General features: G+C 30.5%; 8 protein-coding genes and 1 non-coding gene across 11 annotated transcripts in view; 4 read left to right on the top strand and 5 right to left on the bottom strand.

Annotated features, from left to right (window-relative positions):
* Positions 1-4,439: 4,439 nt before the first annotated feature.
* Positions 4,440-6,655, bottom strand: LOC107928268 (9-cis-epoxycarotenoid dioxygenase NCED3, chloroplastic). The gene has a single exon (XM_016859455.2). It carries the CDS (start codon positions 6,483-6,485, stop codon positions 4,767-4,769), a length of 1,719 nt encoding a protein of 572 aa, XP_016714944.2. The 5' UTR covers positions 6,486-6,655; the 3' UTR covers positions 4,440-4,766.
* Positions 6,656-21,810: 15,155 nt separating this feature from the next.
* LOC107928288 (uncharacterized) lies at positions 21,811-25,345 on the top strand. 3 transcript variants are annotated; one of them, XM_041098966.1, is made up of 3 exons: positions 21,833-22,046; positions 22,582-23,958; positions 24,043-25,345. In XM_041098966.1, exon 2 carries the CDS (start codon positions 22,972-22,974, stop codon positions 23,935-23,937), a length of 966 nt encoding a protein of 321 aa, XP_040954900.1. In that variant the 5' UTR covers positions 21,833-22,046; positions 22,582-22,971; the 3' UTR covers positions 23,938-23,958; positions 24,043-25,345. The 3 variants fall into 3 exon arrangements, with proteins under 3 accessions (XP_016714967.1, XP_040954900.1, XP_040954901.1); XM_016859478.2 differs by having other exon boundaries at positions 21,811-23,958; XM_041098967.1 differs by having other exon boundaries at positions 21,833-23,958; positions 24,040-25,345.
* A 15,082-nt stretch (positions 25,346-40,427) lies between these two features.
* On the top strand, positions 40,428-43,455 carry LOC107928249 (cytochrome P450 CYP72A219). The gene is made up of 5 exons (XM_016859434.2): positions 40,428-40,939; positions 41,032-41,249; positions 41,986-42,230; positions 42,410-42,797; positions 42,888-43,455. Exons 1-5 carry the CDS (start codon positions 40,654-40,656, stop codon positions 43,314-43,316), a joined length of 1,566 nt encoding a protein of 521 aa, XP_016714923.2. The 5' UTR covers positions 40,428-40,653; the 3' UTR covers positions 43,317-43,455.
* Positions 43,456-44,864: 1,409 nt separating this feature from the next.
* TRNAM-CAU (transfer RNA methionine (anticodon CAU)) lies at positions 44,865-44,936 on the bottom strand. The gene has a single exon. It is a non-coding gene; the product is annotated as a tRNA-Met (tRNA).
* Positions 44,937-45,035: 99 nt separating this feature from the next.
* Positions 45,036-48,897, top strand: LOC107928252 (probable disease resistance protein At4g27220). Its single transcript, XM_016859437.2, has 3 exons — positions 45,036-45,210; positions 45,591-48,537; positions 48,616-48,897. Exons 2-3 carry the CDS (start codon positions 45,602-45,604, stop codon positions 48,623-48,625), a joined length of 2,946 nt encoding a protein of 981 aa, XP_016714926.2. The 5' UTR covers positions 45,036-45,210; positions 45,591-45,601; the 3' UTR covers positions 48,626-48,897.
* A 57-nt stretch (positions 48,898-48,954) lies between these two features.
* Positions 48,955-52,230, top strand: LOC107928245 (peptide methionine sulfoxide reductase B1, chloroplastic). The gene is made up of 5 exons (XM_016859429.2): positions 48,955-49,562; positions 51,035-51,170; positions 51,606-51,671; positions 51,773-51,970; positions 52,049-52,230. Exons 1-5 carry the CDS (start codon positions 49,382-49,384, stop codon positions 52,074-52,076), a joined length of 609 nt encoding a protein of 202 aa, XP_016714918.1. The 5' UTR covers positions 48,955-49,381; the 3' UTR covers positions 52,077-52,230.
* Positions 52,231-57,976: 5,746 nt separating this feature from the next.
* On the bottom strand, positions 57,977-59,236 carry LOC107928283 (transcription factor JUNGBRUNNEN 1-like). Its single transcript, NM_001327285.1, is given in 3 exon segments — positions 57,977-58,420; positions 58,669-58,940; positions 59,015-59,236. Coding segments are annotated over 3 exon segments (870 nt in total). The 5' UTR covers positions 59,202-59,236; the 3' UTR covers positions 57,977-58,009.
* Positions 59,237-62,097: 2,861 nt separating this feature from the next.
* LOC107928284 (transcription factor JUNGBRUNNEN 1) lies at positions 62,098-63,406 on the bottom strand. The gene is made up of 3 exons (XM_016859475.2): positions 63,093-63,406; positions 62,743-63,014; positions 62,098-62,603 (listed from the first exon to the last, which is right to left on the bottom strand). The coding sequence occupies exons 1-3, from the start codon at positions 63,277-63,279 to the stop codon at positions 62,202-62,204; spliced, it is 861 nt and encodes a 286-aa protein (XP_016714964.2). The 5' UTR covers positions 63,280-63,406; the 3' UTR covers positions 62,098-62,201.
* An 8,629-nt stretch (positions 63,407-72,035) lies between these two features.
* The window catches only part of LOC107928289 (transcription factor JUNGBRUNNEN 1), a 1,814-nt gene continuing 1,760 nt past the window's right edge, over positions 72,036-72,089 (bottom strand). Inside the window, exon 3 of the mRNA XM_016859480.2 lies at positions 72,036-72,089. This exon is cut by the window's right edge and continues 646 nt beyond it. The gene's annotated coding sequence lies outside the window, so the exon portion shown is untranslated.

The following is a 72,089-nucleotide window of genomic DNA, read 5'->3' as shown; positions in this document are numbered from 1 at the left end:
TTCTACTTTTATTTCAGCCCTCAAACTTAAACCCTACATAAATCTCTTTATTTTACTACTACATTTTATTTTTTAAACAAAAATTCGGGTCATATAATTTTAACATTTCTCCTTAGCATGCCTCAAACCCCATTCACATCCTCCTCACTGCTACACAAATTACATACACGTATCAAAAGGTGATATGCATGTCACACCTTTGACCTTATACACCATGTTTTCCAGCTATATTATAGCCGAAAACGTAATAATAATAGAAAAGTATATGTGGTGATGCATGAACAGCTTTGCAGTGTTTCTCGACCCTTCTGTAACATGTGAAATTAAAAATATATATTAATTTGCGGTAGCAAAGGCATTTGAGGTATAAAGATTTGCATGGTTTTCATCAAAAGCTTTGAGTGACTGATTATTTTGTCAGCTCAGCTCTGTCGGAAAGGTGGCAGGAGAAAACCATTTTGGCCACTCAATATATATATAATTTCCCTGGCTGAGAGGATTTTCGCTCCCCCAACTAATCCATGTAGAGGTTCTGATTACCTATCTCTACGTTTGCAAAAAAATTTGCATAGGGATTCAGAATTTCAGATGATCACAATATATGGCAGCTGCGTTGGTTTAATTTTAACACTTTCTTCACTATTCTTTTAACATAGAAACAGCCTCAAATTATAGTGCTTTTCTGACTTAAAGTCCCTAAAACTTGTTTTTTTTTAAAAAATGGTATCTACATTATAAATTCATTACAAAAATTATTTCAATTGTTAACTCAGTTAAAAAAATATCTGGCCAATTATATTGTGGCATATATCAAGTGATTGGATAAACAAATTTTCTTAATTATATTTATAGTAAATAAGAAAATAAATAAAGATATCACATGTTATCAAATGATTGGTTAAGAGATTTTTATAATGAAGCAAATGGTTGGAACAATTTATTTAATAAAATCATAATTTAGATATCACTTTTGATCAAAATAAATTTTAGGTACCTAAATGGAAAAGCACAATACTTTTGGGGCAATTATTCAATTAAGCTTTTTTCTCTCAATTTTTTATTTTATTTTCTCACACACTCTCTTTAAAACTTTTATAGATAAGTGATTAATCTTTAAAGACTTTCAAATGTCTCTCCTTAAATTGGTAATTTCTTTTTCCTTTTCAAACTTCATTGATTAATTCTAAAAAATTAAGATTATGGCTTTGTGATAAATTAGGACTTAAGATTATGTTTGTATTGATTCAATGATTTCGGTTTATTAATTTTATATGAAACTCTAAACATTTTTTTCCTTAGAAAACATAGTTTATTAATAGAAAGGAAAATGGCACCACCAGTTATTAAATTTAAAAACTTCAAATTATAAAACATTATATAAAAGAAAAATTTTAAATATAAAAAATATATATTAAAACGGTGAATCAACAATCATGTCATCTGTAGGCGTGAGGAAAAGTTAATCACAAGGACGTAGTTAGAGGGTTAGCAGAAGTCCGACTCCCTTAAAATAAAAAAAAAATTGACATTTAAAATTTTTAATTAATAAACATTTTACCTGACTTTAACAGTATAGATAATTCAAAAGTAAATAGGGTGTCTTCTAATAATAGAAGAATGAAATTGATGAAAATTATAAGTATATATATTAATTAAATAGAAATTCACATGTTTTAATTTATTTATAAGTTCATGATCTCTTAATTTTTCAAAACAAATTTAGTGATTTAAGAAAAGCAAATGTAACCTTTTGACATGACTTCAAATAGTATTTTTTTTTATTCCGACGTCAACATATTGAAATATTTTTTATAGAATAAATTATATCCTTAACTAATATATCTTTGTTTAGACCCTAGGAGTTAAGTCTGATGTCTGATGTCAAATGTCTTGTTCTTTATTTATTCAGGTGTTTTATAATTTTGATTATGAAAAAGGTTGATTTTTCTCAACGCCTTTCTAGTATCATATATGCACCTTGATTGAGCAAAAAAAAAAAAAAAACTATCCTCAACCAATGTAGAAGTGAGTTGGTTACGAGATCTTTTATTTGAGTTTTCAATATTGAAAAAATTAATACCACATGTCTTAATCTATTGTAATAATACTGCAATTATTTGAAAAGTCGATAGCAAATATGTGAAATCTCATATAACTAATGGTTTATGATTAATGTTGATTATATTCGAAGTGTTGATAATCTCACCTATTCTTTGACAAAAGCTTCAGAGAAAAAAATATGGATAGTAATAATGAAGATAAGACTAAAGCCTGAACAATAATAAAAATCAACAACGAGGATACCTTACCTAATGATTAGAGATCCCAAAAACTAAATTCAAAAGGAAGAATGAATCATAGGATGGTTTGATGACATGTACACATTTAAAAAGTCTCTCTTTTCGATATGATGGATGTATCCATAACAATAATAGAAGTTGAGTATAACTATACTCTTAATGAGGTCCATAGCTGGTTTGAGTGAAATGCAGAGTTACAAGAACATCATTGATAACCTTATTTATATGAGTGTAGAAACAAGGCCGCTTCCTATGAAAATTAGGACATATTCTCTAAAGCTTTTATTATAATCGGAATAAAGTACATTACTATAATGTGCTAGATTACAAAACTCATTGTAAAGCATAAAAATCTATGTGTGTGACACAATACATTGTTTCCCCAAAGAAGCCTTAATTCAATATATTGGCTCTAGAACATAAATTGTTTAACACTAAATGTAAGTTTATGCCATTGACATATGTATAATGCATAACTTTCTATCTTCACTTGAAAAGAGAGATTTACTTTCTTCAAAATATTTGTGTATTAATTTAGAAGATCTAAACCACGAGACTTGAAGATTTTAAGATATCGATAGATTCAAGTATACTTTCGCATATAATTTATGTCCTTAATGATCTGACATGATAAAATTCGGTTTATTTAGTTTTATATCAAAGTTTTATGATTGTAACACTTAATTGATAATGATATGATCAACTATTAATCTGACAAAATATAAAGAAATAGAAAACGACTTTTCATTTTATGTTTAGAACGAAAAATTCTGTGTCTAATTTAGATGAGTCAAATCTTTATTCATAATTAGGCCAGGAATATACTTAATTACTTGGGTAACCAAAATTGGAGTTTGATTTTAATTAATTTAGTCTAATTTATTAGCATAAGAATATAGCACAATAATTGGAGTTATGTGACCCGAATCCCATTTGATCTGATCAGAAAAGTTCGATGTACAATTCACTTGTCAAAGAAATAAAATAGAGAGGCAAAATAGGAGATCTGTATAGGACTATACTTCTTCAATTAGGCATTGATTCTAATAAGGTTGTTTAACCCTTAAAATGCGTGTAGTTGAAAACCTCTTGTATTGTGAATTTTTTTAATATTAGTGAATTTCTCATCTACTGTTCATGATATTTCCCGATAAGGGTTTTCCATGTAAAACTTATATGTTCTTATTTTTCTTTCTTATTGCTTTACGATCATTCCTATTGCCATTATCGAAGTATAATATAACACTTTCAAATATTTTAAAAGTTATATTATCAATTATTTTTTTAAGTTAAAGAATATAAGTTACAAAATATAGTTTTTATACCATTTATCACGAAATATATACTTGCGGGTACGATATTTGTCCACAAACCCTTAATCTCGTGTTTTGAGTTGTGAACTTCAGTTATATAATTTCCCAATGAACATCTAGGCTGTTGTAGGCAACCATCCATTTCCCCCCATGAATTTTTCCACTGCTCACATTTCATATTGCCTATGAGGTCATAAAAATTTGTTGCAATTTTAAGCAGGAAATTACAATATGGATAGGTCCTTCGGGTTAAATAGCAAGGAAGATAACTACGATTAGGTATTAAAATTGAGATTACGGTTACATTTTCGGTCATTATCACATTACAACACTATTAATAATATCTCTAAGCTAACCAATTCATGGTTAAACCACAATCTATGACCGAAGTTCGACCCCCCGAACCTTTTATTGTCTCGGCAACGAACCGGTTTCGTTGCTTTCAAGGCTAGGAATGTCTACAACATGTTGCATATTGTTCCATTAGGTATCTCATCTACATTGCACCATGCCAATGGTAGGTTGCCAATACCATCCATGATTTGCAGCAAAGTTTGAGTCACAAAATCTATCAAATTTGAATGACTAAAAAAGGGTCCAATCCTAACTTGATTTAACATTTAACCCCTTTGCTGTTTTTCTCATTTGTTCATTGCTCTAAATTACATTTATGATGTTCATTGTTGTTGATACAAAATTCGGGTTTAGGGTCCTCTCTTTTACCACACTTCCGAGACCCCTTAACCCGAATCTTATATCAACAAAACATCATTGAAAATAGTAACAAACAAAGCAACATGTAAGAAAGATCAAAAGAGTTGAGATATGGGAGACTGGTATTTCTATATATAATGTAAAATTTCAAGTATTTACAACCAAAAAGGAAAAGAAAAAAACAGAGGATACAAGCACTACATATTTTGCTTTTAAAATTTATGTACGGTTTCACGCACACTGAAGTGAAAAAAAATATATGCATAAAACCAGCTGAGCTTCAAATAGTGTATGTACCTACATATCCCAAAAGCTACAAACTGGTCTCTCGTAAAACCCCATATGAAACAGAGGAAGGGATTCCGGGGACAGTATATACATGCATCCCACTGGTAAGTCTCTTCCTGAAAATCGTAAAACGGACATGAAAGATAAGTAATTAAGCCTGGTTTTCCAAGTCCTTTGAACTTATGAATGTTCCATGGAAACCATATGGGACTCGAGATGGAAGCTTAACCGTAGCTTCTAGCTGTAAATCCATGGCGTTTACGATCTGCAACTCCGATTTCCATGTCTTTTCATCGTGAACGAAAGCTAAAATGTAACCATCGTCTTCATTTGTCGAAAGGTTTAGAGGGAAAAACAATGGTTCACCACCATACCTATGGTCACCATACATGTATTTTTTTACCTCACCGGTTGATAGATCAACTTTGGCAAACCCTGAAACTTTAGGCCATGGTTCAGCCAATGCTAAATAAGCAAACCTTGTTTTTCTCCCTAGTAAATTCCGGTTCACCATCCCTGCTTCCAAGTTGACTTGTTCGGATTCCGATATGATAGGGCGGCGCGTGGATTTTCCGGTCTTTAAGTTGAGTCTAATTTCAGAGAGGACACTTTTGAGAGATTCATCACTTTCGTTAAAAATGGAGTCTGGTGGTGTCATGCATGAACCGATTACAACAATTTCATCAGTTTCAGGCTCTTCCCAAGCATTCCAAAGATGAAAACAAAAGCAATCAGGTGCTTCAACCCATTTAATCTCTGAACCATCAATGGCATTCTTAGCTAATACCCCAAATTTCGACATTTTGTTCTTATCATACACCACCGGCGACCCACCATGGATCATTTCAGGCAATTTGAACACTACTTGTTGGTCTGGGATCACCACGAAATTCTCGGTAATAGCAAAATCATGTATCATGGTCGGACCCTCCACCGGAATTTCAACGTCCGGTGACTTTTTACCATCCGGTGAAACACGAAAGTACTTAAGGTGTGGCTTTTGAATAACATCATAACTAAGAGCAAAGAATTCACCCGATTGTGGATCAACTTTGGGGTGAGCAATCATTGTTGAATTCAATTGACCGTCGAAATTGTATCTGCCGATGGTTTCTAAGTCGCCGGCGGGAGTTATATGAACATGGTAAGGCAAATCATCTTCAGACATGGCGAGTAAATGGCCGTTGAAGTAAACAAGTCCAGCGTTGGCAACGCCGGTGCCGTGACTTGGATCAACGAGACCGAACAGTCCACGAGTGTAGAAAAGTAACAGTCTAGCTATGCCGGAATGACCATGGAGTTCACCGATGGCTTTAGGGAAAACAGGACGGCCTAAATCACGTTCTTGGACTAAACGATTAGTTTCAGTGAACCTACATGCATAACTAGCTGACCCATTTTTTAACTGAACCGCATGAACCATACCGTCACCGTCGAAGAAATGGTGACCGGCGACTGGTTCGTGAAGTGGGTTAGCTCCGTTTCGAACGTACACACCTTGAATGCAGTCTGGGATTGTTCCAATCACAGGTAACCGATGTTTGACAGGTTGTTCCGGTACCGGAGCGAAATTACCGGCGATTTGAACTCTGGGGTCAGCTGCTTTTGGAAGAGGGTGTTGACTTTCGTGAGAAACCAAAGCATTCTCCACTACATCCAAAGCCATAGCAGCAACTCTTTGAAAAGGATTCCATTGTTGGGGTTTCTCAGTAGATGGTGATGATGATGATGATTGTTTAGGCAAATGAAGAAAAGATGGAGCTTGAAGAGAACATGAAATGGTGTGCCTTTTTGAAACTGGGAATTTAGGCTTAAAACAAGTCCCAATAGCAGCTGCTGCTGCTGCTGGTGATGATGCATATGCAGCCATGGATGCTTAAATTTAAGCCAATTAATAAAAAAAAAGGGTCTGTTTTTTGCTATGGTTTGTTTTGGATCAAAAGGAGAATCTTGATTGGCTTTGGGTGAGTAAAGATTTGCATGTGAGAGAGAGTGTTGATGTTGGGGTGAATGGAGAGCAAAGAGGCTTGGTGTTTTTGAAGGAGCTCGTGAGGGGGTATGAGAGAGAAAAGAGGGTATATATAGGGAAAAGGAGGTCCCATAATGCATGCAAGAGAAGCCCACGTGTTGCAATTTTGTAGCAAAAAAGGGGAAAGGGGAGTGACAATTTAAAGTGATTAATAGTAGGTGTGGGGACAATGTTGCTTTATCCTTTGACACGACAGCTCTCTTTCTTTATATTCAAAATCGAATATAAAGTTGGGCAAACTACCTCAAAGTCCCTCAATTATTAGTAATTTATATTTTGGTCATTAATTTTAAAAAATTATAATTTAATCACTAAATTATACGAATATTACAAGTTCATCGCTAGCCTGTTAACTTTGCAATGGACGTCTCATATTGATGTTAATTAAGTTTATACTTTGGTCACTCAATTTCAAAAATATTACAAGTTGGTCACTGAACTATTCAAAAGTTTTAAGATTTTAGATACCTTCAGAGTTGTATTTTAGTAATCTTGCCACCATTTGATCTCCTCTTCCCCAAAAAAAACGCTAAAAGAGTTTTTTCCCTCCTCTTTCGACTTTATAATTTGATTTTCCTTAAAACGACTTGAAACTCCGCTGATTCAAACTCGAAGCCCTAACGGAGAAGCTCTCTGATCTTCATCCACCGTCTTCGAATGGCCGCTTTACTCTAATATGTTTCTCTTTTCAATCATCTGAAACTCCCCGACTAGCTCCTAATTAAATTTGGTACGTTTGAGTCTTCTTTTTTAAATATTTTTATTCTCTTTTTTTATTATTATGCCCATTTGCTTCTATATGGATATGTCATGTTAAAAAATAGAAATAGTTGTACACTATCAATTTTTTTAATATGTCAAGTCCAAGCTTTATTTACGCTAGATATACATGTGTTTAAAATTTATTCCACATATTTAATTATTCTCCAATTTAAATTTAAGTTGACATTTAACGTTTAATTTAACTTAATCAAATAAAAAATCAAATTAATATGATGGTGATATTTTAAAAAACTCAATTATAATATTTTAATGTTTACAGACAAAACTCAAATATAAATCACGATGATGTCTAAAAAATGTCTTATTAAAAAGATTAAAAAATTGAATTAACATAATAAATATTGTTAGGATACATTATTTAATGTATGAGTTAAGAGAGATAAAAAAAAGTTTCTTTGAAAATATAGAATAAAAATGAATTTTACATAGTTATTTTTAACAAGCAATTATAATTTTAATATATTCATGTAACTATAATTAGATTTAATCAGTATAATTTATAAACGAAGACATTATAATTACAGTTAATACATTTGTATAACTACTATCATATTTATTAACTAATGAGGTGAACAAGGAAAGAAGATGAAGGTAGAATGAATAGGAGAAGTATAAAGGTTGGGAAGAGATTGTGATTTCGTGGAGAAAGTTTTGAGAACAGGGAGAGAGAATGCCCCACGTGAGATGTTTGCATGACCCTTTATAATGGGGACAAGCTTTATTAATGTGTCTTAAGATCGCTAACATGGATGTCTGATTTGACACCTTCAATAGTGATGGTGACGTGATGTCCCAAATGGATGAATCTTTTCCTTCATTTGAGATTTTGTTGCTAATTCATCTTATTTACTCTGAGCTCCTCAATATGCTTTTTGTTTCTTTCATTTCTTTCATCTACTTGCTTTTGTCTATCTATTTGCTCATGGATAAGCTTCTTTTGCCTTTCATATCTCTTTTGTTGGAAAGACATTTGATCCTTCATAACTATTATTATCTCTTGCATGTCTAGATACTGTTGATTACTGGACTGCTAACCCTAGACATTTGACCATTACATTTCAAACAGACTAAAAACGGTTACAATCTAGATTAAAGCCAACAAACTAGACTAAAACCCACACATGGCAACCTCATATGATAGGACTCGAAGACTCATGTATATAATTGTGCATGGTGAGTCTTAAACTTGAATACTTAGGAATATTACTTGTATATTATTTATATGGGCAAATTACACCCAAGATCACTAAACTATTAGTAAGTTTAGGTTTTAATCACTCAACTTTAAAAAATTACAAAATGGTCACTAAACTATTCAAAAGTTATCATTTAAGTCACTGGGATGTTAAAATCTCTGTTGTATGGCTTTCCTTGTTCGCACTACCTACACCATCGAAAACTCTCATTCCCCCTCTCTTCTGCAATTTAGTTTTTTTTTTCATGAAATAATTTTGAACTTTAGAGTCTACGATCAAAATCCAAATCACTTATTTATCCAAACTCCACCACTAACCGTTTGATTGCCTTGTATCTAAGTTATGTTCTTTTACTCATCAATAGGTACTGAGTCACCATGCCAATTGTCGAATCGTCACACGGAGCTCACTAACTAGACTTTTAAAAAAACCTAATTGTCCAATGACTTAATAAAAACTTTCGAATAGATCAGTGACTTTCAAATTGTTCAATAACTATTTTGTAACTTTTTAAAATTAAGTGACCAAAACATTACTTACTAAATTATTAGTCAACTTAAATAATACACGCATTATTATTATGGTAAAGAAACATGCATTATTTGTATATTATGGATTTTAAAATGGAGGGGAAGTAGATTGGATGTTAATTGGTAGGATTGGACACGTCAAATCCCATATTATTTATATTAATTAATGTTCCTTCCTCTAAAGGAACTTATTTCTGCCAACACGTGGCTTTGTTCACTGTTTGCTGCTTTCATCCCTGAATTTTAGGTCAATTCAATTGATCCACCCACTTCCCTTCTCATCCAATTTCCTCCTTCTTTACTAAATAATAATGGGTAAACTGCACTACTAGTCACCCAATTATTAGTAAATCTTTTTTATCATCTAATTATAAAAAGTTACAAAACAGTCAATCACCAATTCGATTTTGTCTTTTTTGATCGCCCAACTATCTTTAATATTTGGGTGTTTTCATTTTTATGTTAACCTGCTGGTGACAAAAAAAGATAATTAAATAGTTGATGACCATCTTGTAACTTTTCATAATTAAGTGACCAAAAAAATTTACTAATAATTAAGTGACTATTAATATAATTTACTCCAATAATAATTGTAATATTACTTTCGAATTTAGATGATAAGAGTTTTAAATTTTTACAAAACTTTCAATTCCAATGCCTCTATACACTCATCCACATCATTTTGATACAATTAATATTTTATTTTAAAAAATGTTCTTATCAATTTGAATAAGCAAATCTTTTCTTTTTCTACCTTAATTAAATTTTATGAAATTTTCCCAGTCTTAAACCTTAAACACGAGAGGGTCTAAATTTCTAGTCATGGGCTAACAATCGTATTAAATCTTCTTTTAAAAATAAAATATTTAATTATGAATTTTATCCTTCTACTTTATAAAAATTAAAATATTTATTTATTTTAATTTATTAGAATTTTATCCTCTGCTTTATAAAAAATTGAAAAGGTAACACGAAATCAGGAACTCACCAATTTATATATAAGGAATTAGCAAATAATAATAATAATAATTTATACACAACAAATTAACAAAAATATCATAACTAAAACAAATAAAATTTAATAAATTTGAAATACAAATATAACATATCAATTTTTTTTTCTCAAACTCTAATTTCATTTTTAAAAATATATGTATCACATTTAAGAATTTGATTAATGTCACATTTCAATCAGATCCCAATCCATACATAAAATTATTATTTTCATGTAAAATCTAAAAAATATTTACTTACAATGGGATTCAAACTCAAAACATTATAATTTTTAAATATATTTTTATCAATTCAACTAAAATAATATTTAAGAAAATTAAATATAATTTGTATCCACAATGTGCGATAATCTAATAGTAATGTTGAGTGTTTGATTAGTCTCTTACCCTAATATGTCATGGATGACCTTAAACTAATAAAAAGATTAATATTCATTTATAATATAAAATTAATTAAGCTAATGGCTGATTTGATTGAAGATACACCAATCTTGTTTTAAGTCAAATTATTAAATTAAAAAAAAGAGAGAATTTGTTAGGTAATTTTTTTTATTAGTGTATAAAAAATTGAACTCATGTTACGTATGGGAACAAGATTCAATTTTTACCTAATAAAGATACTTTTTTTTTTTTACAATATTCAAACATTGTCTCTTCTTCTTCTTTTTTCTATGGAAGTCTTATTTTCTTATTAACTCAATGCAATGTGAACATTTGAAATTAAAAAAAAAGTAAAGAAAATATAGAGAGCAATCGATTTGCCAAACTAATTACCTACTTTTTAATTAAAAAAAGTAAAAAAAATGTTAATTTCCACATGTTATTCTCCCACCCCATCTTGTTTAGGTCGGATTAAGTTGAGGTTTTACTTTTATAAAATTTCTACATTTAAGTTTGAGTTTAATTCCATCTTAACTCAAAAAACTTATTTTGTTGTTTAAAAATGATAAAATATATCATTTATATTTATATTTATATATTTTATAATTAATTTTTTATGAATTTTTTATAATTAATTTTAAATAAATTATTTGGTATAAATACAAAATTTATATATAAACTTTAATTCAATGGGCAATGTTATATGTGAACTTTTATTTTGTGTGATTTTATAAATGAAATTTTAATTCTATTCAATTTTCAGAAATCACTAATAATATTATAAAATTAGTACAATTTTACTTTGATATATTTACATAGACAGACTATTATATTAATCAAATATGAAAATAAATATATGTATTTATTTCTTAAAATGTATAAATTTGAATTAAAATTAAAGTTTCATATATACAGCTTTATATATATAATCACACCAAATTAAAGTTCATATATCAAATTGCACATTGAAACAAAATTGATGTATAAATTTAATATTTATCTCAAAATATTTTATACATTATTTAAATTAAACATTTAATTTCAATACACGTAAAAAAAATTGTTTCATTTAATCATACACAACTAAGTTATCATATAAAAAAAATTTATACACATTAATCATGTGAATTTCCAACTTCCATAATTACATCTTTAGAAGGGATAATTTCTAAAATGATCAATGTGATACTTATACTTTGAAAATACTTAGTGTTGTATCTGAACTATATATCAATATGTGTTTTATTATGGTACATGTACTTTCATAGTATGTCTAATGTGGTACATGTACTTTAAAATATCCAATGTGGTACAAGAACTATCAGGATGTGTTTTATTACAGCACCTAGTGTTAACAACGTTAGTGAATTGCTAAGCCAACCAATGAAGATTCAACACTTAAATTTTTTCCTTTCCAAATCATCAAGTCCACATCAATAATGTAACATTATATGAAAAACTAAATAAAACAAAATATTAAAATTTAACCATATGTTTTAGTTATTTATTTTTTTAAATAATTCTTTTGTTTTATTTATTTTTTTATAATATTTTAATAATTTTTAGGCTTAAATAATTAAAAAATCAATTAAATCCTCCACATCATTAAAATCTTCATGTCAGATGCCACGTCAGCATTTAACGATTCGTCGAGAGCTTGGACAGAAAAATGTTCAATTGATTTTTAAATTATTTTTAAGAAGATTTTAGCAATTAAAAAGGTTTTCTTAAATGTGATTAGATAATTTGATTTTAGATAAAATATAGTAATTATATTATCTGAAATAGCATAGCAATTTAGTGTCTATTGGTGATAGAAAATGATCCTCTAAAAAGTAATTCAATTTACAACTATTCCACCAACCGATTTTACCTGAAAAAACGGCCAATGACCAAAACCCGACCAATCTTTCCATCTCAATTTCTTTTGTGTTACCTTTAATCTATCAAATAATAATTAAATTTTGTTTTATCTAACCCACCGATGGCAAGCCTCCAAATTTCAATTATAATACAACATTTATAGAAACTTTTTTCTTGGATCCTTTCGGTAAAGTGCTTGCACTTCAATCAACTTCATAAACACTAATTGTGATTAATGTGTTTATATCTATGGTAAGAATAAAATTATTTTAAAATACCAACTCAATTTCGTTACACTAAGCGAAGTTGGAATTTTTATGAGATTTAAAATATAATTGTATTTGTTTATATCTTCGTGGTTTTTAAAATGACAATCGAAATTTTAACATTTTCGCAATATCAATTTATAATTTTACCATTTATTTTTTAGAGTCTGAAACATTAATTTTCTATTTTAAGGAGGACCAAGGTCCCTGTCTACCCATCCTTTCGCCAATGTCAATAAAAAAAGTTTATTAACTTAGAATAAAGTGAATTCAAAATATACTATTGGTTGGTTGTTTACTTAGAAATGCCTCAACAGGACCAATTACTTTGTATTGTGACTATCTACTGCCAATAGTGAAGTTAGATATTTTGTTTTGTGGTAACTAATATAATAATATAAATTTTGAAAAGAGTTAAAGTTAAAGCAGGAGAAAAATGTATTACAAAATAATTAGACTAAATCAATTAAGGAAATGTATATCTCAATCATCTCAATTAACTTTTTAGTGTCTCAATTGGTGATGGGATATCATCCTCTAAAATAGTTCAATTTACAACTATTCCACCAACTGATTTTACCCGAAAAAATGGCTAACGACCAATAAAAACCAACCAATCTTTCCATCTTAATCTCTTTTGTGTTACCTTTAGCTTTAATCTATCAAATAATTAAATTTGTATTATCTAACCAACTGACCTGCCACAATTTGTTGGGGTAAATTAAGTTCTTCTCAACAGTACTTAATAAGTTTGTATTCAAGTAATTTGATATCTTTTTAGTTAGTTTATAGATTTAGTAAGTTTATCTTTGAATTCAATAAAAACAAGCATTTTCGTGTGCCTTATGACATGTTAGACCAATATGTGTTGGTTGAGTGTTCAAGACGACGTTTTAGGCTAAGGAGTTAGTGAACTGCCCCAAATGTCAAAAAATTTAAGGAGGATGTCGCGACAACCAACTTCGAACCTCAAAGGGAGCATTCTGCCATTGATGTCGTGACAACAACCCTATGATATCCCGACATTCAGCTTCAAACTCAGAGGGGGAATATCTAGCTTTCAATGTCACGACAACAATTGACTTCGAACCAACAATAGGATGTTGAGACACCGGTTCGACGAGGCCTAATCAATAGCCAAGGGTGTTTTTCGTTCACGCACTACAAATTAACATGCTTAGTAGCCTTTAATGGACCTAATTTGGTCATTTAACAGGGAGACTATAAATATTAATGCTCGAGACTTAATTGGGGGCTTCTTTCAATTGTTAATTTCATTGTTTTTAAATTTACGGTTTATTATTTAGATTTTTCTATTCAACATTTATTTGTTTCAATTCAAGTTTCAATTTTCTTTTATTCATCAATTTATTTGTTTACTTCGTTTTTACTGCAATCGTCTTACAATCAACATCTTTTTCACGGGTTTTCTGGATCACGCTTCAATAAATTATCAATGGATCTAGATTTTTCTTTTCCTTTTTCTTCTTTTTACTTTCAATTGAATGTTTAAAATCCGATTAGGGAGATTTGCATCTAGAATGGCCATGAACTAAGAACCCTAGCAAGATTAACAAGTGGAAATGGGAGTGATTGGCTAAAGGATTAGGGTTTACTCTAAATAAATTGGTATAGGTTAAGTGAAATTAAACCCTAGGATTGATGACCCTAAGAATTTGTATTACACACAAAATCTTCGCTCAACAATAAATAAGATTTTATATTCAAATCTCCCTTGTATAAATTATGTGTGAACGAGTACATTTGTGTCATCCTCTTGGGTCAAGCGAATCATATTTGTGTGGTAAAAAAAAAACCAAAAAAGAAAAAGAAAGTCCGCAGTGCTTATTTGGCCAATGCATGAGGTGGAGCATCTAAAATGTACAAGTGAAGACCAATCACCATGCAAAGTGTCAAAAATTGTAGATGAGGAGCTATCACAAGACACCAAACTCCACTTGGATTACACTCACTTTTCCCACTTTGAAGATACCCATTCGTTTTCTAAATCCTACATGTATTATTTACTCTCTATGTTCTTTTTTCCTGGCTGTTAAAAGTGGTTGAAATAGTAAGTATTTTTTTTTTAGAAAAATTATCAATTTCAAAATTTTGATTAGGCTATCATCACGAATATAATAATAGGAAATAAATAAATTTTGATTAAATCTACCAGCGAAAATAATAATTAAATTAAAAAAAAATTGGATTAAATCTTAAATTCTACATAAATACAATTCCTCACAACATATTTTTACCTATCATTACCTTTCATTCTAAGTGTCTTAAAAGCAATATGGCATGTATCATGTTTCTAGCTCCAAAAAAAAAACTGTTGGTCAAATATTGCACATGTAAAGTTTAAAAGAAATCTCTAAATGAAAACAAAAATTAATCATCAAAAGGAATAAGAAAATTGAGTTTTGTAATTGATTTATGTTAATTCTTGATGCTCAAAGATTTTCCACACTCTCCTTTTTTCGTTTTACATGCTTTGCTGGATCTACAATAAATAAAAAAACTCTTGAAAATGAGTATGAATTAACACTAACAAATAATAATAGATATATCTTAAACATAAATGATTAAAAACAACCATACAATATTTTAAAAGTTAGATGTAAAATATTAAAATATAATAAAACATTCTCGTATTATTATTATTATTATTATTATTATTTTGTTTTTATATATCATCATATTTGATATTTTGTTGTCTTCTTATTGTTTTTACCCACACCCTATGATCATCTTGTATTGCATGTGGGGTATATATTAACTAGTAGCCAATGGCTTGATCAAAAGAAAAGGAAAAAGTAGCCAATGGGCTTTTAAAAGTGGGCCCAATTGTCTTGCCAAATTTGTTGGGGGCCCACCTTAGGAAGGAAACAAAGGCAATTATAAAATTAATTGACCACTAAATAAAAAAATGAATAACTATTTAATTATAAAAAAAGTAAAAAGATGGTTCATCATTAAGCCAAATTTAGATGAAAATAATTGTGCTTTAGTTCATCAAAATTTCACTTCTTTTTAATACATTTACACTCGTAGTTTACAATTAACTCATACACTTTGGCAAAATTAGAAAGTTTTTAGGGTTGGATTGTAGTTGTTTATTTTTTTATGATAGTTAACTTCACTATTTTAATAGTTTGTATCTTTATAATTTTAAAAAAAATTAAATTAAAATTTTATCATTTTAGAATTTTAGAGTCAAAATACAGTTAGCCCAAAAGTTTATTTTTTTTAATAATCTTATTATAAATTCTGATCATATTTGTGCTCTTTTTGACATAATGACTAGAACTATCGATAGTTCATTCCAACATATAAATAAGAGAATAATGCGCTTCAAATCACTTAAATCTATGTCTTCCTATATTGATAACAATGCAATATTAGTCGAACTAATACTCAATCATCAAGTTGAAAATTTTATTTAAATCAAAGGTTAATCACCCTGAAATTAGGGATTAGATCAAATCAAATAATTTCTTCTTCTTTTTTCCGCATGCAACCATGATTATAATGTTGATGCCAATCCAATAAAAAGAAAGAATTAGGCAACATGGCAAAATTTGGATCGAACACTTGTACCTTTATCCCGACAAAACCCAACGTACATCCTTTTTTATCTTGTTGCTCTGTGTGTGGGGACATTGAAACCAATTTAATTTACTTGTTTGGAAAATTTTTTCCCAAATACGATAAAGAATTATATACTTTTTTCTTTCTCGTGATCGAAAATTTTTATATTTTTATGTTTTTGGAAAAATATTAAAATATCTTTGAAAAAGTTATTATCATTGATAATTTTTTCGTATTTATAAGTTGAGATACATAGAATTTAACCTATTGAGATCATTTATTTACATGTTATATATATATTTAGGGGAGAATAATCGATTCAATTGATCGGTTCAATCAATATTTTTTAAAATTAACTTTAATATGAAAAAATTAATCCTATCAATTTTAGTCAAAAACACTTATCAAACCAAATTAACTTTGACACAGTCAATTCAATCGATTTTTTAATTAACCGACTTTGAGTTATTAGGTTGTGTTTATAAGACTATATATCTATTATATATTGTGAAAAATAAATATATGTTAGTAATCTCATAGCTAAATAACAGTACCTATTATATATATGTGTGCGCATAATATTTCAGCTAAGTTCTTCATTAATAATATTCAAATATGCACTTAAACTGGTCTATGGGCTGCATTGCGCACGGGAAATGAGTTGAGCTTTCAATAAATTAATTAATTAAAAGTATATTTTATCAAATGAATAGTAATAAAAGTGTTTATGATCCAAGTTTATAGTGGTGAGTCAAAAAAAAATATTAGGGCTAAAATTAAATTATATATTTTTACAATAGTAAAAATATAATTTTATCATTTTAATAGTCTATTTTTTTATAATTTTTAAAGAATTCAATTAAATTTTTATTATTTTTTAGAGGACCAAAATATAATTTTACCATTACTAATTTAAAATTTGATAAATTATAAAGAGCCTACATATAATTTTTTTCCTGCCAGCCTCAAGCTCTGCCACTGCAAGTCTAAGTTGGATATAGTATATTATCAAATATCATATATAATTTTCTAAGTTAGGTTTAACTTAAAATATGAATTTCAAATTTTTTTTCAAGTTTATTCAATTTTGTAAACAATTAATTCAAACTCATCCACTCATATTATTTTAATTTTTAAAATAAATTTTAATATTTAACAAATATAAACAATTTTACATGTTTTTAACATGTATAGCATATTTAATTTGTGTATATGCTTTTTTGTTGAGCCTGGGATGACCTTGAGCACCCATCATCACATGTAAATGTTGTGTAAGAGATATTCTTCAAATTTATTTTGCTTTTAAGTCTTAATTTGTTTATGATTTAATTTAAGTATATTTCATTTTTTAATTCAATTCTATTTTGTATAGAGCCGATTCTAGTTATAGTTGTTTGGATATGTATTCTCAAAAAATTATAATAATATTATAAACTTGAAGATAAATCTAATTAAATTAGATTTATACTTTAAATATTAAAACTCGAGCTCAACTTACATTTTAAATATATTTTTTTGTCTAAACAATTTTTTAAATTTAATATTTTTATCAAGCTCTCAAATATTAGACAGACTTTTAAACTTAGCAACTAATCTAACTCTTGATCAGTTCTAAATGGTAGTAGGGATGGACTCATTGTACCAATCATTGAGTTTTATTTATGAGACTTGGGCTTGGATGAGGAGAGATTTGATATTGAAAACAAAATTGATTCTTTTTTTAAATGAATAAAATTGAAATTGTTTGAGAATGAAATTCGTGGGATGTGTTTCGTATTTTCGATTGAATAGACGATGGTATCACGACGAGAAATTTCTCGACGTTACAATGACGGATGACACTAATGGGGACATGACGACGTGTTCCCCCATAAATCAAATTTTTCTCCCAATTAAATTCTACTACTGTTTTCCAGTTAAACTTTGATTATTTAGTATGATTAGACCTCTAATCTTAACCTATTTAAAGGGGCATTGTATCCCTATTTTGAGAGGTCAATTAAAAGGTTACTCATCTAGTGAAAAGCCGAAGTCTCATTTACCCGTAGTTGTTTATCCTCTTAGCTGAAGGTTTTTCACGTAAAAATTGTATTATCTCGTTGTTTATACAGGTCGATCCCCAACATCTTCTAATCTTTAATTTGATAAAAAAAAAACCTTAATAGATTAAGAGCCTTTTCCATTTGAATTGTCTCGGTATCTAATAAATTTATTAGGTTAAGTTTTAATTGAATCTAAAATCAAATTTTTTTTAATTCAGAAAATTTAAATCCAAAACTTTACTTAAAAAAGAGTAATAAATTTCTTATCATTTAAAGTAATATAAATAAATGATAAAAGTTGTAACGTAATCAATGACGTATGGTTTTCTAACTAATAATCTCCCATCGAATTTGAAATATCTATTTTTCTATGCTCATATAAAATGTGTGATCAAACTCAATCACAAAACCTATAAAAATAAAGAGATTTTTTTTTCAAATACAAATTTAATGTAATTACAAGTTAAAGTTTAAGCATTTACAAATGGGAGAATTTTAAAAAATATTGATAGGTCAGGGTGTTCATATTAATAAAAATATATATTTTTATAGATTGGGTTTACTTGCAACAAAGATAAGTTTTCTTTTACTTAATTAGTATTTAGATATTATTTATATTTAAATATTGCAATTATTTAACTTTATTTTCATCAAATTTATATTTAGATAATAGATACTACTTTGTAGTAATTTACTAAATTAAACTAAAAAATGCTATTAAATTTTATCATAAATTTATAAATTAAATACAATAATCAAAATTTGTAAACAAAACTTTTGAAATTTTTTGGGGCCAAACACAAATTTATCTTTTTTTTAGCACCGATTACAAGATAAAAATAAAAAATTTAAAAACTCAAAAGGGCCTAAGTGAAATCTCATAAAATTTTGGGGAGGGGTTTCGACCTGCCTGCTCCGTGAAATTGAATTTAATTACAAAATAAAATCAAACAATTACAACATATAATAAATAAACGAGGAATTGAAAATGATCCAAACTAAAACCCAGGAATATCAATCTTTTCAAAATAAAACTAAATTAAAATTTTAAATAATATCAGTTATTGTTGGGGATCAAACCGGTTAAGCAACGAACAAGTAAAAATAGCGAAAGAAATTGAGAAATTGAACACACAAATTTAACGTGAAAACACTCCTCCAAAGAGGATAAAAAATCACAGGCAAATATAATTTTACTATAATGGCAAAAGAACGAAGAGTACAAAAGATGGAGATAAAAACTAAATCTCAAAAATAAAGAACCCTCAAAACGTAAATACAAAATTCTCTAAATGTGTTATGAGTTTTAATCTCTAATGGATGTAATTTCTAAGGTTGTAAAAGAGCCTATTTATATGCTAAATTCATAGGTCAAATAATAATAAAATAATCTAAACTAATCAGAGTTTAATTGAAATAGGAGTCATACTTAATAAATCTCCACCTTGATTCATATTTCCACAACGCCATCTTTGCCAAAACCCGTAACGAGCCTATCTTGAACTATGCAGGGAATTAACTGAGTCGAATTTGTGCTTAGAAATTGGAAGACTTCTAGGCTTCGACTTGTACACTGCCAAATCAAAACTAACTCGGGTTTGATTTTCTCGAACACAATGCCCTAACTTTCAAAACCTGCATCCAAAAGAGAACCTCTCTTTAATGAAACGGTCATACATTTTTCCCTCCTATGACCAAGTTGCCTCCACTCCAAACAAGTTGACTTCGACTCCGTAACGGACGAGGGATGTCCGATTTCACTGGTCACTGTAGAACCTTCCAGAATATAAAGACTGCCAGTCATTTTACCTTTTAACAAAACGAGAGCTCCACGAGATACCTTAATGCCGCTCGAGTCGATGTTGATTATGCATCCTTTCAAGTCTAAAATACTCAAGGAGATGAGATTCTTTCTTAAATTAGGTACATACCTAACATTTGAGAGTGTCTTAATCGTCTCATCGTGTGTCCTAATTTTAACAGTACCGATACCAATTACCTTACTAGATGAATCATTTTCTATGCGCATAACTCCACCTTCAATCGAACTGTATGTAGAGAACCATTCTCTATTGAGACACATGTGGAAAGAACATCCCGAATCTAAAATCCACTCAGACGTAAGCTTGGAGTTATTGCTCGTTGACGCTAACAAGAAATCATCACCACTTTCATCGGCCAAATTAGCACTAGTTACATCTGCCTTGTTACTCTCAACAACTCTTTTATTTCGCAGTTTACAATAATTTGCTTTGATGTGATCTAACTTTTTACAATAGCGACACCTTTTGTCTCGCTTCTTTGATGCTACCAAAATAGAAGCTTGCCTATCTTTCTTGCTATCCAAACCAAACTCATTGTCGAGTTTGTCTTTACTCAACAAATGACTCTTCACATTTTTGAATGAGAGTTTGTCTCTGCCATAAATCAGAGTCTCCCTAAAAGACTTGTATGAAGGGGTAAAGAGCAGAATAATAGCATAGCCTGATATTCATCATAAATCTGAACCTCAACGTCCTTTAAATCATTTAAAAGAGTGATGAATTGATTGATGTGATCTTTAAGAAGCTCACATTCGTTCATGCGAAACGTAAATAGACGTTATTTCAACACTAAATGGTTAGCTAGAGACTTAGTCACATAAAGAGTTTTTAAAATTTTCCACAAGACAGATGAGGTCTTCTCCATTAATACCTCCTACAATACCGTATTTACGAGGCACAACTGGATTGCAGACAAAGTCTTTTCATCAAGTTCTTCCCGTTCTGTTTTATTTAGATTTTCAGGCTTTTTCCCGGTAACAATCTTTTTCAAGCCGGATTGAACTAGAATTGCCATTATCCGAACTTGGCTTAGATTGAAATTTGTCTCACCATTGAACTTTTCAATTTCAAACCTTGTTGCTACATCTTTAAACGGGCTGATCTATGAAAATTGAGCTAGCTCTAATACCACTTATTGGGAATCAACCCGGTTAAGCAACAAACAAGTAAAAATAGCGAAAGAAATTGAGAAATTGAACACACAAATTTAACATGAAAAAACCCTCCAAAGAGGATAAGAAAACCACGGGCAAAGATAATTTTACTATAATGGCAAAAGAACGAAGAGTACAAAAGATGGAGATAAAAACTAAACCCCAAAAACCCAAAAATAAAGAATCTTCAAAACGTAAACACAAAATTCTCTAAATGTATTATGAGTTCTAATATCTAATGGGTGTATTTTCTATGGTTGTAAAAGAATCTATTTATAGGTTAAATTTATAGGTGAAATAATAATAAAATAATTTAAACTAATCAAAATTTAATAAATAAAATTTAATTAAAAAATTATTTATTAAATTTAACTGAAATAGGAGTCATAGCTAACTATTATCAAGATGATTTCAACCTTTTTTAAGTGCGTTAATAGAATTTTCAGCCACGTTGAAATTTTCAGTCAAGACAGTCCTCGTAAATCGTAATACATGCTCATATTAATTCAGATAAACACTATTGTAAATTAATTAAAAATCAAAATTAAACTTAAAAAAGGATCATTTCTTCTTCTCAGAGTGTCTGGTTGCAGCATCAGCTCTACCGTTGTCCTTGCTAAAGGAAAGTTGAACTCTTTTCATTTTCCAGATAACCTATTATCAAAATATTTGAAAAAAAACAAAAGATCGGAAGACCAAAAAGCAATTTGCAGAAGCTGCTGATCAAGAGCACGAACAGTTAATGTATTCAAAACCCATTGTGAGTTTTGTCTCTTGATACCCTTCTTACATTTATTTTTTTGGTTTCTAAATGGAAAAAAGGATTAAAAATAAGAACTTTTGTCTGTTTGGTTGCTGAGAAATGGTGGGAAAGGCAAAGAAGAAAATTCCAAGAATGACCCATTAGTTTGCTGTAGCCTGGTTTCTGTCAGTTTTTAATTGTTTATTTATATGCTACTGTCCTTTTCTCATAGATATATATATATATTTTTTCCTTTGTTTTATTTAAATTTTGACAGCATTGTTTTAGAAGATGAGTAACAATTTTTTCGCCATTGTCTATTATGATGGAAAGATTTCCAAGAGTGATACAGATGTTGTATTTGAATCTGATGATCCTATAAGCTTAACCTTTATAAAGGACATTACTTTAGAGGAAATGAAGTGTAAAATCAATAGAAAAATAGGAGCTGGAAATACAAAGACAATATCTAGTCTTAATACAAAGACAATATCTAGTCTTACATATAGATTTCCACTGTCTTTAATTCGAGGAGCTTTTGTATATGGAGCAGTAGTTATTGATGATGATGATGATGTGACGACTATGATCGCCGCGCATGAGAAAAGTGGGAATGTTGCACTCGAGCTCTATGTGGAGCTCGAGGATGTTGAAAAAGGATGTAGGGACGTCAATGTTCCGGCATCTAATCCGGAAATTCAACCTATTAGACAATTTGAGGCCGAGATACCTTCAAGCTCCCGAGTAGCAACCGAAGCTGCTGTTGATTTGAACATTGTACCATTCGGTGAATCCTATGTGTTCAAGGAGTACGAGAACGAGGATGAAGATGAAGAGGATAGAGATTCTGATGTAGAAATCATTCCGGCCCCTGGTCCCCATTTGTCATTAAGTATTGGATCCAGCCGCGATCTTCCTGCATATCAACCTCCATCTCATATGTATGACTTATTCAGAGACTGGTGATCTTTGTATTGGGAAGAGATTTCCGACTAAAGGTGCTGTGCTTTCAGCTATCAAGCATTACAACATTAAACAATCTGTGGATTACAAAGTGATTGTGCCGACACCAACGAAATATGTGGGTAAGTGTATAATGTTTGGCCAAGGATGTAATTGGAGCATTAGAGCAGCGTTTATGAAGAGGAATCAAATATGGGAAGTTCGAAAATATAATGGTCCTCATACTTGCAGAGTAGAAAGGATATCGCAAGATCATAATAAATTAGACTCGAATGTGAAACGTGACTTCATAGTTCCGTTAGTCAAAGAAAACTTGCCTATTTCAGTTTTGGATTTGATTTTTGAGATACGAACTCGGTATGGATACTACGTCTCGTATAGAAAAGCTTGGAATGGAAAGCAAAAGGCAATTGCTGAATTGTATGGTGATTGGGATAAATCATATAATGATTTGCCTAACTTGTTGGCTGCAATGCAACAATATGTTCCGGGTACCGTGGTGGAATTACAAACACTGCCAGCTTATGATGGGAATCGATTAGTGGAAGGTAAACGTGTTTTCCATCGTTTATTTTGGACATTCAGGTCTTGTATTGAAGGGTTTCGGTATTGTAAACCTATTGTTCAAGACGACGGTACGTTCTTGTATGGGAAATACAAGGAAACATTGTTGTTGGCTATTTCACAAGATGGAAACCGGAATATTTTACCATTAGCATTTGCCATTGTTGAGGGTGAGACGAAAGAGGCTTGGGCTTTCTTTTTGACAAATTTAAGAAATGTTAAACAAATGGGCATATGTTTGATATCTAATCGAAATGAATCAATCAAATCCCTGATCAGGAGTAAAGGAATTCGTTGGGTTCCGCCGTATGCATACCCAGTATACTGCCTTCGGCATGTTGCAGTAAATTTCATGAAAGAATTTAACGAGATAATGAGTTAGGTCGAGAAGTTGTCAGCATGGGTATGTAATAATTTTTATCAAATAACATGCTGATTTTTAATTGTATACCTCTGTTGTTAATATACATTTTTTTTTCTTTAGCAGGCAATGAGTTGACAAGTACTCGATTTCATCAAAGATTCGAAAATGTCGTAAAAAAAACAGTCGGGCAGGCAAATGGTTGGACAATATCTCGAAAGAAAGGTGGACTTTATCATATGATGGAGGGCGACGTTATGGTCATATGATGACCAACTTAGCCAAATTTATCAATCCAATGTTTAAGGGGACGCCTCATCTTCCAATTGTTGCTTTAGTCCATGAATCGTACAGTATGTCAGCTGAACTTTTTGTGGAGATGGATAAGAAACAACTTGCGATGATGGACTCGGGACAAATTTACTGCGAATTAGTGACACAGGATTTGCAAGAAAATTGTTCAAAAGCTAAATCTCATCGTGTTCATGATTTTTCGCATGCAAATGAATTTTGGGTTGAAGAGTCAATTCAATCAAGCGAGGGATCGCCTTTAAAATCGTATACAGTGAATCTTACTCAAAGGTGGTGTGGTTGTGGGAAATTTCAAGCATACCGATATCCGTGCTCGCATGTAATTGCTGTATGTTCTCATATTCAAGTTGATTACAATGAACATGTTGACAATGTCTATAAACTTACAATCATATTCAAAGTTTATAAACATGAGATTGAAGCGCTCCCGAACGAAATGTATTGGATGAAGCATACTGGTCCTGAATTGTATCCGAATCCAAAATTGCTTAGAGATCCTATAGGTCGTCCACAATCAACTCGGATTCGCAAAGAGATGGATATTAGGGAGCCAGGCCAACCAAAGCATTGTGGATTATGCAGAAATAAAGGTCATAGTCGTCAAACATGTCCTTACACAGCAGGAACCTCGGGTGGGGCTACCAATTAATGAGACCTAGGGAACAGCTTCTTTATCGAGAGCAAAGACTTGGAATCGATTCCTTGAACTGTGATGTAAAGCAAGAGATTTTCCGTGCTGTTTCGATGATTATCAAGGTATCGTTTTCTCATACTTATAACTTTGACTATTTGCAAGATGGTTCGTTTCCCATATAGCTGCAAATATGTGTCTTTGCATGCACTTGAGTTTGACACTACATTGCAAGCTTCATGGAATCATAATTTTGATTTTGCATGTCAGTCCTTTTTGAGCCTTTGTGCTTTTTGCATTGAGTTCAATTAAGTCCATATTGTTGGTGAGAATTGGAAGTAAAACTGTGGAGGTAGAATCATCTTAAAGGTGGATTTTGTTCATTTGGATCCTTCGCTCAGATGTTAATTGTACTTAAAAGGGAAGCTTTGTGCCCTTTGATTTTGTACCAAATTGTGGCTACTATTTTAATATTTGTTTTGCATACACAGAACTTTGATTATTTGCAAAATGGTTCATTTCCCAGATAGCTTGAAACATCTGGGATTTTTCTCACTTCGCATGCACTTAGTTGACACAATATTACAGGCTTTGATGGAATCATCATGTTTCCGATTTTGCATGTTAGACCATTTGAGCCTTTGTGCTTTGCAATGAGTTCAATTTAGTCCATATTGTTTAGTGAGGATGTTAAACCGAATCCCCAAAGCTTAAAGAGTGTTTCATCCATAGGGCAATACATTATCCAAATTTGACCATAATCTAGTGTTTAATAGGTGTAAGTAACATCATTGATCGGGGGATTTGACCAGTGATCGGATATTATTTTTTAAAGAACTTTGAAACTATCCAAATTCAGTGGGATGTGATTGAGAAGCTTGTTGAAGCTTATCTTTTAAGGAGAAAAGCCGATGCAGCCCACCAATATCATTGTGCCACCACAGACAGGGAAAAACATAAAATATAATCCCTCTGTTATAGGAGTAAATACCCAAAAGATCCCTATATTATACGATTAGATGCAGTTCAATCACTTTTAAAATAGAGGTATATACGATGCTTCAACGTTCTTTATTTAATTTTGTTTATTAATTTTATTAATGTGGTATACATATGGATTGATGTGTCAATATTTAATTAATTTTTTAAAATTTTAAAAATAAGTCATTTAAAATAAATGGAGTAACTCGGTTCTTATTAATGATGTCACACCGACTAATTAAATCAAGAACTGGAGGTATAAAATTTAATACAGACTAAATCGGTTGTCACCCAGTCAAAAATCGAAAATCAAGACAAGAAATTGACATTTAAATTGATTTATAAATGAGTGGAACACTATCGAACGGATGATTCGACCAATTATATTGGATATTTCAAAATAGACCTTCATGTTAGAACACAAACACATCAGTTAATAAGAATTTGTTATTGTTGGTGAAGATTGAGATTTTGGTAGTTTAGGAACACATATTCAAGTCTTATTATATTATATGTAATTATCATGCACACTTAGCATGTGCAAATTTTATTTTATTATATTTTAATTTCTCATTTGTTTGTAATTTTTATTAGTTTAATTTTATTTTTTAATTACTCGTATATATATTATATAATAATATTTAAAAAGAAAAATTGAAACTATTCGGATGGAAGCTTATTTATTTATTTAGCTCAGTTAAAATTGAATAAACAGACCAAACTAATCTAATTTGATTAATCGGTCAGTGGCCGTGTTTAATTCGGTCGGAAGTCGGTTAATGATTTTTTGGAATTTCGATTATCGGTTAATTTGGTTCGAAATCGGGTAATTAACCAAATTAACCAATTAACCGAAATAAATAATATATATTATATATAATTGTTAACTTTTTGTTTGATTGTTAACTTTCAAGATTTATGTAGTGTTTTTAATGTCTTATTTGTTATTTTCACCTCATTTTAATTTTTTTAAAGTATTAAATAAAAAGGAAAATGAACATTAACAATGCGTTTTTATATGTTTTATACTTATTTTAATAAAAAGCCAAAAAATATATAAATTTTAATTAACCGAAATATTTCAATTCGGTTAATATATTTAAAAAAAATTAGAGTAATACGATTAGTGATAATTCGATTTGAGTATTAATCGAACAATCATGATGTTGCACATAATTGGAAGGGATGGGCCAAGTGAACTTTTATACTTTTTCGTGGGGTATTCCACTCAATTACGATTGCTACAAAGGAAAGGGAAATAATGAAAAGATGAGATATTATTTGATTTATTTATTCTTTTGTGAATTTGATTCAAACTTGTTTTATTTTTATCTTAATTTCATATTTGGTTATTGTCTAGTTGTTTCTATATGTTTAAATGTAAGTACAATGGATTCATATAAATGCAAGATATAGCATATTAATTGAACAAAAATCAAGAAAAATTAAATAAAATCTACATTTGAAGAATCATATATTATAATGTGAATGATGGGATTCGAATTTAAGTATTCGATGATCTATATATTTGTTTTAATTAACAATCTCAAGACTTCATCAATCTCAATTAATATTAAATTTATTATTATTTTCTGTTATTGTTTTAGTGATAATTGATAGTGTAAATTTACTTTGTTTTTGCTTATAATAAATTCAATAGCTGACGGACTAATTCGAGATGACTGAGATAAATAGATTACTGGTTACAGTCGAAACCCATGCATATGTTCTATAATTGATACGAAATTATGGGCTATTATGAATGGTCTGGATATAGCATAGAGGAGAGGGATTAAACAATGCTGGTGGAGAGTGAAAGTTTGACTGCGATTAATACACCTAATGGGCAAGCAAAAAGAGTCATGTCGAGTTTAGTGCAAATTATCCAACAACATATAGCAATAGACTGAAATATCAAGATATTGAAATATGGTTGCGGACAATATAGCAGCTCTAGGCTTATAAAAAAATATCTTAATTTTTTAATTATTAATTTAGATATCTAAATAATTTAATTATTTTAATTCACTGACTTTAATCTGAAAAAAAAATAGATAATTTAATTAATTCATATGGTTGCTCACATGCTTTTTGTCTACGTGGTGATAAAAGGGCAAACGATTCCTGTAATGTTAATCAATTGCTTTCTCTTTTTCTTCGCTATCAACCGACTCTAATAGTAATGCCACTGTTCATACGAAAGAATTATAAATTGGTGCAGTGGATTAAAACTATTAAGCAATTATGGTTAAGAATATTTACTGAAAAATGATAACATCTAATTTGGGGTAAAAGTATCACAAAACCCCTTTATCATATCTTGGATTGCATTTTAGCCCCTCTACTAAAAAAATAAATAAATTGGTCTTTGCACATTAGATGAGTGAGTAAAACAGTCCACTTTTTAAAATCGAACCCTTAAATTTTTGTTTTAGCATTTTACATATAAGGTACAATAATATTTTTAATCCTCAATCTTTACACTTTTATTTAATTTGACCCCTACTCTTTTATTGGAGGTAAATTAAAAAATTTTAAAACTAATAAGGTTAAAGTGTCAAAAAAAGTCTTAGTAACAATTTACAAAAAAATCAATTAAGCCCTTTTAAAATTTTAAAAAATTATTAAAGAAATCATAAACAAAATTTATAATGTAAACACTATAAATTTATAAAAATAAATTTTGAGAAGAAAAGTGAACACGCTTTTAATTGATGCATTACTTTTGGTATGATTTTCTCGTAATTTGTATTTTAAAATTAATATATTTCCAAATATATGTACAAAATCAAAATATATTACCATTTATTTAGATTTTTACCATAAATGATAAATATATTTTATCATATATATTCTAATATATTACCTTATATAATATTTTACCCTATATTTGTTACCATATATATGTTACCATTTCTATTTTTCCATATATATTGCCTTGTTATGGTATGATCACTGATAAGAACATTTACTGAACAGTGATAAAAGGTTAAGGTTGAAAATATATTATAGGTGTCTGTATTTCCTATAAATTTGGAATTTAGTATTTATATATTTACTTTTAGGAATTTAGTCTTTCTATTTTTTAGATATCAAAATTCAGGTTCATTTGTTAATAGAATTTTTTTTTGTTAAATCTGTTGGTCTGACATTTCGAAAAAAAAACTTACTTGATAGTCATGTAATTAAAAAATGGCATCATAGTGAACTTGAATTTAACAAAATAATTTTAACAACGTTAACAGTTGGACCTAAATTTTCAAATATGAAAATTAGACTAAATTCTTGGAAATAAAAGTACATGGGCTAAATTTTAAATTTGTAAAAAGTACATGGAGCTATGCATATTTTAACCAAAGCTAATTTGCTTTTACTTTGTTGCCCTCATTTCTCTTGTAAGCATAATGAGTATGGATTAAGTCTTAGCTCGGTTAGCATCGACATTGTTGCCAGTGCAAGAGGGTGTAGGTTTAAGTGCACTGATACATGTTTATCCTCCTATCTAAGTGTTGGAAGGGATTATAGGTAATTCTACGTATTATATAAAAGGAATAATAATGAGTAAAATATTTGTAATATTTTATGATCCAAACAATAAAACCCATTGGACATTCGAATTCAATAAAGTGTTGTTTGACAAACTGAAAAAAATTAAATGTTAAAAAAATTAAGCATTGAAAATTTAAGTACAAAATTTAAATTATAAAATTTGTTTGATTTATTACTTAAAATTAATTACGTAATATAATTAGATTGTTTGATAAATATATATTTTAAAAAGAAATTATATTCTAACTTTTATTTTAAATGTAAAGGAATAATCTTTACCCTTAATGTTTCTAAAAATAAATAAAATTTTAAATATAATATAATATAATATAATATAATATTAAATAAATAAAATTTAATTAATTAAAAATATTCTTTATTAAATTATAACTATTAAATAAGCTCTTATCTACCTATCATTATTTTACACTTTTTATAAAAAAAATATCAGATTACTTTTATTTCAAATTGTCAAATATGTATAAAAAAATAAATTATTAAAAATATTAATTTTTAATTTATTTTATTCTTCCAACCATTTATCAAATAAAGTTTAGCTTAAAATTTTTAAATAATTTAGAATTATTTGGTACACTAGAAATGTAATGACCCAAAATTTACAGGCATTGGAAAAGTATAATATTGGGTCTCCGTCTTAGTAAATTGAGTTCGAAAATAATTATTAGAAATATTTACGAGACTAGTTGTGTATTCAATTAAGTTTTAGATAGGTGAATTTAGCTTAATTAAGAGTAATTAACAAAAAAGATTAAATTACAATAGAAGTGAAAGTTTAATTATAGATTAAAGGAAAATAATAGGGACTAAATAGGAAATAATGCCAATTGTCAAATTTGAGGCGGCATAAGCATAAAATCTAAGATTTTTATGTGTAAAAATATATTATTAAATTATTATTAATATTGTTATTATATTGTGAAATAAATAAAATGGTGACAAATGTATGGTAATAATTTACACATGTGTCATGATAATGATTGTATAAATACACTTGTATTAAAATTATGTAATTACTTATTATATAAAAAAATATTATTAAAATATTACATTTATTAAATAATAAACAAAACATAAAATGAAAAGAAAAAAGAAAGAAACATAACAGAATAGCAAACGAAACAGAGAAGAAACAGGGGAGAAAGAAAGAAAGAGAAAGAAAAGAAGAAATTTAGGGTTTTCAAGGTTCAATTTCAAATTGGTAAGTCAAATTAAGTCCTTTTCTTGTAATTTTTGTGTTTTTATGAAACTAAAACAAAATACTATTAAGTATGTGCTGAAATTTTGGAAGATATTAGATTTTTAGACATTAAATTTTATTGAACAAAAAGATGATTTAGGGATTTAAATGAATGAAATTCAAGTTAGAATAGATAAAGGGGTTAAATTGTAAAGTAAGCTATAGGTTTTATATTGTAGGGACTAAATTGAGAAAAATTCAAAATTAGTGAAATATGCTGAAAATTTAGTAGTTAAATTTGAGTTTGGATAAAATTTGAATAAAAATGAAGTGTGAATTGAATTAGAAAAGTAAGTAAACTTAGTTAAGATTAAATTGGGAATAAGGTAAGAATTGATTAGAAATTCAATTATTTATTTTAATTTAATGCTGTAATTAATAGCGAAAATTATTATTATTTTCGCAGCTAACAAAGAACCCGAGGCATCGGCATCAAAAGGAAAGGAGAAAGCTATCGAGGACTAAAACGGGAGATTTACGGTTTGTATTACTATAATTTGAATTTATTTATTTTCAATTGTTAAATTTCAATTAAAGTACTTGGTAAGTGAAATTGAGGTGAGTATTTAAAATATTGCATTGAATAAAAGTGAATGAAATTATGCATATGTGTGAATATATGAATTGCATATTGATTGGAAAAGTGAATCGAAATGAATTGAATCAAAGTGAAATTATCTGAACTGTGTATTGATTAAAAAGTGGAAAGTGAAATTGAATTGAATTGTGATTGAGTCGAAAGTGAATTTGAAATAGAAAAATGATTTGAATACCCTATTAACTAGTCGGGTTGAGCCGGATATAGTTGGCATGCCATAGGATTGGAAGAGTTCAGGGATACTTCAACCTCGAGTCGATAAGACACTAAGTGTCACTATATTTCTTCGGATAGATTCGATGAGGTACTGGGTACCAATTTACTTCAGCTTGGCCGATGAGACACTGGGTGTCAGCTTTGCTTCGAACTATCCGATGAGGAACTAGGTGTCATTCTGGTGTGTTTGGTTGGATTTGTGTATCCGCCAAAGTCCGAGTCTTGTTAATAGGGGCAAATAAATGGAATAGCAAAAATCGAATGAAAATGATCGACTTTATTCATGAAATGGAAAGTGAATTGAAATTGAGAACTGAGAATGAAAAGAATGAATCAAAGATTCATGAAGAGATTTATGTTCAAATGAAATGTTATATGATATTAAATTGATGAATAGCCAAATTGAGTTGTTATTGTTGAGAAATGAAAGTTAAGAATAAATTAGTTTATTTATGAATTAAATGTTATATAATTTGACATGTTTATTTGTTATTTTACTTAAATAATTTAAATTATAGTAATACCACTGAGTATGAAATACTTAGCATACGGTTGTTTCCATGCGCAGGTCGATAAAAGTCAAAAGTTCCGGTTCAACATCTAGATCAATCCCGACTTCAGCATAACTTCGATAAAAGTCAAATGTTATATAATTACTTATTATGTAAGAAAATATTATTATATTATATTATTAAAATATTACATTTGTTAAATAATAAACAAAACATAAAATGAAAAAAGAAAGAAAGAAACATAACAGAATAGCAAACGAAACAGAGAAGAAACAGGGGAGAAAGAAAGAAAAAGAAAAGAAGAAATTTAGGGTTTTCAAGGTTCAATTTCAAATTGGTAAGTTAAATTAAGTCCTTTTCTTGTACTTTTTGAGTTTTTATGAAACTAGAACAAAATACTGTTAAGTATGTGCTGAAATTTTGAAAGATATTAGATTTTTAGACATTAAATTTTATTGAACAAAAAGATGAATTAGGGATTTAAATGAATGAAATTCAAGCTAGAATAGATAAAGGGATTAAATTGTAAAGTAAGCTATAGGTTTTATGTTGTAGGGACTAAATTGAGAAAAATTCAAAATTAGTGAAATATGCTGAAAATTTAGTAGTTAAATTTGAGTTTGGATGAAATTTGAATAAAAATGAAGTGTGAATTGAATTAGAAAAGTAAGTAAACTTAGTTAAGATTAAATTGGGAATAAGGTAAGAATTGATTAGAAATTCAATTATTTATTTTAATTTAATGCTGTAATTAATAGCGAAAATTATTATTATTTTTGTAGCTAACAAAGAATCCGAGGCATCGGCATCAAAAGGAAAGGAGAAAGCTATCGAGGACTAAAACGGGAGATTTACGGTTTGTATTACTATAATTTGAATTTATTTATTTTCAATTGTTAAATTTCAATTAAAGTACTTGGTAAATGAATTTGAGGTGAATATTTAAAATATTGCATTGAATAAAAGTGAATGAAATTATGAATATGTGTGAATATATGAATTGCATATTGATTGGAAAAGTGAATCGAAATGAATTGAATCAAAGTGAAATTATCTAAATTGTATATTGATTAAAAAGTGGAAAGTGAAATTGAATTGAATTGTGATTGAATCGAAAGTGAATTTGAAATAGAAAAGTGATTTGAATACCCTATTAACTAGTCGGACTGAGTCTGATATAGTTGGCATGCCATAGGATTGGAAGAGTTCAGGGATACTTCAACCTCGAGTCGATAAGACACTAGGTGTCACTATATTTCTTCGGATAGATTCGATGAGGTACTGGGTACCAATTTACTTCGGCTTGGCCGATGAGACACTGGGTGTCAGCTTTGCTTCGAACTATCCGATGAGGCATTGGGTGCCATTCTGGTGTGTTTGGTTGGATTCGTGTATCCGCCAAAGTCCGAGTCTTGTTAATAGGGGCAAGTAAATGGAATAGCAAAAATCGAATGAAAATGATCGACTTTATTCATGAAACGGAAAGTGAATTGAAATTGAGGAATGAGAATGAAAAGAATGAATCAAAGATTCATGAAGAGATTTATGTTCAAATGAAATGTTATGTGATATTAAATTGATGAATAGCCAAATTGAGTTGTTATTGTTAAGAAATGAAAGTTAAGAATAAATTAGTTTATTTATGAATTAATTGTTATATAATTTGACATGTTTATTTGTTATTTTACTTAAATAATTTAAATTATAGTAATACCACTGAGTATGAAATACTTAGCGTACGGTTGTTTCCGTGCGCAGGTCGATAAAAGTCAAAAGTTCCGGTTCAACATCCAGATCAATCCCGACTTCAGCATAACTTCGGTGATGCATTTTTCCTTTTGGCAAATGTGGCATATACTTAGGTCTTATTAAAGAGTCTTGTAAGTTTTGGTTGTAAATAATTGGTTTCTAATGTTTGAATGATAAACGAAACATTAAGTTATAAAATGGTATCTTCGGTACTAAAGTTGAAATGAGATGAACGAAGTTTATTAGTTAACTTTTATAAAGTATTATGAATATTGTTGATCAATTTGATAAGTAAATGTTTAGGCATGATTTAAACATGTTTGAATGGGAACATGTGTTGGTTTCTGTATTGACTGTAAATTGGTTGCGGTTGAATTTACAGGGAAGGTTAGATAATTATAAAGGGGTTATATTGAATTTAAAAAAAAAAGAGAGAGAAATGAATAAAGTCAATTGGTAAAAAAACATATGAATTTATGGTTATATTTTAATATGTTTGTCATTTATTTAAGAATTATTTGTAAATTGTTTGATATGTCCGGTAATACCTCGTAATCTTGTTTCGGCGACGGTTTGGGGTTAGGGGGTGTTACAATTATTGGTATCAAAGCTATCAGGTTTAGTCAATTCTCGGCCTAAATCGAGCTCGGAATTGAGTCTAGATGTACATGCCACTATCGAGTCAAACTGAGTCGGGATTTTTGGATGCTGACCTATTTGTTTGTTTCTGTTTTATAGATTGAAGATGTCTGATGAAAGAATAAATAATACTGATGAAGAAATGTATTCCGAGAAGGATAACCTTACGGGTTAGATGAAATTGAATCGGCAACACCTAGTATTAACCCGATAAGGAATCAATCTCCTAGAGCAGATAGAAGAAATAATAGAGATGATTCTGATATATTAAGAGTTATTGCCGATGCTTTGCAAAGAGTAGTGGGGACTACTCCTGCTACGACTTCAGCACGTACTCAAAGACGGGCCCCGATAAAAGAACTGAGGAAATATGGTGCTACTGAATTTATAGGTATAAAAGGAGTCGATCCATCTGCAGCTGAAAATTAGATGGAGTCGACTAAAAGAATTGTGCAGCAATTGGACTGTACCCCCGGTAGTGTTTAATTTGTGTTGTATCGTTGCTACAAGGGGAAGCTTATTTATAGTGGGAATCAATGATTCGATATTTACCGGAGGATCAGATAACATGGGGTCTATTTCAGAAGGAATTTCAAAAGAAATAGGTCGGAGAGATGTATATTGAAGACAAGAAACAATAGTTTTTAATGTTACAACAGGGTGATATGTCGGTAATGGATTATGAGAGAGAATTCTCGAGACTTAGTAGATATGCCTCCGAGTTTATTCCAACAGAAGCTGATAGTTGCAAAAGATTTTTACGGGGTTTGCGAGACGAGATCAAGGTATAGTTAGTATCTCATCAGATTATTGAGCTAGTAGATTTGATTGAACGAGCCAAAATGGTAGAGCAAGTGTTAGGCCTTGACAAAAAGACTAAAAGTGTCAGATTAACCGGGAAACGTGCGGGAACTACCAGCTTAAATCCACAGCCAAAAAGATCAAAGGAATCCCAAGATGGTTGGAGATCTAGTTTTAGATCAGATAGAGGTGGTAGAAGCAGAGGGAAACAGACAACAGTATCTACTAGTAGTGTGAGAGGTCCACCTCAGAGTGTAGAAATTCTAGACTGTCAGCACTGCGGAAAGAAACACAGAAGGGAATGCTGGAAATTAATTAGAGGTTGTTTCCAATGTGGTTCTACAGATCATTTCATCAGAGATTGTCCAAAAACTGATAGTGCTGCACCCGTGACATAACAAAGATCAATATATACTACTAGAGGCAGAGGGTCAGGTAGAGGTAGTTCGGTATCCAGAGGTGGAGGTGTTCGTAGGAGCGGTGACACAGTTACACAACAGTCAAAAGCAAGAGCACCAGCTAGAGCCTATGTAGTTCAGACTCGAGAAGAAGGTGATGCCCACGATGTTGTGATAGGTTCTTTTCGAGTCCAAACTACATAGGCTCTGGCTGGTGCTCTTGCTTTTGACTGTTGTGTAACTATGTCACCGCTCCTACGAACACCTCCACCTCTGGATACCGAACTACCTCTACCTGACCCTCTGTCTCTAGTAGTATATATTGATCTTTGTTATGTCACGGGTGCAGCACTATCAGTTTTTGGACAATCTCTGATGAAATGATCTGTAGAACCACATTGGAAACAACCTCTAATTAATTTCCAGCATTCCCCTCTGTGTTTCTTTCCGCAGTGCTGACAGTCTAGAATTTCTACACTTTGATGTGGACCTCTCACACTACCAGTAGATACTGTTGTCTGTTTCCCTCTACTTCTACCACCTCTATTTGATCTAAAACTGGATCTCCAACCACATTGGGATTCCTTTGATCTTTTTGGCTGTGGATTTAAGCTGGTAGTTCCCGCACGTTTCCCGATTAATCTGACACTTTCAGTCTTTTTGTCAAGGCCTAACACTTGCTCTACCATTTTGGCTCGTTCAATCAAATCTACTAGCTCAATAATTCGATGAGATACTAACTGTACATTGATCTCGTCTCGCAAACCCCGTAAAAATCTTTTGCAACTATCAGCTTATGTTGGAATAAACTTGAAGGCATATCTGCTAAGTCACGAGAATTCTCTCTCATAATCCATTACCGACATATCACTTTGTTGTAACATTAAAAACTATTGTTTCTTGTCTTCAATATACATCTCTCCGACATATTTCTTTTGAAATTCCTTCTGAAATAGACCCCATGTTATCTGATCCTCCGGTAAATATCGAATCACTGATTCCCACCATAAATAAGCTTCCCCTTGTAGCAATGTTACAACACAAATTAAACACTTCCGGGGGGTACAGTCCAATTGCTGCAAAATTCTTTTAGTCGACTCCATCTAATTTTCAGCTGCGGATGGATCGACTCCTTTTAGACCCATAAATTCAGTAGCACCATATTTCCTCAGTTCTTTTATCGGGGCCCATCTTTGAGTAGGTGCTGAAGTCGTAGCAGAAGTAGTCCCCGCTACTCTTTGCAAAGCATCGGCAATAACTCTTAATATATCAAAATCATCTTTATTATTTCTTCTATCTGCTCTAGGAGATTGATTCCTTATCGGGTTAATATTAGGTGTTGCCGATTCAGTTTCATATAACCCGTAAGGTTATCCTTCTCCAGGATACATTTCTTTATCAGTATATTTATTCTTTCATCAGACATCTTTAATCTATAAAACAGAAACAAACAAATAGGTCAGCATCCAAAAATCCCGACTCAGTTTGACTCGATAGTGGCATGTACATCTAGACTCAATTTCGAGCTCGATTTAGGCCGAGAATCGACTAAACCTGATAGCTATGATACCAATAATTGTAACACCCCCTAACCCCAAACTGTCACCGAAACAAGATTACGAGGCATTACCGGACATATCAAACAATTTACAAATAATTCTTAAATAAATGACAAACATATTAAAATATAACCATAAATTCATATGTTTTTTACCAATTGACTTCATTCATTTCTCTTTTTTTTTAAAAAAAATTCAATATAACCCCTTTATAATTATCTAACCTTCCCTGTAAATTCAACCGCAACCAATTTACAGTCAATACAGAAACCAACACATGTTCCCATTCAAACATGTTTAAATCATGCCTAAACATTTACTTATCAAATTGATCAATAATATTCATAATACTTTATAAAAGTTAACTAATAAACTTCGTTCATCTCATTTCAACTTTAGTACCGAAGATACCATTTTATAACTTAATGTTTCGTTTATCATTCAAACATTAGAAACCAATTATTTACAACCAAAACTTACAAGACTCTTTAATAAGACCTAAGTATATGCCACATTTGCCAAAAGGAAAAATGCATCACCGAAGTTATGCTGAAGTCGGGATTGATCTGGATGTTGAACCAGAACTTTTGACTTTTATCGACCTGCGCACGGAAACAACCGTACGCTAAGTATTTCATACTCAGTGGTATTACTATAATTTAAATTATTTAAGAAAAATAACAAATAAACATGTCAAATTATATAACAATTAATTCATAAATAAACTAATTTATTCTTAACTTTCATTTCTTAACAATAACAACTCAATTTGGCTATTCATCAATTTAATATCATATAACATTTCATTTGAACATAAGTCTCTTCATGAATCTTTGATTCATTCTTTTCATTCTCATTCCTTAATTTCAATTCACTTTCCGTTTCATGAATAAAGTCGATCATTTTCATTCGATTTTTGCTATTCCATTTATTTGCCCCTATTAACAAGACTCGGACTTTGGCGGATACACGAATCCAACCAAACACACCAGAATGGCACCCAATGCCTCATCGGATAGTTCGAAGTAAAGCTGACACCCAGTGTCTCATCGGCCAAGCCGAAGTAAATTGGTACCCAGTACCTCATCGAATCTATCCGAAGAAATATAGTGACACCTAGTGTCTTATCGACTCGAGGTTGAAGTATCCCTGAACTCTTCCAATCCTATGGCATGCCAACTATATCAGACTCAGTCCGACTAGTTAATAGGGTATTCAAATCATTTTTCTATTTCAAATTCACTTTCGATTCAATCACAATTCAATTCAATTTCACTTTCCACTTTTTAATCAATACACAATTTAGATAATTTCACTTTGATTCAATTCATTTCGATTCACTTTTCCAATCAATATGCAATTCATATATTCACACATATTCATAATTTCATTCACTTTTATTCAATGCAATATTTTAAATATTCACCTCAAATTCATTTACCAAGTACTTTAATTGAAATTTAACAATTGAAAATAAATAAATTCAAATTATAGTAATACAAACCGTAAATCTCCCGTTTTAGTCCTCGATAGCTTTCTCCTTTCCTTTTGATGCCGATGCCTCGGGTTCTTTGTTAGCTACAAAAATAATAATAATTTTCACTATTAATTACAGCATTAAATTAAAATAAATAATTGAATTTCTAATCAATTCTTACCTTATTCCCAATTTAATCTTAACTAAGTTTACTTACTTTTCTAATTCAATTCACACTTCATTTTTATTCAAATTTCATCCAAACTCAAATTTAACTACTAAATTTTCAGCATATTTCACTAATTTCGAATTTTCCTCAATTTAGTCCATACAACATAAAACCTATAGCTTACTTTACAATTTAATCCCTTTATCTATTCTAACTTGAATTTCATTCATTTAAATCCCTAATTCATCTTTTTGTTCAATAAAATTTAATGTCTAAAAATCTAATATCTTCCAAAATTTCAGCACATACTTAACAGTATTTTGTTCTAGTTTCATAAAAACTCAAAAAGTACAAGAAAATGACTTAATTTAACTTACCAATTTGAAATTGAACCTTGAAAACCCTAAATTTCTTCTTTTCTTTTTCTTTCTTTCTCCCCTGTTTTCTCTGTTTCGTTTGCTATTCTGTTATGTTTCTTTCTTTTTTCATTTTATGTTTTGTTTATTATTTAACAAATGTAATATTTTAATAATATAATATAATAATATTTTCTTACATAATAAGTAATTACATAATTTTAATACAAGTGTATTTATACAATCATTACCATGACACGTGTGTAAATTATTACCATACATTTGTCATCATTTTATTTATTTCATAATATAATAATATTAATAATAATAATTTAATAATATATTTTTACACATAAAAATCTTAGATTTTATGCTTATGCCGCCTCAAATTTGGCAATTGGCATCATTGCCTATTTAGTCCCTATTATTTTTCTTTAATTTATAATTAAACTTTCACTTCTATTGTAATTTAATCCTTTTTGCTAATTACTCTTAATTAAGTTAAATTCACTTATTTAAAACCTAATTAAACACACAACTAGTCTCGTAAATATTTCTAATAATTATTTTCGAACTCAATTTACTAAGACGGAGGCCTGATATTATACTTTTTCGATGCCCGTGAATTTTGGGTCATTACAAGAAAAGTTAGGGCAGCTAATGGACTCATAGCAACAAACACAAACCATCAAGAAAATTCGTAACTTTTTAAATAGTTAGAAAACTTCACTACTAATAACAAACACAAACCCTTTTATATTATCATGTACTAGGGTAATAAATTCATAAATGAATTAAAAAGTTAATATATGTCGTTAAAGTAGGTTTAAAATAATTAAAACAATTGAACCCTATGTTATCTTGTTGGTTAGGATGTTCATTGCTTTAAGAGTGGTTTGGGTTCGAGTTGCACTAGTTGCGTTACTGTTAGGACTTTGCCCTCATATTGTAATTCATTAAAAGATAAAAATAAAAATAAAAATAATTACTTCTTGCTATCCTTTAATTCTCATGTTGGAATTTAAAAGATGACCTTGTTAGAAGGATAGTTACAAATTATGAAAAGACTTTTTTTTTAGTGAATTATAACAATACAAATAGGGTGACTCGAACTCAGGCAACACTTAGAGCAGTGAATACCTTCAATAAACATGAAAAATACTTTAATTATACCAAAAAAATTTACATTGTTATCAATTTTGATTAAATTAGACTCTATATACGCTTTTTGTTGTAGCACATAAACGAGGAAATTAGTAAATATTCTTATTTATGACACAGATTCTCAAATACTTTTAGTTCTCACGGCATGGATTTGTAATTTCCCCCTATTCTTATCAAGTATGACCACAACATTTCAGACTTTTCCCCAACCCCCAACCACTGAAGGTTTCATTTTCAATAACACCAAAAAATTCACTTCCAAATATTTTTTCTTCTTCCTTCAATTCACAGTTTTTTCTATAAAAAACATAACCTGTCCTTGTACTTGACTTACATAAACACCGCAGTTTTGTACTTTTTGCAGAAACATGGAAGATCCCCTTGTCATAATTAAACCTTTGCTTTCATTGCTTGCAGTTGGGGTATTGATACTATGTGGATGGAAGATTCTAAACTGGGCATGGCTGACTCCAAAGAAGCTTGAAAAATGTTTGAGACAACAGGGTTTCAATGGAAATTCTTACAGGCTTTTGTTTGGGGAAATCAAAGAGATGTTCACCATGACAAGACAAGCAAGATCCAAACCTATGTCCCTTACTGATGATATTGCCCCCTATGTTATTCCTCATTATATTCGAACTGTTAAGAACTATGGTTTGTATTTTGATCTATTCAACTCTTACGATTTTTGGGTTTTTTTTTAAAAATTTTTACTTCTAATGTGTGTAATTTGTGGGAAAGTGCAGGCAAGAATTCAATTAGGTGGTTTGGTCCTAGTCCAAGGGTGACAATCATGGACCCTGAGTTGATAAGAGAGATATTTAATAAATTCAATGAGTTTCAAAAGCCTAGGATTAACCCACTTATTACCTTGCTTTTTAGTGGGATTTTAACCCTAGAGGGAGACCGGTGGGCTAAGCATAGGAAGATTATTACCCCTTCATTTCATCTGGATAAATTGAAGGTATTTGCTTTGTTTATTTTCATGTCCGAGCTCTTTATGTGATAGATACACATATTTATAATTTTATAATTTGATGTGTTAAATTTGAATTGATATCTGCCAATCAAGCTAATGATTAGGTTGACTGAAAGAATTGATTGATACGATAATATTTATAATTTCATTTAACTGTTAGATTTAAGTTGATATGTAATGTTTAAGTTAATGATTAAGTTGATTGAAAGCAGGATGAAGTGAGAATTTGTTTGGTGGGGTTAAATTTAAATTATAAATTTTTGAGTGAGCTAAACATATAATTTTATCATTGTAATAATAATGTAAAATTTTACAATTTTCAAGAGATTAAACTGTAACTTTTTTGTTTTCGAAAAGGGCATAATTAAATTTAAAATTTTAGAAGGGGCTGAAAAATAATTTTACCATTAAATTAACTTAAAATTTTGCAAATACTCAATGGATTAAATGAGTAATTTTTTATTTTTGGGGCCACGGTCCCTGCTTGTCCCCTCTAGTTTCGCCCCTTATTGCAAGAGCTTATTGATGCGATAATGTTTATAATTTGATTTACGTGTTAGATTTGAGTTGATATCTACTGTTGAAGCTAATGATTAAGATGATTGAAGTGTCGTGGCTGGTGATGTAGTGTTTATGAGCATTACTCTAGAAAATGTTGTGAAATTAGGTTATGAAATAGTTTCAACTACATGTGTTGTTAGCTTGGTAATATTTATTGCAGAACATGTTGCCGGCATTCTACGAATGTTGCACCGAGATGATCGAGAAATGGGAGGAGGCAGTCTCTGTAAACGGGTCGAGCGAGGTCGATGTGTGGCCTTGTTTGGTAAACTTGACACGAGACGTGATTTCTCGAGCGGCTTTTGGGAGTAGCTACGAAGAAGGAAGACGGATTTTCCTGCTATTGGATGAGCAAACTAATCTTCTCACCGAAGCGGTTCAGTCGCTTTATGTTCCGGGATGGAGGTAAAATTAGTCACTTTTTCGAGTTCAAGGGATAAGTTATGCAAAGATTTAATCAAATCATTAGTATTTAGGTTGCTTTCTATCGATAATTGCCATTGAATTTGTCCGAGTTTAACTCAATTAGTTCATATAATTACCTTAGACGCTAAAAGTTATATTCGATAATTGTGTGGCCGAAGGTTTTTACCGACTAAGACGAATAAGAAGCTGAAGTTGATGGACAAAGAAATAAAAGATTCACTTAGGGGATTGGTAAAGAACCGAGAGAAAGCAGTTAAAGCCGGTCAAGTGAAAAATGATGACTTATTAGGCATACTTGTTGAATCCAACTTTAAAGAGATCGAAGAACAGGGGGATCGGAAGAACATGGGAATGAGTATCCAAGATGTGGTTGACGAGTGCAAGCTGTTCTACATTGCCGGCCAAGAGACCACATCAGTTTTGCTGGTTTGGACGATGGTGTTGCTGGCAAGGAACCCGGATTGGCAGACAAAGGCAAGAGAAGAAGTTTTGCAAGTTTTCAGTGACGGTAAACCAGATCCTGATGGTCTTAGTCATCTCAAAGTCGTAAGTCCGATTCGTGAAAGTATTATTATATGAATCCTTGGCTATACTAAGCTACTTTGTCACATTTTTCTAATGAATCCAATGCAACAGATGACAATGATCTTGAACGAGGTTCTTCGGTTATATCCTCCTGTTGTTATGCTAGGACGGTCCGTGGCAAAGGATATGAAGCTTGGGAAACTATTGTTACCTGCCAGAGCGGTAATTTCGATTCCGGTCCTCCTCATTCACCACGATCAAGAAATTTGGGGTGACGACGCGCATGAATTTAGACCCGAGAGGTTTGCGGAAGGTGTTTCGAAAGCGACAAAGAGGAATCAACTTGCGTTTTTCCCTTTCGGAGGGGGTCCAAGGATCTGCATTGGGCAGAACTTTGCTCTGATGGAAGCAAAAATGGCGCTTGCGATGATTCTAAAACGATTCCGGTTCGAGCTTTCACCTTCATATGCTCACTCTCCCATCACCGTAATTACTCTTCGTCCTCAACATGGTGCTCATTTGATTCTACATAAACTCTAAGGTACTCAAAATTATAGCTTTTTTTTTAAAGATGGAAATTTCATTAAGTGGAGCTTTGATTTTACACTAATGAATTTTCCAAGTATGTAACTTGCTACTATTTTAATTGTAATTTTGTGTGGGATTTAATTCTTGTGAAGTCGAGTTTTTTAATCTTTATATGTTTGAAATTGAGATAAATAAATTAATAAATTAAAAAACTCTTATAAATTCTTATAAGCTAAAATGAGAAAAATAGTACCAGAGGGAAAAGAGATGGATGCATAGGAGAGGAGAGGAGGAAGAAGTGAACAAAAAGAGGAGAGCTCGATGTTTGGTATGAAATGTAATGCACTTGTGTGACATTCTCCCACCTAATTTTGTGACGAGCACAAGCTCATTTATCGCGGTCAGTCCATCCTTGATTGCTCACCTGTTAGGGTGTTTGGCATAAATCGGGCAATTATCTTTAATCTAGTCTCATGATGTTTTCATCATAATCTCTTTTGTCACGATTGATCTATTAGGTAATAAAGACTCGCTTCAATATCACTTAACATGTGGTTATTACTTTCTTCTCAAAAAATATATCTAATAAGATGTGTAGCACATCTATTTATACACATCAAGATCTTCCTTTTTTTTTTCTATGCGAAAGTAATTTATCTTGCTTATTTTATTTTTAAAGCATTTGATGTAACATAATCGGTACAATTTAAAAGTTAGTGCCATTTTCTTGGTTTTGGTTTGAGAGAGGACACATAGACTATTATTCTATTATGCTCTCTTTTTTTAACAAATTAAACTTTAGGTTTAAGTTTTAATAAATTATATTGGGAATTAATATTTAAACTAAAAATTAAAAAAAAAGGAAACAATAGATTTTGAGTAGCAAGAAGTTTAATGTCTTTTTTTAAGTAAGATTTTGAGTTCAAGCTTTATGAGTGAAAAAAGAGCATTGAGACTTGGGAGAGTTTATTCACTTTTTAGATGAATTCAATATGATTTGACTCTAAATTTAACCGATATGATGTTTAAATATTGCAAGGTAAAAAAAATGACAAACCTTTTATCGGATAGAAATTAAAAAGTATATTAAACTATACCATGTATAAAATCATTGGCTAAATTGATTCACGAACCATATAAAATCAACTCAGTAGTTTTTTAATAAATAAATCAACTCATTCTTTAAAAAAATAAAACAAAATCATAAGAAATAAATACTACAATATCAATAAACTTACATACGTATTATAAATTTAAAAAAAAAGGTAAAATAGGCTTTCATACTTTTCTCGTAAATTTTTTTTTACTCTTAATACATATTTACATATTAATAATTCTTCATTAAGTAACAATTTATTTATGTTACTTTTTTTTTTTTGTGTACTATAATGTAGCAAAATTTGAGTATATTCAAAACGAAGAGAATAAATGTTATAGACCCAAAACAGATATGAAAATGGAAGGCCCACATCAATGGATCTCGGCCCAACAGTACTGAATATAAAATGGCCCACATCATGAGGTTGAATTACAAAAATACCCTAAAAATAATATGAGAAATATCAGAGCCAGGTTTCGATCCTGGGACCTGTGGGTTATGGGCCCACCACGCTTCCGCTGCGCCACTCTGATTTATTGATCTTTGTTTGAGACCATAAATTTTTATTGTTTCAATCTATTTATCGAGTCGTATGTATTTTAATTGACTTTAAATGTTATAATCACACAGTAAAGCATGGCAACAAACAAAGAGAAGTCCAAGTCAATAAACAATGTTTCATTTTTTCTCTTTCAGATCATGGAATTCAATGCATTTCAGGTATAATCTTTTAGCCGTCAAATTACAAGCTCTTTTTGCCCCTTAAATATCAAGCAGAGACAACCCAAAGCAGCAAGCAGAAGAAGGGTACGTATATAATTCTATCTATCCATTGTCATGCTTTCTCCAACCTTTTATATTTCCCAGATTGTTATATTTGATGCTGGTAAATGCAAAAAACACTTTGTGATTGTGATTTATATAGGAAGGGTTTTGATTTTCAGGCTCACCCTATGCTTGCTGAATATAATCTTAAATTTTCACTGAAAAATGAAGATTTTATATAAATAACATGAACAAAGCCCTTAGAGTAGTGTGATTTTAGATTAGGTCACACCTTTGACACTAGGAGTTTCTGGTTTTTTTTTTTATTGACATTGAATACTGAATTTATTTCATACATGCTTTCTTCGAATTCTGTATATGAATTACCTTCTCAGATGAAATGATATTTGAAACACTTACAGGTTTGTATACAATGGAGGTATTAGGACCAATCCTTGAAATTGCACACATCATGTTGGATCCAATTGCAAAATATTTCAAGTACCATCGTGGTGTCAAAAAATACATGATGATTCTCCATAAGAAATTGGAAGAATTGAAATGCAGGAAGGATGATATAGAATCAAGATTGAACATAGATCTTCTTCAGTCAGGTAAAACCTTGAAGAAAGAAGTACAACTTTGGTTAGACGGTGCTTGTAAGATTATCTCCCAAGTTGATTCCTTAAGTAAAGAGGTAGGAGACATGAAGTACCTATCTCGTGCACATTTTGGGAAGAAGATCACGGTTATGATTAAGGTCGTGGATGAGCATCATCGAAAGGGTGATTTTGTGGACAGGTTAGTTATCGATGCTCCTACAGGCAATAAGGTCACGTTGCCAACAACAGAATTAGTTGGTAAATCTACTGCTAGAAGAAATATGGAACAGTTATGGGATTGCTTGATGGATGATAGTTGTCGAAAGATTGGAGTCTATGGCATGGGAGGAGTCGGGAAAACAACAATGATCAAGCTCATCCATAACCGACTCCTCGAAGAAATGAACAAATTTGACAATGTAATTTGGGTGTCTGTATCAAAATTTGCAAGTGTTACTCAACTTCAAGATAAATTAGCCCGTGCAATAGGTGTTTGTATGCCTGAAAACGAAAGTGAAATGGTAAGGGCTGCTAAGTTATTTGCAATGATTCGAACAATGAAGAATTGTGTTCTGATTTTTGATGATGTTTGGGAAGCATTTCAGCTCGAAGATGTAGGAATCCCAGAACCCGGAGCAGATAACAAAAGCAAGTTTGTTTTAACGACCCGGTTAGCTGATGTTTGTTTAAGGATGGGATGCAAACAAATCAAAGCAGAACTTCTTTCAGAAGAAGAAGCTTGGAACTTGTTCGTGGAGAAAGCCAGTCTCGATGTTATTTCACCTCACATAAAACCGATTGCGAAAGAAGTAGCAAAACAGTGTGCTTGTTTACCACTTGCTATTGTCACAATTGCTAGAAGTTTGAAAGGTGTCACTGAATCTTGTGAGTGGAGAAATGCATTAGAAGAATTACGAGACTCAACAAGAGGACATCATGACATGAGAAGGGTGCTTGAGCAGCTGAAATTTAGCTATAATCACTTGGATGATGAGAAACTTAGAAATTGCCTTCTTTATTGTGCGCTTTACCCTGAAGATTTCAGTATTAGAAGAAAGGAGTTGATTGAACGTTTGATTGCAGGGGGAGTAATAGATCGAATGTGTAGCAGACGGGCAGCTTTCGACAAGGGCCATGCTATGTTGAACAAACTTGAAAAAGCTTGTCTTTTAGAATGTGTTATGAAAAAGAGTGAAGATGATAAACAGGTGAAGATGCATGATTTGGTTCGGGACATGGTCATTCATGTCAATGGCATTAGTTCCCGTTTAATGGTAAAATCCGGTATGCATTTGCGAGAAATCCCAGATGGAAACTATTGGACTGAAGATCTCGAGATGGTTTCGTTGATGCACAATTACATATCCGGAATCCCTTCTGATGTATCTCCAATGTGTACTAGGATCTCGACCTTGTTACTTGCATCGAATCATTGTTTGACAATGATCCCGGATCCCTTTTTCATGCATATGGCCACCCTTGAGGTTCTTGACTTATCTGATACTAGCATCGAAGCTCTGCCGAATTCGATATCCAAATTAGGGAAACTCAGTGCCTTGTTGCTTAGACGTTGTGCTAAGTTAAGGCTCATTCCCTCATTGGAGAAACTCATTCTTCTAAGGAAATTGGACCTCTGTCATGCTGGAATCAAGGAAATTCCTCAAGGCCTGGAAATGCTGTTCAATCTAAGATATCTTAATCTTCATACTCCATATCTCGAGTTCTTACCCTGTGGGGTACTATTGAAACTCTTAAACCTCCAAGTGCTTATAACATTTGGGGCATCGAAGACTTCAAAGGTTAAAGGGGATGAAGTGGCATGTTTGAGGAAGCTGGAAACATTTTCAGGCCAGTTCTACAATATTCATGAATTCAATATATTTGTCCATTCTATTAGTACCAGAGGTCGAGAACCGGATATGTACTTCATCCAAGTGGGTGAATACCATACTGTGACATTCGAAGAGGAACCGGAATCGTTTGGAAAACATGTGAAATTAGTTAAGTGCTTCATTGGGAGAGGAGATGATGAACTCGTCCTTCCGAATGGCATTCAGAGTCTAGATATACATGATTGCCACGGTGTTGCTAGCTTATGCGACATTTCTTCATTGAATAACGCAACTGACTTGAGATCGTTGGAAATCTCGAAGTGTGATGATGTGAAATATGCATTCCGTGCCTCCTCGAGCACCTGTTTCCGAAGCTTGGAATCGCTACGACTTATAGATTTGCTGAACTTTGTTTCCCTAAGCTACAAGGCAGGAGCTGCAGCTCTTCCCAATGACATGTTTTCTAATCTGAAAAGCTTTCGTATTCATCGGTGCCCGAACATCAAGAGGCTGTTCACTCCTGGTTTGCTACTACAGCTTCACAGCCTTTCAGTTATCGAAGTTACATTTTGTCCTCAAATGAAGGACATAATTGCAGAAGACAGCGATGAAAGCATTGAAAACCATTCGATCGACATGAAGAAAACAACAAATCATCCGATGCTAAGGCATTTGGTTTTATGTGAGCTACCAAAACTGAAGAGCATATATACACAAACACTGCATTGTGATTCTCTACAAGTAATCGAAGTATTCGGGTGTCCGAGGCTAAACCGAATCCCATTTTCTCCGTCCCCGGTCCCTTCTAACCTTGACAAGATCTTAGCAACAAAAGAATGGTGGGAATCATTAGAGTGGGATCAACCAAATGCCAAGACTGCCTTTCAACCTTACTTCAAAAATTGTATACCGCAGAAATTAAAGTTTAAAAACAGGTACAACTTTCAATTCAAATCTCTATTACTAGGAGAAAAACTTTATAATAATCTTATCATTCAAATTATTTCTTTCAGGAGCATATGATAAAAGGGTTATTCCCTCTCATTAGGGACAACATTCCGATTTTTGATCACATACGACAAGCAAGCTCCAAACCTATTACATTAATCTATTTAAAGTTTAGGGTTTCTTTTATTGTACTGTTACAAATTAGTATTGGTCTATTTCAATATATCATTTCGAGTTTATCAATATTTCAAAAAAAAATTTCCTTATAGATTTTTAGTCTAATTTTATCTTGTATACATTAATAAATTACATTCGTAGAAAACTATTTATATACAAATATACGTTTTAAAATTACAAACTAAGCTAAATAACTTAATTTTATGACTACAAATATATTAATTTTTTCATGTTCAAAGATTAATTTGTTGTTTTTTTTAAGTAATGGGTCAAATGTAATCCGACTTATTATAGTAACTTTCATGATATTTTTATCAAATTTGATGCCACGATATAATTTCAAAATGTTACATTATTGAATTTTGATAAAATAAAAAATATATAGATATCAAAATGGATTAATACTTATATTAACCCAAAACAATTTACAGAAATTGGGTAACTTATCCAAGGTAGAGAGCAGGTGATGAACGTGGAGAGTCCATATCCTCTGCTTGCAAGTTGCAACTCTTTCATGGAAATCAGCCACGTATTCCATTCCCCATTTTGGAACCTTCGATAATATATATTTCCATTTCCCAAAAATCAAACCCACAAAAACCAATCAAATGACTGTCAACAATTTGATTGTTTCGAGAATCTGCGTAAGCAACAATGGCCATCGTTAATAGTTTAAGCATACCAACTTATATTCCTTTGAAAACCCAATCCTTTTTCAGTCCTAGATCGAAGGCTTTTAGTGTTCTTAACAAACCCAGAAAAGTTCCCTTCTCGGTTCAATCAATGGGTTCTTCTGCTTCTTCCCAAAGACCCGAGAATAACAACGCTGTTCAAGGTAACTTTTTTTTTCTTTGGATATAATTTTTTTTGGTTGATTGATTGCTTTAAAATAGTAAAGTTATTTGAAGTTCATTTTTCATATTATGAATTATAAGCAACTGTTAGTGGAACTGTAAGTCCTGAATCATAAGGCTTTATTGCTTATTTTGGGTTGAATTTGTTCTATCTATAGGTAAAAAACAATGTTCTTCAGTGATTAGATTAAGGCTTAATTCAAAGTTAAGCCTGGTTTATATTAAGGTGTGGATGTTTGATAAAAGAAGCTTTGGGGGTTTCTTTATTCTTGGGTTAATATAATATTTCGTTCCTAAGCTTAGTTTCAATGTTCAATTTGGTGCCTGAGTTTGGTTTCAATGTTCACTGTCTTACCTGAGTTTTTTCAATTTAATACTTGAGTTATTTTCCAGTTAAGTACCTAAGTTTGGCTTCAATGTTCAATTTAGTACCTGAGTTATTTTTTTTCTGAGTAAATACCTATATTTTTTTTACTAGAGAACACATGTCAAATATTCATAGGCCATGTGGTATAAAATTGAACATTGAAGTCAAATGCAGATACTAAATTGGGACAAAAAACTTCATGTACCAAGTTGAATATTGAAGCTAAACTCTAGGTAATGTTCAGTGTAGTACCTGAGGGTTTTTTTCCGATTAAGTACCTAAGTATTTTTTTTTACTAGAGTACATGTCAAATATTCATTAGGTCACTGTTTAGTCTGGGTACCAAATTGAATATTGAAGCTAAATTCAGGTACTAAATTGGGACAAAAAAATTCATGTACCAAATTGAATATTGAAGCCAAACTCAGGTACCAATGGTATATTAAACCCTTATTCTTTTGAGGATTGGGAATTGGAAATGTTATTCTATTGTTTGTCTTGAAAGATATACTAAAGGGAAATCAGGTTTTCAAAGTGTATTTTGCCATGTATTTGTGTTTAAGGTGTTTTACGTCTACACAAATTTTAGTATGTTAATGATTTGTGTTATATAGCTTTCGAGACATTCACATACTCTATAGTGGTCGTGCCGTATCCATGTCATGTCCGATGTTGCCTGTTATGCCTGTTTGACTTAAATGAATGTATATATTAGGCTATACTATGACAGTAAGAGGCTAGAATATGAAGGAATGCAGTACACTACTTAGTTAAAAGTTACTCAGCTGTAAAACTGCCGACCAATCTGTTGCCCATAACCTGTGCCACTCCCATAGCATATAGGCCTTTTTCGATCTCAATGAGTGAAGTTAACTGTAAGGAAAACTTGAAAAACTGATTGATTTGTTGTGATCATTATCATATTTAGTTGTTATTGTTATCATGTCACTGTTGTTATCCAAGAGTACTTTTTGAGTTTTTCACTTAGTGATTGAATCTCGTAAATCCTCACGAATGTAAAAATTTTACAACCATTGTTCTTTTTCTTTTCTTGTAAAACATCTGAATTCGGGTTCTGGCCATCAGATATCAATGGTGCGTCCCTTGCCGAGACAGCTGCAGTTGACTATACTTCTTTAAGTGATGAAGAATGGAAGAAGAGGCTTACACCTGAACAATTTTATATTACTCGTCAAAAGGGGACTGAAAGAGCTTTCACTGGGTATGTTCTGTCTGCTCTTAGAATATGTACCGGTTCTCTGGTTCAATGTCTGAACTGCTTGAGCTCCATTTTCATTGCATGTTCACGCATACCACCCAACACCTTGTTTGTAATTTCTTTTAACGAACAAATGTGACCAACTCGTTCTGTTATCCCCTTTGTGCACCTAACCTCGATGATAGGTATTTTGATAATATAGGTACTGGATTAAATGTTTCCTTTTTCAGTTCTATGGATCGGGTTATCGTTAATGACGTATTATCTCTTTTGTTATCACATGAAAACGTGCCAGGATAGCGGTTGTAATGCGTGAATCGAACCTAAATCCTGCCGTGTTGTATTCTAATGAACCTTGATTCTGCATAGTTAGCATTAAATCGATGTAGTCTTCATTCTTCTTCTAATTCATTATGTTTGCACCATTTTTATGTTCAGGGAATACTGGAACACAAAAACACCTGGAACTTACCACTGCATATGTTGTGACACACCTCTTTTCAAGTAAGTCTTCCGGATTTTCTTCTCCAAATTACTGAGGACTAATATGAATTGAAACCTATGTCCATTGGAACACTTAAGCAACTGTGATCCTCTACATCCAGGTCATTGACTAAATTCGATAGCGGAACCGGGTGGCCATCATATTATCAACCTATAGGAAAGAACGTGCAATCGAAGTTAGACCTGTCGATTATTTTCATGCCTCGCGAAGAAGTCCTCTGTGCCACTTGCGGTGCTCATCTTGGCCATGTCTTTGACGATGGTCCTCCACCTACGGGAAAGCGTTACTGCATCAATAGGTAAAAACCATTTTCCGTTAATGTTATGCAAATCGTTTTGTTACAGATTTCATCATCAATAACTATGGCTTTTTGCAGTGCTTCCCTGAAACTGAAACCTGAGTAAAAGAGAAGAGTAGTAAGCTTGGAATTGCAGGTGAGAGAGACTGTGATTGACAAAACTGAAAAACTGTTAGTTTGATTGGCTTTGGTGTATCATTTTGTATTAATAAATAATGTGTAATGGCACATAGATACATAATCTGCAACCTGTTCATATATACTTTCTGGATTCGATTTTTCATTTCGTGTATTTAAATACAAATGTCATGCCTAAGCTATCACAATGTGTAGAATCTAATTATTATGATACGAGCAGTGGACACAAATTGTTTAATAATTGAACTAAAACCACAAACAATACTACAAGATGAGACATACAAATATCCATTTGCGCATGGTAGGTCTTGAATTTAAATACGATTGTTTCGTCTTTACAAACTATACCAAGGTCTAATTGGCGGCAGTAGGAAGTGAAATAATGTTGAGGCGTTTTTAGTATCTTAGGGTGAGTTTGGATGGTCGGTGCATTTACTTGCGGTTAGTGTAAAAATAGCGATGACAGTGAGATTAGATGCTGTAGCGATACTGTAGTGTGGGACAAAAAGTAAGTTAAATGTACCGCGCCAATTCAAACTCACCCATAGTTTAGGTTGCAATATTTAGTGATACGATCCTCATATGACTCAAAATAATCTCAAACATTGAATTGATGAAATTTAATTTAAACCAACGATTTTATTTCATAAATTGTTTGTTTTTTTAGCACAATTCTTATTTCTTTTATTTCTTTTCAAACTTTTAACCAAATTTATATAATTGGAAAAAAAAAGTCTGAATAACCCTTGAATTATTCTAAAAAAATTAATTAAATTTTGTGTAGCCTTTTGCATCAATTAAGCCATTGAATTGGTAAGTTCTATCAAAAAAATTCTTTGACTGTCACGTTTGACTATTAATTTATAGTGATGTTACTGGTGTGGCTGTTAACCTTGGTTGATTTATTGTGATAGTGACACATGAATTTTTTTTTTTAAATGGACATTTCTTTTAAATTGCTTACGTGGATTTAATTTCTTTAAATCCATTTTTTATGAAAAATACAAATTCTGTGAAACCCTAAACACACCATCATCTTCGATTGAAGCTGCCCTTTTTCTCCGAGGGAACAGTTGGTTGATTATCTTCACAATTTCCTTTATTTTCCTTCTTTCCTTCTTTTATTTTCTTCTTCTCGTGCATTTCATGTAATTTAGGAGGAAAAAAACTTGTATTTTAGTGGGACGATGATTTATTGGATTATATGTGTAGTGGTTTTGTTGTTAGTGGTGTAATGAATTATGCTATGATTTCTCATTTTTATGAATGTAATATATGCATTGTGGTTTTCTTAGATCCATTGTTTTTGGTTAGTTGAATAAAATAAGTTAATATGACTTCTATTTCAGTTAAATTTGAAAAATAATCTTCTAGTTAAATTCTATTTATTTGTTTCAATCAAACACTGGTTAGTTTAGATTATTTTATTATTATATGATATATGAATTTAGCCTATAAATAGGCTCGTTTACAACATTAGAAAATACACCCATTAGAGATTAGAACTCATAACATATTTAGAGAATTTTGTGTTTACGTTTTGAGGATTCTTTGTTTTCGGGTTTTTGGGGTTTAGTTTTATCTCCATCTTTTGTACTCTTCGTTCTTTTGCCATTATAGTAAAATTATCTTTACTCATGATTTTTTATCCTCTTTGGAGAGGCTTTTCCTCGTTAAATTTGTGTGTTCAATTTCTCAATTTATTCCGCTATTTTTATTACTTGTTGCTTAATCGAGTCGATCTCTAACAAAATAAATAGAATATTTAACATAATTTTAAATTAATAAATTACACAAATTAATTTAATTTTTTTTTATTACTTTTATCGATGCAAACGATAAAACGATAGTCAATTGCTAACTAAGCTAATAACCTATCTTGATTAAATCGCTTACTACTCCTAGTAGGAATCTTCTTTTGATCTTATCCTACTTCAAAATTATCAACTAAGCACTCCTCTCGGACCCACTTAGTTCTCTCGATCTCACTATCGATACAATTATATCGGATTATCTACTAATAAACTCTCCTCTCAGTTTCGTTTATCTAGATTTTCTACTAGAGATGTCAATTCTAACGTATTAAGCATTTTGATATTAAAAAAAACAACTAAACAATATATAATATATATTCTAAAAGGAAAAGAAAAGAAAGAGAAAATTTAATCTAAAAAATTATGAAAAGCAAAAAGTCTAATTGACTACACAAAAAGACAAAAGAATGTCATCACTTAAACTCTAATCTGAGGCTTGTTTGACTGCAAAATACCATTCACCAATTTTTTCTCGTCAAAAGCCAGTGCTGTGACACCCACACCGTAATGTCGCGACATCATCAACGATCCAACCCCTTGGGTGCTTTTGGCCTTTAGTATTGTGACATTGTCCTCAGGCAACTTGACTTCTTCACCTTTGGAGATTGTGGCCGGTGTTGCGACCTCCAATAATGATGCTGCGACATTAAGTCCTTTGTGTCACAACTTCAAAGGCAGTCCCCTTGGTTGTGCAATTTGGTGAAGCCTAGATCCTTGGTTAATAGCAAAAGTATTAGTGTCACGCAATCAACACCTTGGTATCATGATCTTGACCCCAATTTAGGCTCTTCTCCTCATTTTCACACCAACAAAGTGCCTGAAACAAGCTCAACTCAAATGTTAAGTTCTTAATTATATAAACTTGCCATTTTATTCCAAAAAAAAACATAAAAATGCAATAAAAGCTAAAACTAACCTTAAAATCTAATAATTGCGAAATGCAATAAAAAGCACTATAAAATACTTTGCCATAAGCTGCAAGGTATTTCTCTTTACCGTACCACGGTGAAACATATTGTTCAGGAGCTTTCTGGTCATGATACATTGCACACACAACATGGCAACAAGGTATGCCAGTCAATTCCCATTCCCTGCAGGTGCATTTCAAAAGCTTTAAGTCCACAGTATGTTGATTGTCTTTATGAATAACCTCAAAGCCACTATCTCCATTCTAAGCCAACCTGCAATGTGTTAACCATTGCATATTTCTTTCCAACCTTTGTTAGTTCTCCATTTCTTAGCCCATGTTCTCTTCACATGCATCTTTTTCATCACCAAAATTCTTATTTCTTCAAGCATAGAGATTATTGGCTTACATCTTACATAAACAATCCAGCCATTGAAGTCCTCAGCAATATTGTTGTCAGCTGCATCACATTTCTCCAGAAGGTGTTTAATTGATTTCTCACTCATTTCCTTTAAATCTTTAGGTTATCATCAAAATTTTCCATGAATTTACTTCTGACACGTTCTAAAACTGCATCTTTCGATTTCTCCTTTTCCATTTCCTTTACTAATTGATCCAAATTTGGATAATCTTACTTGATAACTTCAACCTGGTCCTGCATAAATAAAAACAAAAATGTCAGAATTTAAAAAAAGAAATTCTAAATTAAGCCCAACAAAGGGCCTACATCCATCTTTTCACCCTTCTTTCAAAGCATTCAACCAAACATACATCTTGTACATCTCATTTTGTTAAGAAAAAAAAATGGTATAGACCATAAAATATGTATATAAATTGGTACTTGTTACCAGACCAGATCATGTTGAAGTCATTCGTTTAGGCTCATTCGAAAAGTGTGAGATTTTGGGCAAAAATATAAGTCTGAAAAATGAGTTTAGATAAAAAAATAAAACTTATTTTCTAAATATGTTAGGTCTTAATAAGAATTTTTGGCCTGGCCCGGCCCTAACTGCCTAAATTTTTTTCCATGCTATTATTTTGCTTTTGTTTTGCTATTATTTTATTGTTATCATTTAAATATAGTATAACTCTTATTCTACTGTTAATTTTACTATTATTTTAGAGTTGTTTACTTGATAAGTTGCAACTATATTAGTGCTATTAAGCATAGACACTATTTTTAATGTACTTCCAGTTTGTTGGAAACATTTATTTTAATATTATTAGTGTACTTGATGTATTATATTTTTTAAATTTATTTTTATATAAAAAATAATATAAAATTTTTAATACAGGAAGATTGGGTCAGGCTCGAGTTTATCATTTTTATCTAAGTTGAGCTTGGACAAAATTTTAAGCCTATTTTTTAGGCCAGGCCAAGTCATGGCTTAGAAAATAGGCCTAAATTTTGGCATAAGCCCGACCCAACACATGATAAGATCTACTTGTAACAAATATATATATATATATATAAATACCAACTTGATAAATTTAGTATAGTTTAAGTCTTAAGCATTTTTAAAATTAGGGTAACAAGTTATTTTAAATCCCAAATTTATAAATGGATGCTTGTTATTTACTTTAAAGACCTAATGACAAAAAATTTGGATCCCATGGAATTGCACCTCTAAATATCTCACTATAGTCGATAATTTTATGCTGTATTATTGCACTCAATAATTAATTTAAATTTTTTAACTTACTTGTTATAATAAAATTTAATTTTCTATGGAAACGTGATAGGATGATCTCTTTTTTTAAAGTATTTTTGTATTAAAAATAACCTGAACAATTTATGTATATGATTTTTTTATGATAATGGTCAATGAAACTACACTCGTCCAATATTGACTGAAAAATATGAAATATTCGGTCAACAAAGACAGGAATAAATAATAATAAATTATTTTGACGAACTCATAGTCATTATTTGGTTGATTTTTGGACCAAATAATTGTCAACAAAAGCGGCTTAATTATTGGCTTTAAACTTTATGTAGACTATAAAATATGTCTGTCAAAATCTATACACATAAAAGTAAGGTCCCAACATTCACGTGTTGTTTTTTTTTTCTACTTACCTCAATTTTTCGTTTTCATCCTTATATTATGTTTGATTGTGTAATTAATTAGTGTATATAGTTTATTTCAATCACATTAATGTTGATGTAACTTTTTTTCAGAGTATTATTTCAATAAAAAAATTTATATCGTGACAAATTTAAATAGGATTTTTTTTAATCTTAATCTGTATTTTCAACATTATTTTTATTGTTACGTGACTATCAAGTGAATATATATTAATTTCAAAATGTCATACCAGTGAATCTAATAGAAAATTTTTAATAGTGATAATTATTAGACTTGGATTTTTAGATTCAAAAAGTAGAGTGACTAAATTCTGAAAAATAAAAGTAGGGGAATGAATTCTAACTTCACAAAGTTTATAGAGGCTTGGTACATATTTTAACTTTCAAAATTTTTACTTTATAATTTGACATCATAATCAATCCAACGCAAAGTGTGGGGAACCATACTAGTCATTTTTAAATGTAATGTCAATGAGATTTTGACTTAACGGTAAAGTTATAGGAATTTTAAAAATTTATGTTTGAGACAACCCTGTATACAAGGGTGAAGGGAGGGAGGGAGGCAGGGCCTGGTCCCCCTAAAATAGGAAATTTTTACTTAAGACCCCAAAATTCATAAAATTATAAGTTAATTTAGGAAAAAATTATTCTTTGAGTACCAAAAATGCTAAAATTTCAATTTAGCTATTTTTTTTAAACTCATAAAGATATAAGTCAATACAATGACGAAAATACAATTTAGCTCTTGTAAGAACATTTAACTTAATTTCGACCCCTAAAATTTTTTTGACTTTGTCCTTACTTATGTATTGTAAACTATTTGTGGATTCTTAGTTTAAATTTATTCTATTTTTAAATCTGGGTCTAAATATTCTTAATTTAATGTATTTATTTAAATTATTTTTTACTTTTTTATTATTTGTTATATAAAATAAATATATACATGCTTTCTAAATAAGTGAATTTGTGGTATAAGTCAATTGGGTATACTATCAACGTTGGATATTAGTGTTGTGAAAAACAACGAAAAGTTTTTCCTAGAAAGAGAAAAAAAAACTAATACAATATTAAATCTAATTAAAAATTATTTTTCACAAAAGAAAGGGATCAAGATCCAATTCTACAACTGATTTAAGCTCATCCCAATTAGCATTTGTGAAGAAATCATTTTCAGTAGAAAAGCTTGAAGATGGTGATGATGATGATACCATACATTGCATCTCTTCATGATACCATTCCCTTCTGCAACTCCCATCATTCTTCATATGATCCATAACCATCTCACCATCACCACCATCATCATCATCATTATCATCATAGTTTTCAATGCTTTGAGAGCCAAATGTAATGTAATTTTCATGGCTGCTGGATTCTACACTGCAACGTTCATAGCCATGTACGCCATTGCCATTGCTAGTTGAAGCTCGTTTAGCAGCACCTTGTCTCCATTCTTGTTTGTTCTTTTTATGCCGCTTGAAAATTCGACATATTGTCCATACTTCCTGCAAAGCGGGTCGGGATTAAATTAGTATTTTTACGGGAGTCGAAATGTAATTTCGTTATTGTATAAACTTATATCTTTATAAATTTTAAAGAGAACATTTACTTGTAACTTGTAAGGTCAATACCAAAATTGCTGGAATCAAAGATGAATTGAAGGAAAATTTACCATTATATCAATTTATTATTTGTTGATCATATGAAGCAAAAATGAACGAGAGCCCTTTAAAAATATTTTGAAGTTACTTACAGCATCTTGTGCAGTCAATGTGGGATTGGGAAGGCGAAATTCATGCATCATCCAATCGGTTTTAGTTCCTTTGCCTGCACTTCCACGGTAATACACCAACGTTTTCTTTAGCCCGATGGCTTCACTGCTTCCGACCGAAAAAACAGGCTTATCGATACCTGTCGCTTTCCAAAACCCCGATCCCGTCACCCGATTCGGTCTTACGCTGTTTCGATATTTCCTTCCTCGTCTACAAAAGAAATACAATTCGTTCTCTCCCATCATGCTGGTTTCTGCATATATACAAAGTGAATCATTAACATGTTAAAATTCATATGACTGTAAGAGTAATAATCGAGGAACGTACTTGGGAGATCAGAGGGGTCGTATTTATAGATATCGATCTGTTTGATGAGTTCGATTCTTAAGGATTTGTTGTCGACTTTTCGTCGAAGGTAAAACCCGATGAGCTCTTCGTCGGTCGGGTGGAATCGGAAACCGGGAAGTGGAACATCTTCGTCCACAGTAGTGGTGGTGCCATGGACCATGTTCATCTTTGATCCTTTTTGCTGGCTAAGTAAAAGGCACAAATATTTTTACATCGTTTTAATTTGGCTATGTATGTGTATATATACTGAGAAGGCCAAGATGAACCTTCTTAAATAAATAAATAATAATATTTAATAATGTTGTGCAAAAAATATAAATAAAAATATTGTTGAGATGAAGTCATCTTATGGTTGAGGTCAAGTCAAATTATTGACTCATAGGGATTGTAAATGCTCATTCAGCTTAGAAACAGTCTTTCTTTCTTTTCTGTTTTTATTATTCCAAATTTAGATTGTTTTATTTTTGGTAAAATTTTGATTTCGGTCCCTATACTAAAGATTTAGCCGGCAAAATTCTGTCCATTAGCACATGTAACTATTCCGGTTAAAACACCAATGTCTATTTTTTTTAATAAAAGGAATCTCTTTATCGAAAAATATGTTTTTAAAAGAAGGTGAATATTTAATGCACTGTTAAGGAATAAGTATCATACATTGTCCGTGCATAAGAATAATAATATGACATTTTATTACAGATGAGAAAAAAAATAGTGAAAGAAAAATGAGAATGAATAAGGATAAGAATAGAAAAAAAAATTATTATTTTACTAGAAATGTTGAATGTTAAGCAAGATGAAAATGAATAAGAATACAATCATGAAACTTAAATTAATGAGAAACTTCAACTTATATAGAAATGCATGCACTATATTGATTAAAATAAAAGTCAACTAATGACAGACAAATAAAAAAAGAGTAGAACCTTGAGGTGGACCGATGAGTGAGGGAGGGGGCAGCTAGCGAGTACTTCTCCGACCAACCAACGTTGACCGACGGACGAAAGCGGGGGCAACGAGCGGAGAACAGCAGCGGCCAACGGGGATCAGTGATAGAGAGCGAAAGAGGTTTTGGAACCGGGGGAAACTAACGATGGAACCTAACATTGTTTACAAAGTAGATTTAGCGGCGTTTGTTATTAAAACGCCGCTATAGTACTTAAATGCCACTACACTTTTTATAACTAATATGATGTTTTTAACTAAATATCTTTTTTTAAGTTGCCAAAAAAATTAGCAGCGATTCTCTAAGAAAACGTCGGAATTTGACTCACCATTAGCAGCGTTTGTCTTGTCAAACACCACTGTATGGCGTTTTTCCCAAAGCGTCAGTAAATATTAACATTTACCAGCGTTTGCCCGTTAAAAGTGACATGTAGTGGCATTTTCTTGACAAACGTTGCTAATTCTAAAAACTGGTGGCATTTTGCTTAAAATGTCGCTATATACATATTTTTCCAGTCTAATGTAATTAACTTAACAAAATGTTAAAAGCATGAAAAACCAAATTTAGACCACAGTGCTCAGTCAAATATAAATTTAATTAAACAAATCAAAATCTTACCATGACCTTGAAAATGTCATATATAAATAAAACAAAAAAATAATCAATATATCCAATTCCATATATATTCTTACAAGTTATTCCACAATATAGAATATGCTTCTTAGACTAAGAAAAAGAAATTTTAAAGCATTTTTTTTAAGTATGGGATAATAACAACATTTAGTCCCCGAATTCTTTTTAATCCATATTTGTTTCAAAACTTGACTGTTTTTCTCAATTTAATCTTTAATTTTGAATTACGTTAAAGTGTGATGATGTGGAACTCTGAGATTATGACATATCATCATATGTCATAATCTATACAGATAAAGGTAAGGTTATAACAGTCTTACCATTTTAACACGTATTTTTTTTTTACATTATAAGATGATTGTCAAATTTTGTTTTGACTCTTATAGCATGTTGAAATTTGAGATTTAATTTATATATTTTAATTTTTTTATTTAATTTGGTTCCTTTAGTTTTATAATGTATTTAGCTAGTCTAAATAGTTAATATTATTAACTATTTCAATCAACATGTTGACGTCAATTTTTATTAAGAACAGTATTCTAGTAAAAAATATTTCATGAAGATGAGTTCAAATAGGTGTTTTTTTTAATAAAAAAATCCTAATCAGTATTTCAACATTATTTTTATTATTACATGACTGCCTAGTGAATATATATTAATTTCAAGAAGTCAAGTCACACCTATGGATTTAATAGAAGAAGATTAACAGTAGTACCCAAGGCTTTTAGAATCGGACTTGTGGTTAAACTGATCAGGCCATTGGTTCATCGGTCCAACTGGTTCGACTAGTCCATCCGATTCAATTAAACAAATCGTTAAAAAGATTATAGAAAAAATATTTAAATTGTGGTTCAACTAGTTCAGCCGTCCGGTTCAATCGGTTTTTTGCTCTGTTCAACCGATCTGTACCGGATTTTAAGCTAATCGGCTCAATGTCCTTCTCCAGAGTAGTACCTTAGCCAATTCTCGATCCAACCGGTCAGTCCGATTTGGTTCAAGCAACTTTGGTGGTAACTACTAGACTTGAATTTTTAAATTTAAAAATTAGAGTGGCTGAATTTCTAAAAGTAATAGTAGAGTAGGGGACTAAATTTCAAATGTATGAGAGGTGTATGGAGACTTAATACACATTTTAACCTTTAAATTTTCACTTTATAATTTGACATAATTATCAATCTAATACGAAACATGAGGAACCATACTAGTAATTTTTAAATGTAATATCAATGAGATGTTGATTTAATAGTAAAGTTATATTTTAGCAATTTTAAAATTTTACGTTCGAAACTCACCCTGTATACAGGGATGAATGGAGGCGCAGGGTCTGGTCCCTCCTAAAATGAGAAATTTTTGCTTTAAACTCCCCTAAATTTCATAAAATCATAAGTTAATTAATTTATGATAAAATTATACCTTGAGTCCCAAAAACAAAAAAAATTTGATTTAATCTTTTTAAAAGTCATAAAGATATAAATTAATACAAGAGTGAAATTGTAATTTAACTCTTATAAAAATATATAATTTAATCTCGACCCCTAAATTCTTAGAGTAAATTTATTCTATTTTTAAGGGCCATCATAGTATATCTCATTAAAAATGATTTTTCGCGAAATGAAAGGGATCAAGATCCAAGTCTACAATTGATTTAAGCTCATCCCAATTGGCATTTGTGAAGAAATCATTTTCTGTTGAAAAGCTTGAAGATGATGATGATGCCATACATTGCATCTCTCCATGATACCATTCCCTTCTGCAACTCCCATCATTCATCATATGATCCATAACCATCTCACCATCATCATCATCATAGTTTTCAACATTCTGAGACCCCAATGTAATGTAATTTTCATGGCTGCTGGATCCCACACTGCCACTTTCATAGCCTTGTACACCATTGCCATTGCCAGTTGAAGCTGGTTTAGCAGCACCTTGTCTCCAATCTTGTTTGATTTTTCTATGCCGCTTGAAACATCGACATATCGTCCATACTTCCTGCAACCCCAAAAACATGTATTACGTTACGAATCGATTAAATATAGTATCTTAACGATGGCTGCATGAACCAATTGATTAAGTTTCGATCAAAGCGAACTGAATGGAGGCCCTTTAACAATACTTTCAAGCTACTTACAGCATCTTGTGCCGTCATTGTGGGATTGGGGAGGCGAAATTCATGCATCATCCAATCGGTTTTAGTTCCTTTGCCCCCACTTCCACGGTAGTACACTAACGTTTTCTTAAGCCCGATGGCTTCACCACCTTCAACCGAAAAAACAGGCTTGTCGATGCCCGTTGCTTTCCAGAACCCCGACTCTGTCACCCGGTTCGGTCTTACGCTGTTCCGGTACTTCCTTCCTCGTCTACAAAAGAAATACAATTCATTCTCTCCCACCATGCCAGTTTCTGCGTGTATATACAAAAAGAATCATTAACATGTCAAAATTCATATAACTATGATAATAATATGGTTGAAGTACGTACTCGGGAGATCGGAAGGATCGTATTTGTAGATATCGATCTCTTTGATGAGTTCGATTGTGAGGGGTTTGTTGTCGACTTTTCGTCGAAGGTAAAACCCGACGAGCTCTTCATCTGTCGGGTGGAATCGGAAACCTGGAAGTGGAACATCTTCGTCCACAGTAGAGGTGGTGCCATGGACCATGCTCATCTTTGATGATCTTTTTGCTGGCTAAGTGAAGTAAAAGGCTCAAATATTTTTACATCCTTTTAATCTGCCTAGGTATGTGTATATATACTGTGAAGATTTTGTAACATAGGCGAAGGTGAACCTTCCTAAATAGTACGGATAATATTAAGTTTAGCCTTTAATGTTTATTTTTTTGTCAATTTGGTCCGTACTTTTTTAGCTAAATTTGATCCCTATCTTTTAAAAAAATCAAATTTGACAATTAATCTTTCAAAAAGAGTTGAATTTACCAGTTAACTTTTAAATTACTTATTAACATGGCATATAAGACAAATAATATCATGTTAGCATTAACTACATGTGGACTGTCATGCGGATTGTCATTCCAATATCATTAGAAAATTAACTTTTTATCTACATTTCTATTAAAAAAATTACTTTTTTTGAAAGGTTAATGGCTAATTTTAGCTCAAAAAAAGAATAAAGGTTAAATTGACAAAAGATATAAACGTCAAAGAGTTAAATTTATAATATGCCAAATAATAATAAATTGTTATGGGCTTATTAAAAAACAGCCCTCGAGCTATATTTCTTTTTAATGTTAGGTACCTGAACTATAATTCTTTAACCATAATGGACCCTTATCGTTTAAAAAACACTTAAGCCAATCAAGAATTGACACATAATTAAAAATATATTTTCCTTAGCTATAAAATAAATAAATAAAAAAGAAAATAGCTAAACGAGAAATTAACATTAATATTAAATAAAAATTATATTAAAATTTTAAAATATCATATATCCCTCCTCCTTCATCTAACCTCATTTCTAGTAAACCTCCATCACCATTCGATTGGATTGATTGAAATTTGATTATTTCTTTAATTGCTTTAACTCTATAAAAAAATACCAAAAATATATCAAGAATTAATGAGAAATTATTATGTGTCGACTCCCGATTGGTTGAAATGATTTTTTTTAACGAAGATAACAAGTGGGGCCATAACGGTTACAAAATTATAATTTAGGTACCTGATTTGATAAAAAAAAAGTTGAAGTACCCAACTCAAAAAGAAGTATTGTTTGAGGGCTTACCATTGATTAAGCCATTGTTAAGATGCAGTTGAAGTCCAGTCAAATTATTGACTCATACTAAATGCCCAATCACCTTAGAAACAGTCTTTTCTTTTTCTTCTTCTTAATTGTATTGATGATATTATGGCCCACGGGAAGTGTCCAAACTGGTTCCATCAGTTTTAGTGTCACTTTTCGACTTCTAGAAAATATTATGTTTTATATTTTATCAAATTATGATTCCGGTCCCTCTACTTTACATTCAACTTTTATATTTTAAGTTGCCATAATTTTATTTTTATAATTTTATTACTTAATTTAAACCACTTACACTTATTCTGATTAAAACGTTACAGTTTTTAAGAAAGGGTGAATATTTGATATAGTGCCGATGTATGAGTCTCATATACTGTCAATGAACAATAACACAATACCTCGTCATTGGTAAAATATCAATAACTTTACATACACATAATTAAATATTGAGTGTAATGATTATATTTTTCTCAAGTTTTGAGTTTGGAGCTTAACATTTAGGTGTCAAATGAGAGTCTAATTTTAACTATTGTTCCATATAAATTAAGACAAATGTCAATATGTTATTTTACTATCAAACCAACCTGTATAATCAATTTTTTTATAAATTTTAATTATGTGACATAAAATCAATAAATGCTTTTAAGCATTTTAGTTATGTTGGTTGGCTCCTTATTCAAAAGAAACAGAAAACATAACATGTATATGTTCAACAATGGCTAGAGGGTGAGGACTGAGGACCATTTTAAAGTGCATCGGATTCGCAATGAATGGTCCATTTTTTTACAAGAAAGAGAGCGAGTCTTTCAAGAACTATAATAAAAAAACCCTTCCATGACTTTAATCAATAAAAAAAAGGAGCAAACTTCAAAATTAATATTTAGAAATTCGATCCGTGATTGAATTGATTAGATCATTAATTTAACAATAATTAAATAAATAAAATATTGAAAATTTTATAAAACCGATTCAATCGTCGATTTCTTTATCCTGGTTTCAAGCTTTTTTTTGTCATTTTTAAACGGTTTGTTCATAGGCTAGTTCAATCCATTTGTTTATACTAATATACTGGCCGATTCTTGATCTAACTGGTCCAGTTCAATTTTGTGAACTGTCCCTAGGCAGGGACCTTAGTCCCCCTTACCAAATGGGCAAATCCATTTTCAAAAATTAAAAGTTTCAATTTAATCTTTTTAACCTTCGATTAAATGAAAAAAAAATGAAATTTTAGTCCTTTTGAAAACTTTATACTCTAATATAAGCCTTTTTAATACACAATTTTTAGCTATTTTATTAAGTTCCCATAAGTATCCTTTACATTAATGGTCATTCGATATCGTTGAGATTAATTGCATCAAATCTCTCCAAATTATGATTAAAATTTTAAAACATTTTCATTATAAAATTTAAATTAACTCAAATTGTTTATACGATAAGGTGAATATAAGCTTAAAATTTGATCCACATGTTAAATATAAGGTCAAATTTGAGTTAGTATTGCCTTAGTTGACGGCTAGGCTACTAGAAGAATATGATTGATGTGATATTGATATTTTGTAGACTCAATTAGAATATTTTAAAATTTGAGAACTAAATTTAAAATTTGAATCACAATTTGAGGATGTATGATGTAATTAACCTAATTAGCAAAATGTTAAAAACGTGAAAAACAAAATTAGACCACTCTGCTCAGTCAAATATGGACTTGATTGAACAAATCAAAATCTTACCATGACCTTGAAAATACCATATATAAATAAATAAATAAAAACAGTCATATATCCAATTCCATATATATTCTTACAATTTATTCCTCGATAGAGTATGCTTCTTAAACCAAGGAAAAGAAAGTTAAAATCATATTTTTAAGACATTTAATCCTTTTTTTTTTCACATTGATTTTGAAATTTGATAATTTTTTTAATTTAATCTTTAAATTTGGATTTTATTAAAGTTTGGATAATATGAAAATCAGAAATTGTAGATGTCATCACTTGATTTTTTTTAAATTATAATTTTTTAATAATTTTTATATTTTATATTTTAACATTTTTAGGGCATAAAAGTTGTACGTCAAAATCGATACAGATAAATGTAAGGGCCCAACAGTCTTACCAATTGAAAATTTGAAACGTATTCTTTTTTTTTTTTCTCTTTGTAAGATAATGGTGAAATTTTCGTTTTGACCCTTATATTATGTTAAAATTTAATATTTAATTTACATACTCTAATTTAAAATATATATTGGTTCATTTACTTTTATAATATAATTAGCTAATCTAAATAGTTAATATTTTTAACTATTTCAATTAAAACGTTGACAACAATTTATCTTAAGAATCTATTTGAACAAAAAAAATATTTTATCATGATGAGCCCAAATGGGTTTTTTATTATTTAAATCCTAATCAGTACTTTCAATATTAATTTTATTTTTACATGACTACCAAATGAATATATCTATATTAATTTCAAAATGTCACACCTATAAATCTAATAGAAGAATTTAAATAGAGGTAACTATTGAACTTAAATTTTTAAATTCAGAAAGTAGAGGGATTAAATTCTTGAAAATAAAAGTAAGAATCTAAATTCCAAATGTAAGAAGAGTATAGAGACTTAGTGTATACTTTAACCTTCAAAAATTATACTTTGGCTCCCACAAATGTTACAATTTTGATTTAATCATTTTGAAAACCATAAAAATATAAGTCAATATAAGGGTGAAATTGTAATTTATCTCTTGTAAAAATATATAACTTAATCTGGGCCCCTAAAAAATTTCTAGCTTCATCCTTACTCGTATATTGTAAACTATAAGTGGGATCTTAGTATAAATTTATTCTCATTTTTAAGTCACATCATTTGTGGGTCATATCCAGCTTTATTTCGATCATCAATTCGATTATGTTGACTTTTATTATATATATTTTGTTTTACTTTCATCTTGTGATTGTGCTTAATTTTGAATATAATTATTGTGATGTATTAATTATAATTGTAATTATACTTGTAACCTCGATTTAATATGATTAGTATATCTTATATTTAGTGAGGATTAGATCCATTCCCAACTCAAGTGGCTTGCCAGCTCAGTTGGTTTGGAGGTGGAGGCTTGAATTAGTTTGACTTTAAATCAGAATTCAATTTAAATTAAATAAAAATAATTATAAAATATATAAATATTCTACTATTTTAATACCTTACCGAGTAGCATTTGACAAAATCACTACCGTCCATCATTACGACAGTTGTTTGTCATATTTGAGTTGTCAATTTATAAAAACTAATAGGTGGTTATTGAAGATTGGATCAGATTCGAGTGAATTAAGACAATCCTTATTCGGTGGAGAATTGATCATGCATATGCTATTATTATTTGTTATGTAATTGTTACTTTTAATATTTGAAAATAGCTCATGTACTTTTTAAAATTTTGAAATTCAGTCAATGTATTTTCATTATCAGGAATTTAATCTTTCTATTCAGATTTCAAAATTCAGACTCGATTGTTAGTACTATTTTTTTTATTAAATTTGTTGATGCCACATTTCGGAACTAAACAAACACTCACTTAATAACTATGTATTTAAAAAATAATATTGTGATGAACTTCATATAGGCACCTAATTTTATGTAAAGTCCGCGATCTCAATTGAGCTTCGAAATGTTTGTAAGCAGAATTATTTCAATTTCAAAGTTAAGTTAATACTGATTTAAATTTGAAGTTGATATAAAGACTACATTGAACTCCTTTTGCAAAATTTAAGGGTTTCTAACTTTAATTTAATTTCTGAAATTTGGTATCAACGGAAATATATTTGGATATCCACATATGTTTTCTATAGAAAAAAAATCATTTTTTTTTGTATTGAATAAATTTATTTTTGCTGTTTTAGAAATTTATATTTTTAAATAAAATAATTTTTCTTAAAATATTAGAAGTGTTCATGGGCCTGGCCGAAAATGATTTTGGCCCGCGTCCCAGGCTTGGGCCTGGCCCTGCCTGAATTATGGGCCCAAAATTTTGTCCAGGTCCGACCCGAAAAAAATTCCTAAGTCCGAGTCCGAACCGGCCCGGCTCTTTTTTAAATAAACACTAAAAATTTATTTTAAAAATATTTTAAAATTAAAAAATAAAATATATATTTATTATATTCGGGCCGGGCCGGACCGAACCCGGGCCAAAAAAAGTGGTGCCCGAACGGGCCTCTCTTTTTTTGCCCAAACCCATATTTTGGGCCTATATTTTTACCCGAACCCTCTCATATTTCGGGCGGATCATTGGGCCGGGCCGGGCCACCCGGCCCATGAACACCTCTACTACCCATTTATTTAGGTTTTGTCCAAATCAAGTCCATGTCCAAGTACCCAAATTAATTTTAAGTTGAATTCAAGCCCAATTTTTTTTGTAAATTCAATGTGAAATCCAAAGTAATAAATAAATAAACCCTCCCTTCAAACTTAACCACAAAATCAAAAGGGCAAAACAAATTCCTATTCAATATTGCACAAACCAGCAAAATAGAAATATAAGTTAGCCCAATCCGAAACGCATCTCTTCAATAAATATTACAGCTTTAATCGTTCCCAAATTTTTCAATAAATGTTAAGTAATTGAGTACTTGAGTTGTCAAAATGTATTAAAAAAGTTCTCAAATTTTTTTAAAAAAAGCAATTAAGCATTTGTCTTTTTTTTTTTTGCACTCAATTAGATACTTTAACAATTGACTGTTAAAGTTAATTGCCCATAATTTTTTTTAGTTAAAGTCACCCCACGGTGTGACATGCGGAAAAAAATATAAAAAATAAAAGTTATAAAAATTATTAAATTTTAATAAAAATATTTCAATTTTATTAAAAATTAGAAATATGTATATATTGTAAAAAATATAAAAAATTGTAAAATTTTATAAAAATCATAAAAAATTAAAAATTGCATCAAAAATGCTATTTAACCATTAACTTTAACAGTTGGTTATTGAAGTTAACTACTCTCAAATTTTTTTTCAGTTAAAGCCATCACGTCTCGCAACACAACGTCATGTAGTGAAAAATGATAAGATAAAAATAAAAATCAATAAAAGTTATAGAAATTTTATAAAATGATTCTTTTGGTACAATAGTTTTTATAATTTTTTATACAAATTTTATATTTCTTTACACTTTTTATAACTTTCTTACGACTTTATAAAATTTTATAATTTTTTCCTATATTTCTATATATTTTATAATTTTTTTACAATTTTTATAATTTATTCTAATTTTTAATAAATTTTTAATATTTTGATGTTTTTATTAAAATTTAATAATTTTTATTTTTAGATTTTTTGCCACATGTCACGTCGTGGTTGTGGCTTTAACTAAAAAAAATTAGGGGCAGTTAACTTTAATGGTCAACTGTTAAAGTACCCAATTGAGTGCAAAAAAAAATAGGGACTTAATTACTTTTTTTGAAAAAGTTTGAGGGTATTTTTTTTATGCATTTTGATAGTTCAAATACTCAATCAAGTGCAAAAAAAGGGGGCTTAATTGCTTTTTTTTTGAAAAAAAGTTTAAGAGTTTTTTATACTCTTAAGCACTTTAATCATAAAACAAATGTTTAGACTTGGAATGCCTTTGGATTGGCGGTACCTCAAATAAAATTAAAAACAACGGTGGCGGTGAAATTAACAATATATGAAAAACTATAGTTAATGTTAATGTTAGTTTTGATTGTTGCTAGAAGAAACTCCGATTAAAAAAAAAAACTAAAACTACAAACATTTTTTAGACTAGAATATATGCAAGAGGATGTACTTTGTTATCTTGGACAAGGAAGTAAGAGTTTCAAGAGAAAAGCTAGAGAATTCTTTTTTATTGGACAAAAGAATTGTAAGTTTGTTTAACTGAAAATGACTTTTATCAAATTTTTTTTGAAAAATGACTTACTTTCCTGAAAAAGTTAATATTTTATGGTGTTTTGATGAATCTATGTAAAATATTTTATGTTGTTTGACATTTCTTAAAAATATTTCATAAAAATTGTTTTCAATGAAACAAACTTACATTTAAGATTTTATTATATTTTCATTGTTTAATTGAGTTTATTTTATATATATATACATATATATAAATTTATATTTTACATTGTCTTTGCATATATTAAAAATATTTTATTAAATTTAAGTTCATTATAATGTCATTTTTTAGTTACATGGTTATCAAGTGAGTATTTTTTATTTAAAAATATGACATCAACAAATTTGACAAATAAATTTAACAATGCCAACAATTGAACTTGATTTTCAAATCTGAAAAGTAGAGGGACTAAATTCTTAAAAATAAAAGTACAAATTACAAACTTGCAAAGAGTACATAAACTTATGACATATTTTAACCATTTATACTACAAAACATTTATTATTAATATATTTATAATTGTAATAAATATTTATTATTAAAATATTAATATTAAATATTTTCAATAATATGTAAAGAATATTATTTAAAATTATTATTAAAATAAAATTGAAATATTAAATATTTTATTAAAATAATAAATTACATTAATAATTTATTATATGACTAAATATAAATAATTAAATATGTATGTTTAATAATATTGAAAAATATAATATTTTATATTAATATTTTAAATATTTTTAAAAATAAAAATTATTATCAATATAATAGTATTAAGCTTGATTTAAATTAATTTTTATATAAAAATAAAATTACTATTTTTCGGAAAATAACTTACACTTCTCAAAATGGTAAGCTATTTTATAGTAAAAAATGTTTATTTTACATTAACCTGTAAGTCATTTTCTATTGACCAAGCTGTTTTCTATGATACAAATATAGAAAAATGCAGAAAACATTTTCTGTAAAACTTTTTACATGTAAATAAACAAACCCTTATATTCAATTTTTTATCCTTTTTATAGACTAAATAATGAATGGGTAAACTACAAAAATAGTCACTTTTGTTTGCCTTAGATTACATTTTAGTCACTTATGTTTGAAATGTTACGCTTTAGTTACTTACGTTATCGTTTTGTTACGAAGTGGTCACTCTACCATTAAGCTTCGTTAGCTCCCTAACGACGGTCCTACGTGGTAATTCAAATGGGTTTTAAATGCCAACTTGAATGTCCTACGTTGCAGCCCAAATTAAATTTATTTAATTAAAAACATATTTTTATCCCAATAACTGGACATCCAAGTTGGCATTTAAAACCCATTTGGACTACCACGTAGGACCGTCGTTAGGGAGGTAACGAAGTTTAAAGGTAGAGTGACCACTTCGTAACAAAACGATAATATAAGTGACAAAAATGTAATGTAAGACAAATAAAAGTGACTATTTTTATAGTTAACTCATAATGAATTGATTTCAATAAAATGAACTTACAAATTCCTATGCCCTTTCATGAAAACCTTTTTCAGTAGTTGTAATTGATATTTCATCTTCATCAGCAACCATACTGCTTCTTCTCCAATCGCTCGGCGGCCATTTGTCAACATCCGTCCTTGTCCCTTTTTATACACCGATGTTTCCAACTTCTTTCACACAATATGAAATCATTCTCATTCGAAAATAATCGAAAACAATTTCACAGGTCTAAGTACAATTTTCAAGAATGTTGTTATATTTCCATTAAAAAACATTCCTAAAAGTCAAGTAACAAAAGACACAATCCAACATCATTTCATACATCTAAACTTGTTATTCAACA

The sequence above is a fragment of the Gossypium hirsutum genome, chromosome D08 (assembly GCF_007990345.1).
Source record: "Gossypium hirsutum isolate 1008001.06 chromosome D08, Gossypium_hirsutum_v2.1, whole genome shotgun sequence".
NCBI classification, from domain to species: domain Eukaryota; kingdom Viridiplantae; phylum Streptophyta; class Magnoliopsida; order Malvales; family Malvaceae; genus Gossypium; species Gossypium hirsutum.
Note: the sequence above shows the minus strand (reverse complement) of the source record. Positions and strands in the feature narration are given on the sequence as shown.

Bases quoted from the DNA above. Each gene is read 5' to 3' on its own strand.
- LOC107928268 (XM_016859455.2), bottom strand. From the start codon at position 6,485: ATGGCTGCATATGCATCATCACCAGCAGCAGCAGCAGCTGCTATTGGG.
- LOC107928288 (XM_041098966.1), top strand. From the start codon at position 22,972: ATGACTTATTCAGAGACTGGTGATCTTTGTATTGGGAAGAGATTTCCG.
- LOC107928249 (XM_016859434.2), top strand. From the start codon at position 40,654: ATGGAAGATCCCCTTGTCATAATTAAACCTTTGCTTTCATTGCTTGCA. The intron at 41,250-41,985 runs GTATTTGCTTTG...TATTTATTGCAG, and splicing joins TTCATCTGGATAAATTGAAG to AACATGTTGCCGGCATTCTA. The intron at 42,798-42,887 runs GTAAGTCCGATT...CCAATGCAACAG, and splicing joins GTCTTAGTCATCTCAAAGTC to ATGACAATGATCTTGAACGA.
- LOC107928252 (XM_016859437.2), top strand. From the start codon at position 45,602: ATGGAGGTATTAGGACCAATCCTTGAAATTGCACACATCATGTTGGAT.
- LOC107928245 (XM_016859429.2), top strand. From the start codon at position 49,382: ATGGCCATCGTTAATAGTTTAAGCATACCAACTTATATTCCTTTGAAA. The intron at 51,171-51,605 runs GTATGTTCTGTC...TTTTATGTTCAG, and splicing joins ACTGAAAGAGCTTTCACTGG to GGAATACTGGAACACAAAAA. The intron at 51,672-51,772 runs GTAAGTCTTCCG...CTCTACATCCAG, and splicing joins TGTGACACACCTCTTTTCAA to GTCATTGACTAAATTCGATA.
- LOC107928284 (XM_016859475.2), bottom strand. From the start codon at position 63,279: ATGAGCATGGTCCATGGCACCACCTCTACTGTGGACGAAGATGTTCCA. The intron at 63,015-63,092 runs GTACGTACTTCA...ATATACACGCAG, and splicing joins CGATCCTTCCGATCTCCCGA to AAACTGGCATGGTGGGAGAG. The intron at 62,604-62,742 runs GTAAGTAGCTTG...TTGGGGTTGCAG, and splicing joins CAATGACGGCACAAGATGCT to GAAGTATGGACGATATGTCG.